General features: G+C 33.1%; 6 protein-coding genes, 1 long non-coding RNA gene and 1 pseudogene across 27 annotated transcripts; 3 read left to right on the top strand and 5 right to left on the bottom strand.

Annotated features, from left to right (window-relative positions):
* Window positions 1-4040: 4040 nt before the first annotated feature.
* LOC142533317 (uncharacterized) lies at window positions 4041-6202 on the bottom strand. Of its 2 annotated transcripts, none has more exons than XM_075640045.1 (5): window positions 5926-6202; window positions 5086-5174; window positions 4830-5007; window positions 4429-4502; window positions 4041-4347 (listed from the first exon to the last, which is right to left on the bottom strand). In XM_075640045.1, exons 1-4 carry the CDS (start codon window positions 6103-6105, stop codon window positions 4437-4439), a joined length of 513 nt encoding a protein of 170 aa, XP_075496160.1. In that variant the 5' UTR covers window positions 6106-6202; the 3' UTR covers window positions 4041-4347; window positions 4429-4436. The 2 variants fall into 2 exon arrangements, with proteins under 2 accessions (XP_075496160.1, XP_075496159.1); XM_075640044.1 differs by having other exon boundaries at window positions 4041-4351; window positions 5926-6201.
* A 588-nt stretch (window positions 6203-6790) lies between these two features.
* Window positions 6791-13510, bottom strand: LOC142532654 (sterol 3-beta-glucosyltransferase UGT80B1-like). 5 transcript variants are annotated; one of them, XM_075638996.1, is made up of 16 exons: window positions 13244-13507; window positions 12985-13080; window positions 12051-12775; window positions 11626-11768; window positions 10492-10734; window positions 10239-10350; window positions 9766-9936; window positions 9574-9637; window positions 9402-9459; window positions 9129-9306; window positions 8756-8886; window positions 8513-8615; window positions 8179-8255; window positions 7935-7982; window positions 7564-7713; window positions 6791-7239 (listed from the first exon to the last, which is right to left on the bottom strand). In XM_075638996.1, the coding sequence occupies exons 3-16, from the start codon at window positions 12508-12510 to the stop codon at window positions 7030-7032; spliced, it is 2148 nt and encodes a 715-aa protein (XP_075495111.1). In that variant the 5' UTR covers window positions 12511-12775; window positions 12985-13080; window positions 13244-13507; the 3' UTR covers window positions 6791-7029. The 5 variants fall into 5 exon arrangements, 4 of the variants coding, with proteins under 4 accessions (XP_075495111.1, XP_075495110.1, XP_075495112.1 ...); XM_075638995.1 differs by having other exon boundaries at window positions 12989-13080; XM_075638997.1 differs by lacking the exon at window positions 12985-13080 and having other exon boundaries at window positions 12051-12296; window positions 12327-12775.
* A 1461-nt stretch (window positions 13511-14971) lies between these two features.
* LOC142533052 (putative mediator of RNA polymerase II transcription subunit 26c) lies at window positions 14972-17313 on the top strand. 2 transcript variants are annotated; one of them, XM_075639648.1, is made up of 7 exons: window positions 14972-15585; window positions 15688-15756; window positions 15852-15934; window positions 16025-16095; window positions 16203-16324; window positions 16420-16510; window positions 16732-17313. In XM_075639648.1, exons 1-7 carry the CDS (start codon window positions 15235-15237, stop codon window positions 16755-16757), a joined length of 813 nt encoding a protein of 270 aa, XP_075495763.1. In that variant the 5' UTR covers window positions 14972-15234; the 3' UTR covers window positions 16758-17313. The 2 variants fall into 2 exon arrangements, with proteins under 2 accessions (XP_075495763.1, XP_075495762.1); XM_075639647.1 differs by having other exon boundaries at window positions 16728-17313.
* Window positions 17314-19610: 2297 nt separating this feature from the next.
* LOC142533806 (uncharacterized) lies at window positions 19611-21935 on the top strand. The gene is made up of 4 exons (XM_075640700.1): window positions 19611-19904; window positions 20026-20141; window positions 20653-21048; window positions 21658-21935. Exons 1-4 carry the CDS (start codon window positions 19769-19771, stop codon window positions 21721-21723), a joined length of 714 nt encoding a protein of 237 aa, XP_075496815.1. The 5' UTR covers window positions 19611-19768; the 3' UTR covers window positions 21724-21935.
* Window positions 21936-22026: 91 nt separating this feature from the next.
* Window positions 22027-23706, bottom strand: LOC142533805 (uncharacterized; annotated as a pseudogene).
* A 1440-nt stretch (window positions 23707-25146) lies between these two features.
* Window positions 25147-27156, bottom strand: LOC142533085 (protein BYPASS1-LIKE-like). The gene has a single exon (XM_075639702.1). It carries the CDS (start codon window positions 26549-26551, stop codon window positions 25382-25384), a length of 1170 nt encoding a protein of 389 aa, XP_075495817.1. The 5' UTR covers window positions 26552-27156; the 3' UTR covers window positions 25147-25381.
* A 1136-nt stretch (window positions 27157-28292) lies between these two features.
* LOC142533602 (uncharacterized) lies at window positions 28293-32893 on the bottom strand. Of its 13 annotated transcripts, none has more exons than XR_012816782.1 (10): window positions 32460-32893; window positions 32312-32377; window positions 31679-31916; window positions 30797-31254; window positions 30638-30692; window positions 29578-30368; window positions 29423-29465; window positions 29146-29210; window positions 28864-28941; window positions 28293-28654 (listed from the first exon to the last, which is right to left on the bottom strand). It is a non-coding gene; the product is annotated as an uncharacterized LOC142533602 (long non-coding RNA). The 13 variants fall into 13 exon arrangements; XR_012816781.1 differs by having other exon boundaries at window positions 29578-30692; window positions 30874-30925; window positions 31186-31254; XR_012816775.1 differs by having other exon boundaries at window positions 29578-29736; window positions 29838-31254.
* Window positions 32894-52582: 19689 nt separating this feature from the next.
* On the top strand, window positions 52583-53604 carry LOC142532855 (uncharacterized). Of its 3 annotated transcripts, none has more exons than XM_075639371.1 (2): window positions 52583-53114; window positions 53379-53604. In XM_075639371.1, exon 1 carries the CDS (start codon window positions 52583-52585, stop codon window positions 53102-53104), a length of 522 nt encoding a protein of 173 aa, XP_075495486.1. In that variant the 3' UTR covers window positions 53105-53114; window positions 53379-53604. The 3 variants fall into 3 exon arrangements, with proteins under 3 accessions (XP_075495486.1, XP_075495485.1, XP_075495487.1); XM_075639370.1 differs by having other exon boundaries at window positions 52583-53131; XM_075639372.1 differs by having other exon boundaries at window positions 52583-53136.
* Window positions 53605-56347: the final 2743 nt, after the last annotated feature.

Raw genomic sequence — 56347 nt, 5'->3', positions numbered from 1 at the left:
TCCCGTCTTCATCAAGCCGCAAGAACAGACTTAATTTGTTGGGGTTCTCCACTAATATCTCAGCAACACGCACCTTCCCATCGGAAGTTAGCTCTGACAGTGTTTGGTTTGCATCGTGTAATTGCGAGCACATTTCTTCAATCGCCCGCTGCCTCCATCGTGTCTGTAGTGAGGAGTGAATTAAGTTAGGCAAATGTTTAATTTTCAATTTCTTACTACGTGTCTTCAAAGGGGTAATTTGGTCATGTAAAGGTAGCAAAGTAGATTACTGTAGTAGGACTAAATTATTCCTTCCAAAAACACATTGATTTATTCTCCTACACCCAGAGCAGATAGAGTCAACCATTTAGTCAAACCATCTTGGAAAAAACATACCAAACAATGTACAACTAAACAATCCAACTTTAATCATACCTACCAAACTAGCCCTTAATTCTCAAAAATAGAATAAAGGTAGCCTCTCTTAAATCAGATAAGGTCCAGATAAATTTGGTAAAAGATTTAGCCGTCAAATAAATGGATCGAGTTGGTCCGTCTCAAATTATTTTTCCATAATAGTTGGTAACTCGAATTTGTGTTCAATGGTATCATTTAAAAAGATTCATCAAAATCGTTTGTTTTTTTTGTAATCACAGACATTTCAAATCCTTTAATTTAATTTGAAATCAGTCCACAAATCCAATTACAACGTCTGTGATTCCAATTAAATTAATACCAATAGAATCATGTAGTTAATGTTTTCAAAAGAAAAAAGAACCACATATGTTAATTACATCACATTCAACAGCATCTTCTAACGTACGTTAGAATATTGATGTTGATGTGTAATTTTTGGTCAAATGAATATTAGTTATGTCTCTCGTCTTATAGTCAACGACCGTCTTTCATAACACATTTATATATTATTATTAACTTGAAATGAAAGCTTTTAAAATAAATAAATAGTTTCATGTTTTAGAGACCGTTATTCTTGGAAACAAGAATTAAATAGCCAAAAATAAAACAAGTTTGATCCAACAATGTACAGTCTCTAATGAACAAAACATAAATTAGCAGCTTCCTATTAAATATTTTTAACTATTTAATTATTATTTTAAAATCGAAAAATATAATATATCGTGTTAGATTTTTGTATAATTTTTTGTTATTCTTTTATTTTATTTTTCCCGTTATTTTTTTTTCTTTTTTTCCACACTCCTCCAACGAATATTAAAATTTCGACATGAGAATTTTATTATATCAGGAGTCATTGACTCATTATCTGGAGAATAAGAGAGTGTATAATATGAAAGTGGTGTGGAAAATGTTGTTATGAATAAGTATTGCGAAACTTATTTTACGAAAACATTAAGGCAAAAATTTGTATGAGACGATCTTACGGATCGTATTTTATGAGACAGATTTCTTTTTTGAGTCATCCATGAATATTACTTTATTGCGAATATCGGTAGGATTGACTTGTCTCACATATAAAAATTCGTGAAACCATACCTACTCAAGTATTAAGTAATGTTTCACTGTATAATCCGTCATTAAAAAATATTAATAGCATCTTTTCCAACGTTACTTTAATCATGAGAAGTAAAAAAAAAAAAGGTTAATGATTGTGATCGTGATTTTTGTGAAATTTCATTAGAATAAAATACAAATTGAAATCCCAATTGCTAATGCCACACAGCATCCTGACGCCCGACGTACATCCACGTAATCAGTGGGTCAACACGGGTTTGGACACTGTAGCTTACGCGCTTGCTTGCTTCATCATCGTTTTCTTTGAAAGAAACCATGAAAAATAAAAACCTTAAATAATATAATATGTTGCCAAGGATCACCCATTATGAAATAATCTGAATTTTTTTTAAAGGATTTTGGGAGAATAAGTTAATTAGAAAGCGTCCTTTACCATGCGTTGCTTTGAAAGGTATTTTTACGAAAAGTAAAAAACGTGGTTTCAAGGATTCTCCTAAAATGTTAGTTATTATTACAAGAAATTTATATTAAAAAAAGAAGAAAATATTTGCATGTTATAAGCACATTTGATTAAATAAACAGGTGCTGGAATATTTCACCGCCTCCGCCGACACAGATCGACGGTTTTAAATAAGCCACGTTTACAGATGGGCCACCATCACAGCTACTTAACAACACAATCCCAGTTGGCCAGTCACTTTCATGAGCTGTAAAACAACATTTAATTTACAAGCCTCCGATTTATATTCTCGTTAAATAAAACCAATATCGCAATTTTTAAGAATACGAGTACAGAATTAGGACAAAGTATGGATCACCTAATCACATCCTAATTTAATAAAAACATATTTGTAAATGTTAAGTTGTTAGAGAAAAATCACACTCGACCATTCAAATTCAGGAATTGAGTTTTAGACACATCGGCCACATGTTCCACCTTTTCAGTTCGTAGAAATTAAGGTGGATTAATGACGATTACTACATTAACACAAATATAGCGAGTCATGTTACCATAAAGGTGTTACTAAACCTGAATCTAAATAGCTAATACTGATTTGGTCGTATGATGATGTCATAAAAATATGTAGGCCTCGAATAGTCAAATTAAAATTGAATTTTGGTCATTGCATTACCTTTATATTAGCATCTCACGACCGATATAAATACATTATCACTTCATGATATCCCTATTTTTATGAGATTTGGCACATATTTTTCTCATTTTATCATGCAAAATCCAACTGAGTGTAGAATGTGAATAGAAACAATCTCCAATTTTTTTATTTTGAAAATATACTTAATTGACATTCAAACTAGGAATCCTTGTGTATGTGATACAAAGATATCGAATGCGCTGCACCCGTGACCAGACCATCTACGAATGAAATCATATACATATTAACATTAATTGTCAATCAATTTCAGTTACCAAACTTTTCGTTTGCTCATATTTATATTTGTATTTGAAAAATCTACTTATTACTCACCTAAATCTCACAACTCTTGGCCCAATCAAAAGTCAGCGCTATTATCTATGGGCTTAACCTATCTATATAAAAAACACCAAAGTTCTTCAACTCGAACTCGTTTCACGATAGATATAACATTTTAATTTCCCACAAATCGAATTCCCCAAAAAAAGGCAAAATGGTGATTCCCAAGATTTCACTCCTAGTAACACTCTTATGGCTAGTCCTAACTGTGTCCGTGACATCAAGAACGCCACATATCAGGCGAACGCTTGATATACTTGAAGAATCTAGGTAATCAAAATAGTTGGCATAGCTTGGAAGTTTATTTGCATGGAGTTGAAGGCACACAGGGGAGTAAAGAGGGGTTCAAGCTCGAAGTTAATCGTGATAGCGGGCTTGTTAACAAGCATATGGATGTGCTGAAGGACGAATATTGTGTACCAGCTTCATGGTGGTGTGAAAAGAATTAAGGTATGGTGCAGCAGGAAGATGGATCTTGGGCATTGATGGATCATCAGGATGCTTTTTTTGATTTAACGAGGTCTAAATGGATAGCATATAATGCCTAAAAAACTAAAAGAGATAAGAAGTAAATTGACAATGTTGTTATGACTAATAACAACCATATATTCTATTATCTGACTCATGTTGGGTTTTCTCTTGCGGTATTTTTTGTAAAAGCCTAAAAGGATTTTATATGAGTAACAATTTTCAATTTTACATGAGTTAAACTCATGTTAATTGATTCCAACATTCATTTAACAATGTCAACAACAAAACTGACAATTGTTGGAAATTTAGTATTCAAATGTTTCCAAGGTAGCAAGATTCAAATAGAGCAGTCAGCTCTTGACATTTCCAAATTTCTATTCAAGACTGTATCAAGATACATAATAGTTAATTATATTAGAGAATGTGCAAGTCATCTCCACCGAAGCTCCACTGAGTCTCCAGTGTGGCCAATTAAAAAATATGAAAAAATCACTCACATTGTGAACATAAATTTAAATGGCATGCGCAACATATTAATGTTCTTACAAATCACCAAGAAGAATACAAAGTCAACAATAAGAGCTTGATAAAAAAAAGCCCATTCGGTTCAACTCAACCCTGACATGGTACTCCAATTGCAGTATAAAACAATATCCATAGCACTCAAGGTTGTTATATCTAAACAAGTAAAGTAACTATTGTATTATTTTTCCATCATAAAACAAGTACATCGGAAGTTCAAAACACATTATGCTCATACTATAGCAGTCAAGATTTTGAGCCGATGTATGCAATGATTAATACTCCAAAGACAAGAGTCAAGCCTTACCACATTCAAAGTAAGTATTATCCACAAATTTAGGTCGCTTGCACCATCTATGTTGCTCTCTCAATTTCTTAGATCACTTCAATCCTGCCTGGAGAGTCATATATAATCAGGAGTAGTAATTCCTTTCTTTTGTGTGTGTGGGGGATGGGAGACAAATGAACTCACATCTTCTGCTAGTGCTTAACTTGTAGTGAAGTTTCAATGCGTTCAATGAGCTTGTCGGCAGTCATCGCACCCTCCTGAAAATTGATTTCTATATATTAAAGGGTATTATTTGACTATAAACAGTCCTCAAAAGTTGACCGTTGACACCACATATTAAATCACGACGAACTTTTATGAATGAAGAATACAGGTGTTAATCCACACACATATCAAATCAGATAATGCAAATTGTCACGTTGGATCCAAGTCAATCTAAAAGCTAAGGAATAAAAGAAATTTTTCTTGCCATTTCCCACAATCTTGCACTAGTCTTCTCTGGCTTAGACGATAATATAATAAGATAGAGCTGAATTTGAGCAAATATTTGCAGAATTCCAAGGGGTAACTAAAGTGATACTTACAAAGCGATCAACAGGTTTTCCATTCGCAAACAGAATGAAAGTTGGCAACGCCTCTATACTGTACTGGTTTGCAAGGCTGGGATATTTCTCCGAGTCAATTTTCACCACTAGAATCTTACCATCCATTTTAGTGCTGACTTGCTCTAGAACAGGAACCATCAACTGGCAAGGACCACACCTAAAAATTTCAAACACAGAATCAGGGCAATACTCAGCACATAGAACTTCTGAAGTTGAAACCAACAAAGAGACATACCAAGTAGCATAAAAGTCTACGAGTACTGGTTTGTCAGATTTTTCCAACAACTCATCAAAAGAAGAAAATGTCTGCTTCTTTGATGCAACCTGATGCAATAACATTCACGCAATTAGCTCCAACATATGACAAAATCTATAAGTCTTGATCGTCAAGAATCAACTATTTAAGAAAGAGCTTTTATTTCTTGGTTACTTCTGCTATTATTATTTATTTTTAATTTTGAAAAATCTGCCATCAAAATGCTTCCATGGTAGAAAATTCTGACCTTATAATACAATATTTATAGTTGTGGAACAGGGAACCACAAGATGCAGTGTTTTTGTTCCTTGTTTCTTTATGACCTTGTAGCCCGAGTTTCACTTCCATACAATTCAATTTCACATGTTACTAATTCTAAAGCATATTTAACCATATTTACAACTCCAACCAGAATTATACCCAAGAGAATCCTCATCAATTCTTGAAAAGAAATATGGAGAAAGTTCCATCTTTTGCGTTTGGAAATCTTTTCTTTCACTAATATTACAGGACATAAAAATGGAATATAACTCCACAAAGTCAAACAACACTATTTCAGTTGTGGAAAAAGAAAATAACTACACTAACTACAAAAGAAAAGAACTAAACTGAAAATCATCCACATAACAAGCCCAATGTCACCGTGTACAATTACCAATCCATCGTCGTACAAAAGGAGAAAAACAGAACTTTTCCCTCAGCCCAAAATAAAAAAACAAATCACAACGAAACTTCAAATAAATTTCTAACGCAAACCACAACAAAAATTGCAGGAAAAAAGCCAAAGTTGCTCTTTTTCATTAACCAAAACACATTTACCAGCGTAAGAGTTCGGCGGCTTGGCTTAGATTTGAGGGATTGACTCTGGAGTTGAAAGGTGCGAAGGTCCGTTGCGAACTGAAGAGAGGACAAGTTCCGAAGCCTAGAAACGGTCGATGTTGAAGACGACGATGTTTTAACGACACTTCTGGGGACTGCCGGCGCCACAGAAATGGCCATTTATTTTACTTTTTTTTTTTGTAGAGGGGATGGGAAAAGATCGATTATTTTGGAGATAATTGGATGCTGTAATATTAGTGGCAAAGAAGACTTGAAAAAAACGGGTGAAATTGAAAACATCATCCACAACACGGGTAACGTGGGGACACTGCCCAAATTTAGCCACATATACATGGGATCCACTAATTTTTTTAAAATCACACGTGTATGAATCTTGTCCATCCAAACAGGACAGTACCCCATATGTAGCATCAAATCTACCCACACGATATATCAATAACACTACGAAAATTTAAATTTTATTCATTTATTTTGCGGAAACTTAAATTATAAGCTATTCTAATTAATTAATGTCATGATTTTTTTCTTTATGTAATAATTTCAACATAAATGGAATAGATGTAATCTGATTTGGAAAATTTCTTGATTTGTCACGAGTCAACTCTTATTTATTGAAATTTCTTGCAACTACAACTCTTGCACGCATGAATGTCAATAGCAAAAATGGGGAAATTTGATTAGAAAAGTACATGCGAGCATGAATGCCAACTGCAAAAATGATAAATTTCTTCATTTATCACGAGTAATCTCTTATTTACGTTTATGCATACAAGAAATCAAGTCGTTCTTATTCTCGTATTTTATTTAGGAGATCAAGAAGAGAGTGATCGTAGTATGCAAGCTATGGCGTTAGCATATTGGCTTTCTTATTTATTGAAATTTATTGCAACTACAACTCTTACACGCATGAATGTCAATTGCAAAAATGGTGAAATTTGATTAGAAAAGTACACGCGAGCTTGAACGCAAAAATTCTTAAGCAAATCCGTCAAACTAATTAACAAATAAGCATAACAAACAAGGAAAATGAAATGAATAGCTAGCAAGAGATGACAATTGGAGTATATGAATAACGCAGGAAATTCATGAAATGCCGCCACACGGTAGGCAACACAGCCTTCCAATCTGAGTGAAAATCCATTGTAGCGGATTTGGAGTTTCATCTTTTTCCGAAGGAGGTGGTGTTGGCAATGGAAGCTCAGGCGGTAAATGGCGATGAAACGCATCGACTGCAGCTCCAACACCATCTTCGTTCTGGATATGTACTGCTAATTCCGTCACTCGGGATTTTACCTGGAGTTGATTTTCGAGCATTAAAAGTGAAATATTGCTTTGACAATATGTTTAAAGCAACCCTCACGTTTTTTTGAGCTCATGGCCAATATGTTTAATCAGACGTGTATTGCAAAGAACAACGGTTGCATTTTAGACTGTTCTACAATGTGACAATGTATTATCGTGCGCTTGCTGCTACATTCTAAAAGTTACTGATGGTAATTATGAGTAGCTATTCAACCGTGTATGGCTGAGAAACTCACGTGCACAATGAGATTCAATCTTTTACGCTGCACTTATGCTATAAAGTTTTCATAAGGTATTGATTAAGTTGATATGTACCTCTGGTTGGAGCATGAATCTTATAGCTTCTGAAAGGGATTTAACATTAAGCTGTGAAATAGGAATTGGTGCAGGTCCCAATCCTTTCTGATAGACTCTTTCTCCCCAGAAAAACTGGTCTCCAAAGAACGGAACTATGGTCGTAGGACACTGCATCCACAAACTCTTTTATGTTATCTAATGATTCAGTAAATTTCAAACATTTCTTTCGATTAGTCGGAGGCACATCAGTATCATGGTACTGGAATATAGAAATGTGGGTAGTTTACTTGAGGGCATATGCAGAATCATTTATTCCAAATATGGCTTTCAAAAGTTCTATAATATTTAACTAAACAAAACTTATTCGGACATTTTAATTTCTGGCTTACCCCTGCTCGTAGTCCAGTGGCTGTGGTTCCAGCTCCGCCATGATGAACCTCCAAAATGCAATTTTATTCTTCATTAGTTCAGCGGGATATAATACACAGAGTTCTTCCTATGAAAAATCTATATTTAAACATTTTTCTAAATTCGACAACGATAATATATTGATTTTTAAAGCGACTATTTCACACTCCCATATCAAAAAAGAAGAAGATATAAACCCAGATGAAGCTTCAAATCTGGGCTAACCACAGCTGAACACTGAGGAAACAGCCGGTCATGAGGGCAGTCCACAAGAAGGAAAACATCGTCCGGGATATTTTCATCTGCAATAGAAAGAAAGCGAAAATAAGAACAACCGTGGGCACCCGTATGTTATGTCATAATGGTTATATTATATAATTGCGCGGATTTTATATTCTCAAGTTATGCTCAAATACAATGTAGGATGATTACACGCCAATAATTCGTAACAAATTTCCAACCCATTTATCATATGTATACTGACGCTGTGAACGTATGACATCACTAGAGTAGCAACAAAATGCAAAATGATGTCATATAACAGAAGATAGAAACTTACGAGTACCAAGGTTGCCCCACCCTCGATCAATTATTCCTCTTTGCCCTGTATTCTTCAATGCCTCCAAGATAATAACCGTTGTTTTCTTCGAATCCTCGAGAGGCTAATCAAACAATCAAAATTAACGTATGATACAGAAAAGGATCCCATCACAGAATATGAAACATCAATTCACAGAATCACTCAATCACAAGATACCGACACAGAATAAACGAGAAGAGAGTTCCCATTTGACCATCATACCATGCTTCCAAAGCCAATATAAATTGGTTCATCGCCTTTTTTTATCCACCGAATAAATTCTTCAGTTGGTTCATATTTTGTTCCAAGATTCAAAAAACAGTAGCCAACAACATCAACCAGGGGACCCCAGTCTGCAATTTAGTTAAAGAAATATAAATTGTGACGGATCATCATTATTAATATATAAATATATCTAGAACACACAGGCTCTACCATGAACCCGAACTATGAAAAGTTGAACAGGAATATTTTTCAAATGAAAATAGCGGAATATCTGGAATTTGAAAATCTCAAAGATATCAATTATGTTAATCGACATAAAATGTGAAGACCAAAGACTGATAAAATAATAACAGCGGAGGAACATGCTTACCATTTGGCTTGGGGACGACATTGGGACTCCACATGTAGCCTGTTGGAAGATGAGAAATTGAACCACGGTACGTGCTGAAGTATGCGAGAGGGGCAAGCTTCAGCTTATTTTTCCTAAAGTCATTAACATAGCTTCTTATGCCCCACCATATCAGTAAATCCACAAGAATATATGATAGCTGGATCAATCAAGAAATACGAGGTCTACGTTTATCATGAAATTCAGTAAATTTATACAAATTAAAGAAGAGCATCTCATGAAGTTTAAGCATACCCAGTATGCTGCACTCTGCGGTACTCTTGCCAATGGGTGAGGGAATGCATATGTTGGCCTGAAAATAAAGTACACATGTAAGAATTTTTTCCTTTTATTTTTTATAAGTAAGATTAAATTACTTAAAAAAGATAGGCAGGAATATAGATCAGACAAAATAATTTAAACTTACGTCCAAGGCATTGTGAAGAAGATGTGCAGGGGAACACCAAGAGCCTCAGCCACATGTGCATGTCCTGATAACCAAAAAACCTAATATATTTAAGATGAATTAAGAAGAAAACTTGTGGCTTTTGGAAGTATATTTATCAAATAAGTTTTTAACCGATGGAAAGTTCCCAAACGCTTTTGGTTTAAAACTAACCATATGCAGGTGGGTTTGCTATAATTGCCTGAGCCCTGAATGGCTCGCCCGTCACTGGATCTGGTTCTGTGCATGCTGGAAGGAGAGATTCAATGATGGCCTTTATTTGTTTTCGTTGCATAGTAATTTCTCTTGGGCCAGATGGAATAAGACCTTTATTTCTTGCCATATCTGTGCATGCATTCAAAAATTTAGTCGAGATAAGTTCAGATTGAAGCAATTACTATCAGGTAATTCATTAATGAAAAAATAAAGAAATTGGAAAATGCATTACGAGCGTTAGAAGGTTATAAGTACAAAGTTCAGAAATATGAAACATAGTTTTAATAGTAAACTATAGTTATGGACTTAGAACAAAAACCACAAGTATCAAGAGCTACTAGTGCGAAAATAAATAATCAGAAACAAGTATATCTTAGATTAAATTCAAAGAATATTCACATGAATACACAAGCATGTCGAGGACCTCTTACATCCAGCCAAAACACGAGGATCACCACCCAGCGGGTAAAAACCAACCCCAGCTAACTTAACAAATCCACTGAAGTTGGAATGAGTTGCCAACCTAACACGATGGCCAAATTCCTGTTGTTACATATGAATTTGGTTAAATAATTTGGAACAAAATCTTAAGAAAGTTCTTCATGAAAAAGTACACTATATATTATTGTGCAAACATCAATTAAACATCACAGATTTGAGCAATTACAAAATTTGAAGGCTTACCTGAAGTCTCCTAGCAATAGCTAGAAAAGGCTGAACATCTCCTCTTGTCCCAACAATAAGCAGGGCAATGTTTAACTTTGGAATAGGTTTGTCATAACCAGTTATGATATAATCAGTAGGAGGAGGAATTGCCTCATCTGGATGGAGCTCTAGCAACTCAGAAGCTTCATGAGCACCCTTAGTGAGGTCAACCTCCACAGTCCCATCACTTTGTATCTTCACTAAGTTCACTATTAGTTTTTTCTGGGTGCGAAAAGGGAAAAAACATTATTTTATCAGAAGTTGACAACAATTTAGTATACCCTTTAAATCTACACAAGAAAAAGGATCGATTGAAGAATAAGGTGTGCATCACAATATTTAGCAGAAATCATCCCACATGCTACAAATAAGTCAAGTTTGCTACATAACTCGGAAAAGAGTTGGTATGGATCATTTTCACTGACCCGAGGAATGGGTAAAGAGACATCAAACTACAATGAATGAAAACATATATTAGAGGAAAACACGATAATCATTTTTTAAAACAACCAGCCAGATAACACTTGCAGATAATAGTCACAAACACAGAGCTATTGAATTGCATAGCACAGGATATCCTTTTTGAGAGTGTCCTTTCAGTTATGAGTCATTCTTCAAAACTACTGAGATCTAATATATGGATAGCACAAAAGGAAAAGACAGGCTAGCAGGCAAAAGTGCAACCACAAAGAAATCAGGCCTAAGAGATTTCGTGTGCAAAATATTAAATTTCATAGGACATGCTGCATCTCACAATAAAGTAAAAGAACATGTAAAATGAAAAGAGCAATGCAACTGGAATCCCAACTTAAACGGAAGCGTGAGGTGATTCATGTGTCCATGAATATTATATATGCCTAGGGCGAAATATTGAGTACCAAATGTAAGTGCCCTTGCAGTGACCTTGTAGTTTCTACGTGGGACTCACGCAAGACAGAAGGAGCATGAACAAGTTTAACAGTATATATCATTGTAAATAGTAGAGGGAAAAGATTGGAGGTGTAATTGTGTAAATGAGACCATCAAACGTGAAAACACAGATACACGAAAAATAACAGATAATAAAGCCACAAATTCAACAAAGAAATAGAATTCCATTGATTTTCATGTCACCTTCTCATGTTCAGATAGTCTATCCAGTTTTAGATCAGGCCTTGGAGTACCCCTTCTCTCAATCATAGATTTCGAAATTGCAACCTCTTGGCTGTCAAGAAAAAGAGTTCTCTGCACTGGTGCTGTGATGCAGTAATCCAAACCTTAAGACAATGAGGAAAATGCACAATCAGACACAATCTCAAACAGAAAGCCTCCCTCTACCTTAACATCGACTTCACGGTGGACACAAATAAATAAATAACCATGTAAATACTGGAAATATATAAGAAATAAAACTGACGAAAAAGCAAAATAGGCCATCAAAGACTGCGTTAATGCCAGTTATGAGCTCATAATCAATTTTCAAATGATGCTACGACTCGACAACTAAATCAGGTATGAAAAACTAACTGGATAAGTTACCAACAATTATGAATGCTAACCTCTTCGTGCCTGAGGCAGTGAACTGATACTAAAATCTTTTGACGGTGAAACCTCCAAAACAGATGATGACTCCAACAAACTTGTCCTCCGCTGGTTCTGTTTGGGTGTTGTGTATAAATCAGGTTGTTCATTTAAAGAGTTATCATCTGATGCAAACACTGCAATTTTCCTCTGATATGCTAATTCTGGATCAATGCTAGACAATTCATTGGGATAGATTCTCGTTACTTCCATTGAACTACCCTCTGACACTGTCACTGTCTCTGTACCTGTACCTGTCCCTGTCCCTGTCCCTGTCCCTGTCAATACCCCAAGATTGAGCTCTTTGTCTGGGAACTTATTTATATGTACCGGAGTATCATAACCATAAACTCTGCCCACACCCATCGAAATCTTCAGGTTGTTTTCAGCCTTATTTTCTAACGATGTTGGCATTTTCTCAATGCCATTACCATTCATTCATCTGATTCACTCAAAATTAAATTCAACTGCTACAGAAACTGCTCTAAGCCCTCTAGTACCACTCTCGATATCCAACAACTAACAGCAAAGCAAAAAATCTTTCTTCAACAAATTGCTCAGCTTCACGCTCTGTATAAAATTCCTTAGGATAAAATATCATAAAAAGATGAAAGAAACAACAAAACTCTTGCACTCCCGTGATTCCATAACACTTCGAATAGCAGTATTTATAATTTTATCCTGGAACTTCCAAAGTCTTCAGCTGAAAATTAAAAATAGCAAGAGAAAAGTTCACGATTTAGCACACCGAAAAAAGCGATTGAAGATTTTAAAAGACTCGAAACTTTAAAACATTATCACACATTAAGAAAACTAACTCAAACCAACAAGTCCACAACCAAACAGTCAATACCGCGCTGAATGCGCTGTGAACAGTTGTACTCAGAAAACCGACAAGGTTTTACACCATACCTACCATCAATAACAAGGCCAGACATATGCAGCAGATGTAGCGAACGGATCACAACATGGATGCCCAATTATGTGGTAGAAGTTTACAAATAAACTCTGCGGTAGAATTCAAGAAAATGGGCAACAAGTAATAATAAAAACATAAAAGTGCGAAATATTTTACAAACTAAGAAAGATCCACTTTTTACTACTATCCAAGTTCCTCTATTTTTAACAGAAAGATGAAAACTTTTTGATTGAGGTTGAGTGGCGAGTAAACCTTTACGAAATGGGACAGAAGAAGATTCCAGCCGCCTTGGGTTTCTGGGAAATCAAGTGATCATTTATTTTACGTTGTGGTAAAGGAATCCAGGGCAAGTTCATATGTATCTCCCTGCCTTGAAGAAATCAAAAACTGTAGAAATTAATTGACTGGGAACACAATAATTTTTATTTTTTTTATGTTTTTGAACAATAAAGAGTCCAGCGAAGGTTTAGTAAAGATCCTGCCTTTTGATGGTGGATGGATGATACGGGCAGTTGATCGGGGTCAAATGGTAGATACCGGCCGAGACATAATTGAAAATTTCATATTTTATAAACAAATTCAATTTAAGTCGTTTTAAAAATAATATTTTTTATTTAAAAAATACTATTAAATATAAAAACTGAAATATCTTGGGAAATGAAATATTCTTTAAATAAAGTTTTTATTCTCTATGAACTTTGGTCATTCATTTTAAATTATGGGGAAATTATCAATAAAACTTCTAGTAAATTGGAAAAATAAAATTACAATGACAAGATCGGAAAAAATCAACGATCTTATTATTCGATATAAATCAAACTCCAACAATTACAAAAAATAACTTTTTGACCATAAACATCCAATATTGCCGCACAAATCTTATGAGAGTGGGTCTCATGTGAGGCCGTCTCACGGATCATAATATGTGAGACGGATCAACCCTACCCATATTCACACTAAAAAGTAATACTCTTAGCATAAAAAGTAATACTTTTTCATGAGTGACCCAAATAAGAGATCCGTCTCACAAATACGACCCGTTAAAACCGTCTCACACAAGTTTTTGTCATCTTTATGAAATATAAATTAAAAGTGGACCTATAATTGGGTCGTGTTTTATTTTACCCTTAAACTCAAAGCATTATTTATTAGATAAAAGAAAATGAGATCCCTCTCACATTCGAGTATAGTCCATGGGCTTCGAAGTATCCTAAATGAGCCAGAACTTTTATTTAGAAAGCATATGTCTACTTTTGGGCCTTCCTCATGCTGGATAGATTATCATCCCACCTCATTTTTTATATCCTCGACTGATACTAATGTCCTTTTTAATGGGAAATGTCATTCTCATATTGATGATTTATATTTCATGGTAAAAATTTTTGTGAGACGATCTCATAGGTCGTATTTTATGAGACGGATCTCTTATTTGGATCATTCATAAAAAAATATTATTTTTTATGTTAAGAGTATTACTTTTTTATTGTGAATATCGTTAGAATTGATCCGTCTCACAGATAAAAATTCGTGAGACCGTCTCACATTTATTCCTATTTTCTTATTTTGTTTTACTAATTTAAATCTATATCATCATCATCATAATAATAATAATATTTTATTACAATTATAATTATAAAAATTAAAATATCACTAAATAATAATTATTATAATATTTTATTGAAAAACAATGATTTAATAAATATAATACTATTTATAAAAATAAAATTAAAATAAGTAGTTATATTTGTTTCGTGATAACAATAATTTTTTTTACTAATCATTTGAATGGAATAAAATTATCATTCCATTTTTATTCATTTAGATAAACTTATATGAAATGCCTTAAATGCCCACTTGCAAGAGGTGAGTAATTGTTTTTCTCTGAATTTATTTTAAATCTGACTTTATATTTTATTTTGACATTCTTTCTATATAAAAAAAACTATAAAACTAATAAATCGAAAATCTTTACCACTTGCATTTAGATACACCCAAAACATACCCATACTTCTCCTGCCGTAACGCCACCAAAATTGGTCCTGTTTTCTCAGCTTCGAAGTACAGTGATCACTGTACATTGTTCGAGAGAATCAACAAGAATTTAGGATATATTGATATCTATTAGAGTTCTTGTTTATCGTGAGCTTTTCTCCGTTCTTAGCCGATATGCGCTGTTTCAAGAAAGTTATTGCAAGAATCTTAAACTGAAAAGACAAACTTTTTGAAGAGATCTTTTTTAGAGAATGGATTTAGATGAGTTTCGTTCTTTGGTAGTGGATTCAGGTCTGGATGTTTGGACGTGGATTGATATGGCAATCTCTTTAGCATCTGCTGAGCATGAAAAGGAGTTGATGAATCGAAGAGACGGAATCATTCAGAAACTTTATGCACCACTGTTTTCTAAGTGCCAGAATTGTGATAACCAATTTTTCAGGGGCCCGAAGTGCAATGTTACAGAACCCGTAAACAATGAAACTCAAGAAGAAAAAATGGCGTCAAAGAATGAAGTAGAAGAAGAAGAGGAAGAGGAAGAGGATGCTATTCAACTGAGAGAGATTCTTGAAATCAAGAATCTTTTAGATTCTTCCACCCAGGTTTAATACCTGATACGTTCCCATTTATTTTTATTTAAAAAAAAATTTAACTCAAATGTGCTTTAAATTTATTATGTTCTACATTTGTGACTAACTTTTTAGTCCGAGGGAAGTTTGGCTGCCCTGCTTCAGAGGCTGGTGGTAATGAATATCACATTCAAAGCGCTTAAGGTGAATTAGTTACTATGTTAATGATGTTTAACCTTTTAATCGTTTGATTGATATTTGTTATTGGATTATTAAAATTATATTTACATGTTTTTAAGGAAACTGACATTGGAAGACAAGTCACTCGACTGAGAAAACATTCATCTGATGAAGTTCGTAGGTTGGTGAAAGTCCTTGTCAGGTTTGTGCGAAGAAACGTAGTTTTTCAATTCTTGAAATCAGTTCAAGAAATTGCTCCATATTCTAATTTAAATCGTGGTTCTTATTCCAGGAAATGGAAGGACACTGTTGATGAATGGGTGAGATTGAATGTAACAGAGGAAGAAATTACTCAATTCAGCGGTAAAAATCAAGAAACTCGCAATTCACATTTTCTTGAATATTACATATAAAATGAAAAGGAATCAAATCATATATCATACTACTGCAACGGCGAGTTTTTGTAACAGATGATAAGAAGTCACCACCCCATCAAACTCAACTCAAGAACAGCATCCAAAATGCAGAAATGGTTCCTCACGGAGAAGCACAAAACGGTTCAGTTTCTTATTGTTCGACTCCACCTTATAAGGTCAGAATCATCATTTTTTCCGTAAATCATTTTCAAAAAAAAAGTTGATTTTATACATTAAAAGTGGATTATTTGGTTCGGTTGCTGTGAAATAGGAAAAAGTGAAGGATAACCAAATTGAATCAGATAAATCGTATGCATCATCTGCCAAGCGCCTTCATGGAAATCAAGAAGAAACTCGAACTGGTACTGTTGTTTTTGTACTTCGTGAAAACCAACTGTTCGTTTATCACTAGTTTTAACTTTAATCTCCCTATTCAAGGTTATATGGTATCACTACCAGAAAATAATACTATTTAATCAATACACATTGTGTAATACATTAAAGCTTGAGTTGAACGACTCAACAGTGAGTCTAACTCTACGTTTGATTGCTGATAAATTATGTTTTATATATATGAAGTCAGAAGACAAAGAACAGAGCAAACGATGAACTTTGACAACATGCCAAAAGTCAAGAAAGTCTCTATTGCCAACAATGGAGGCACCAGCACTCTACCTGTAAAATACTACTGATTCACAGCACAAATTTGTCATTATTTACCCTGGCAGTGATAAATCTTCTAATTACCCTACATTTAGAGTCATTAATCGGGTTCAATCTCTTTGAATTCTGTATTTTGTTTTTTCATTTACTGTTTGATATTTTGAGCATGTTATGAAGCGCACAGTACTTGAAAATGTGGCAGAAGAATGCATTAAGCTTCGCATGTGACTTCAATAAAGCTAGAATAATAACGATAGTAATGAGATTAAAGATTATAATATTTAAAGAGGGTCGAGGGAGGAGTCCATGTGATATTGTTTGGTGGAGTTGGGAGTGGGCAGATGCACTGCTTTCAATAGTGGACAAATAGTCGCAGGCAGCAGAGTCGTGTAGTCTTATCGTGGTGGAACACATAATGTTACTCTTAACTATGTTCACTTGGTCTATTCAAATTGATACTCACCTAGTATGTACCCAAATTTAAACTGAGAAAATATATCGCATTTACGACCTTTTTTTTCTTCGAAACAATAATTTCTTTCCTATTTTACGTGTGTAGATGAATGATAAGTATATGTCGAATAATTTATATATGTTTATATTTCATTTTTCTTTACGAACATCGTGTCAAATTCTTGCTGGTATATCTAACTGGGAAGTAACCAACTTTCTTTCTACATCAGACTTGGTCTTTGTGAGTGCGAAGCTAATTTTTGACCCTAACGGAGAGACGGATACATTATGGAAATGTTGACAAGTAAAAGTGTTGTGGTCAAAGGATGGCAGTGATGCCTACAACACTAATAGGGACAACAACATAGGCAGCAAATGCTTTAAGAATCTAGTTTGAAACAAGACAAATTACGTTGACTCGTATTTTAGTGGAATCCCTTTTGTTTAGGAGTTTGGGCTGAATTTTGACCATATGCATTGCCCTTTCACATTTTTTGTGATCAATTAGGTAATATAGTTGAATGAATACAAAAATAGGGAAATAATCGTGTCAAACAAATGGTTTTTGGAAGCTACCAATTAGACGAAGATGGCAGTTGAAATGAAAAAAAATGCTAATTTTTATTTGCAATTTTCTTAAATTTGTTTGGTCCAGTTCGCCATCGAGTCGGGATGATTAAAAAAATGTTTCTCGGTTCAAAATACATCATTTTGCTTTAATTAAATTTATAATAGATAAATTTAAATACAAAAATGAAAGAACAAATAACTAACAGATTATATAAAAAGTTGCCATTAGAGTAGGATATTGTATACAGGAATTTAAAATTTTTGTAAATTTGTAAGACCAATTCAAATTAATTTGGATAAAAATTTAGACGACAAGGTCCAAAAGATTATTTGAGAATTTGTAGTGGGCTGGACAATCGGCCCACTTTGTATATTCAGGGATTTGGACATTGTAGACTAAGCATTTTAAGTTTCGTCCTTTTGGTAAAGCTAAAACCCAACTCAATTTATCTACGGAGATTGCTTTTAAATTTTAATTTTTATCTAAAATGCCATACTAACAATCTAATGCACAATTTTTCTTTTCTTTTTTTTTAAAAGAGAAATATTACCCAAATTTCGATCCTAATTAACTTCTCTAAATCAATTTAGTATTATTGAAAAGTAGTTTTGTGATTATTTATAAATTATCAGTAATATCTAAAAAATCATGAGACGATGCTAATAAACGTCTTACCATGATTCGATGAGTGCATTGATAAATTAATTATGACATTCTTATGATCAACCAGTTAATTTGATGAATATCAATTAATAATGTAGTACATGTCTGGATTATGCAATGTACGTGCCTCATGCATGCGTGATTGATCGTTGATATGATACCATCATATATGCATATGGATTATGAATGGCTGCTTAAATGTGGCAAGAGCCGCAGATAGTGACAGAGTCAGAAATATGGCTCTGTCCGGGCTGAAATTTTAAACTCTAGAATATTTTAATATTTTAAATTGATCTACCCGGACTAATATCATATTATTCCAAAATTATACAAAATCTACGTATATATATATTTTTTAAAAAAATTGGACCATTCGAGCTAAGGAGGCTCCGCCCCTGCCCGCAGGCTTAGATGGATGAACTATTTGCGGCCCAATATCAGGGGAGGCAATATCACTAACTGTGAAGATGGCATTATCATCAGAAAGCACATGCTCCTTGGAAACCGGTGGTCCCTAATTGCTGGTCGTCTTCCAGATCGAAGGGATAATGAGATCAAGAATTATTGGAACTCCCATATTAGTAAAAGATTGAAGTTCATTAACTATTAAAGCTCACAAGTCAAAACCCATTTTAGGTTTCCAAGTTCACTTTTTTGGCTCGTCTTCTAGTATATGTTTTGATCCATAATTCTTCTTTCTTTTTGGCGTTTACTATTTAACTTCGTGTGATCGCCCACGTACAAAGCTGGGTTTTTAGGCCTTCAAGACACGATCAGGAACTGTACATTTTATGCGTGTTCTCTTGCTTCATGTCTTGTTTGTACGAAATGCACTTTGAATCTTGGGTTTTTAAACACGCGAGAAGCAAACATTATATAAAAATTGGAATATTCAGAGGATTTTTAATTTTTTTTGTCAAAATGTGGTAAAAGAAAGCATTGATTCTGTTGCCAAACACATACTCGAGATTTATAATCGCAACACTAATGATTTAAGAATGATAATCTCCATCACCATTGGCATGAAAAGGTACTTGAATTTTGTTCTTTTATTTGTATCGGAAAATTAGTCATAAATACACACTCTCCAATGTCCTTGTCAAGCATTTATAAACTCTACTGCAAAAAGCTATACAAGCCGGACAGCGCTCTAAATCCCGCACAAACACATTTCTTTCAAGTTTCTTTGTTAAATTCCTCAACTTAAAATTTCAGTGTTCACCGTAGTAATTAGGTGTTTTTTTCAAGGGAAAGAAACCCATAGAATTTCATGGGATTTTCCTCCATTTTGATCTTCGTCTTCGCTTTTGTCACTCTACTATATCAAATCTCAGAGTCTGCCACAGTAGTGGTAACTGGTAGTCTGGACTGGAAAAATCCAGAGGTTCAAGTTGGAGACTCTGTCAGTAAGTTTTTCTTGATTTTTCTCACGCAAGCTGGATTTTTTTTACTGTTGCTACTGGATATTTTCCTGAGCAAGATGCAGTAAAAGTGTGAAATGACTTTTAATTGTTTTTGTTTTGCCAGTTTTTCAGAACAAATATGAGTACAAGCTCTACATTTTCCAGAACCAGAAAGCGTTTGGTGCCTGTAACTTTACCCAAGCTACATTCTTGAAGCAGCCCAATTCTACATCTTACACAGTAAGATTACACCTTCTTCTGCGTGTATCCACGTTCATTTTCTTGTTTTAAACTTTAGAATTCAACTTCGAGTTGCTGAAGTATAATAATGGGCTAGAATTATGATTTGGAATTTTTATACTTTTAACCTTTGGGAAACTTGATTATTGGTGTTTGTATTAACAGAGAAGTGACAAATTATGTTGTTTACATGCCAAAAGATAATGTAACAATCAGGCTTGGATTCAAAACTTACTAGAACTAAATTATTTTCACGTAGTAACGCCTGTATGTCTTGAAATAATTACATGTCAGATTTTTTTTATTCGAGCGGCTAATGTTCCCTTTAAAAGATCAAACATTGTCTGAATATTCTGGCATTTTCATTCCTTTGATAATATAAGAAAAAAGTTGCATTCGGATAATAACTAGACATTGTAGTGTAAATAATTTTGCATAGTCTAAATTTCGTTTAAAAATTAAATCTGCAAATTGAAATGTAACCATTTGTGAACAACTCTGCAAATTGAAGTGGCACACCTCTCGCCCCGGCTTATTCTACTTCTCCTACTACAATGGCTCAAACAAATTATGCCAACAAGGTCAAAAGTTGGCTGTGAAGGTCTCATTGCCACCACCTCAAAATCATGCTTCCTCCCCTGAGCTGCCACCAGAAATGGCAGCTCCCCCGCCTAGTTCTGGTGGTGTTGTGGCATCGTCTCCAGCATTTCCTTGGCCATTTCAGCCCCGAGAGGCCACATCTCCGGGCCCTGCACCCGGTTCATCTATGACTGCCATTAGCCCAATGGGGCCAGAGGAAGGCATCCCATTTATCAACAGCAATCCTGCGGTGCCTCTGCCTACGGGTGAAGTTGACTCTGCTACTATTCGTCCTTGGTCTACATCTGGTGATTCACGACCTAAACAGGTACTCTTAAATTGTTAGCCTTTTGTATGTTTGAAATCATGGTGAGTTTTGTGTTTGATTCTAAAAATTATGTCTGCGAGTCTCCCAACCTTACTAATGTGGGATTACTGGATAAAACTTAGGAAAAGTTGATTATGCAGCAATGTAATTTAGCATAGACTGATGTTAAGATTGATTATTGACTACTGACCAGAAATACCACTTTGTAGCTTTCATTGCCTTTGCCTTTTAGAGTATCAAAAGAGGGTGGTTTAGTACAATTAATTATCTAAAAGAAACACTAAATCTTGGAAATTTTACCTCATTCAATATTGTGCAGTAAGCAAACTATACATAAACTCCTCTTTAAAAATAATAAGACAAGGTAGTCTGGGAAAAAATTAAAACAATGAATATCTTTGCTCTTTTTTATCAAGACATTGCTATTTTGCTATTAATCAGGAAAATCTGGCTATCCAGCATGGACATTGATGGAAATTTTTGTAATACGCATACTGAGTTTTTTGTGCTTCGATTTTCTGTGTTGAGTTAGACCAATGACTTGTGCAATTTGGTAGGTGATGACACTGTTTTTTATTGGATTGAATAATTTGTTTTGTGGCAATGCAGGTTGTGGGATTTTGCCGCTTTCATCGAGCTTTGAATTACATAGTTCTGATACTGCTGATAGGCTAGAGAAAATGAAACAGAGAAGTTCATCAATCCAGAATGACTTCCAAGGGCGATGATAAAACCATGTGTTAGATAACTTTAGTATGGAATGTAGTTGGCATCTTTATTGGAATTGACTCTTTCAAATGAAGTTTACTTGTTCATTCTCTGTTACATTTGTCGCCTCTCAATATGATACTGCAACACCTGAAACCGCATATTATGCATTCGTCTTTACAGAAAACAGATATGAGCACGAATTTACAGTCCCTAAGCGAACTTAACATGTCATCAATGGCAAGCAAACACGATCCATGATAATTTATTTCTGCAAATCAATCTTTCCTCTTGCTAGTTTGGTTCTTAGTTCTGATAATATGGATAACAAATACTACAAATGACAGAAGTATTGCCGATCCTGCTGCAATAATGGGTGTACACGTTTTGCACCTTTTACTCCTCTGTTTTGGCTTTACCTCCTCTCCTCTTCCAGCCTCAGTTTCTTGAACCTCTTCTTCTTGGGTGTGTCTTTCACTTTCTTCATCTTGAATTTGATCATTTTCATTTTTAGTTTCATTTTTCACCTGCATTGTACCCAAAGATTCGGCATGATGAAGTTCAGGCTCAATTCTTTCTCGTGCATCATCCTCTGTGGACTCATTTACCAATTCTTTTTTTTGCATTTCAGTTTCCACATATGGAACTTTACTTTGTCTTGATGGTGAACTCTTTGTTTTCTCGGTAAATTCTTTCTGGTCAAAGCCGTTTTCATGTGCTTCATCTTCCAGACGATCTCCTCCTCCTCCTCCTGATCCCAGAACCAATTCAGATTCTTTTTTAGGCATCTCTTCTCGAGTCACTTCATTTTCTCCACTATCTTCTTGCTGCCCAGATTTTGTAATTTCATTTTTTTCTTGATCTGAAGTCTCGTTTTTGGTAACTTTTTCATCCCAAATCTGCAAATTCCCAGACCCATCTCTGGCCAGCTTAGCTACTTCTTTAACTTCCTCAACAGCTATCCCCTGAATTCCCTTCACTTTCTTTGGGATGGAGATGGTTAAAGTTGATTCATCGTCATTATATTTGGCTTTAATCTTGTCCAAATTCACAGTAGCGGGAATTTTGAAGTTTTCTTGAATACCTTTGTCTCAGTAACCTTCGTATAGACTTTCCAACCCACCATCACTCTCTCTTTTACCTGCCTTTCACCGCTTACTGAGATGAGAGTCCCGTCCTCATTTATGTCAATCTTTATGTCCCCTCTTTTGTAACCTGAAAATTTTTTAAAATTCAGTTCATAATAGCGGTGCAGGTATACGAGTTTGTTCAAATAGTATTTGATATCATTCATCTCGAGTTGATATTCGTATGTTTGAAAACGTTTTGTTAGAGCCCGAACCATAACTGTTTTTTGTGTGGATTGTTGTTAATTTAGTTTTTCAAAAAAAAAAAAACATTTTAGTTTTAAAAAGTGAACTTTTCCCAAAAATATGTCATTTTTAGTTAAAATTTATGATATTGCAAGTTTGCAACTTCTTGAATCTCGCTTAATATGGGCTCCTGAAACTTATAGAAATCAAGAAACAATAGTAGTGAACAAAATGATAGAAGAACCGCTGAGATGAACAGTGAGTATGAACATGGCTTCTGTTTCTCGGGACAAGAACAGGGGACCAGCACGGTCTTTAGAGATTTGAAAGTCGCAGGTGAATTCATCAGCAACTCCAGTAAGTTTGAGCCCTAATTCCAGCCCCATTTTTGGAATCGCAATAGTTGGGGAAAAGGGAATGTCTTTTGGCAGGAGAAGATAGCAAGTGTATATACGTATAGAAGCAAGCAAAGAACCCATGCTTTGCTTTGATGAATGTGCCGATGGAACAGAGGAAAAGCCAATTGCTTTGATTATTTGCTTCCATAAGTTTTGCCATGGATGTAAGTTAGGACAATATCATGCATTTGAGATGCTAGATCCTTATTTCAAGTATCTATATTTTTAAATTTGAAAGAGTTCAAATATTATCCACAATGACCATATATTAAATTTATAATAATGTTAAAGAAACCATCAAAATATCATATAACGATATCTACAACAATTGAATCTTGAGATTTTGTTATTATATCGTGAGATTTTGCATTAAATTTATCATGAGATGTCGATAAATAGAATTTTGTATTGAATTTTTTGTTGTTGTAAGAATTGTTGTACAAATTTGGTTGTACATGTAGCATTACTCTTAAATTTATTGTGCATCTTTACATATTAATTTTCTATCTTGCGTTGGACCCTTCTCAATTTTGTCCAAATACCTGTCATGAAGAAACTTGTACAAGAACTTTGATAAGAATTTGAAAAATATACTCGAAAAAAATTTATTATTATTTTTATTCAAAGAGAACTATCTTCTTGCCGGTCCAATTCGAATGCTTGTTGGGTGGGATTCCATTTTCCCGACGAGAATTTAAAAGCTGGAAATGGAGTTGATGGCCGCCCCTTAAGCTATACCAGAGTAAAATGCAGTGTTGATTCCAGCCCACAAAAAAACAACTTTTAGCATTTAGAGCGCTGTATTGTCATTAGACCTAGGCCAATCTTGGCCTCTCAAAGTTTGTTCAGTAATTATGTCTCCCATATGCCAGCCATGTTTCTTCTAGAACCCAAAAGGTTGTTGCATTTAGCTCTCAAATCTTAAGATCTTTGATTCTTTGTCCTTTCCATTGTCATTTCGAGCTGGCATACTGATGCAAGTGGTGGTTTATCTCATCCAGAAAAGTACGATGATAGAATTAAGACAAAGGAGAGAACCATCACGCTTAGTATTCAAATTCAAAAACTGAGATTAAAATATGTCAAACTCTGTAGGCATAAGTTGTAACGTTATTGGACTCACCCAACAGGCTGTCAAAGACATTAAACGTGCAGGCAAATAAGTAAGAGCTCTTTTTTTTATATGGCTAAATATAAATTATCATTTCAAGAACTCCAACTAAATTAATGATATAAAAAATAATTGGGTTTCAGAAAATGCCCACAGCGGGCTATTAGTTAAATGGTATAGCATGCCTATGATATTTGTGTCGTCGTGACTCTCGGCCACATGGATAGTTAAATATGCTCATCAACCCCTTACCTTGATGTGTGGATCATCCAATGCACATGCTTTAGCATGCGTACTCCTATTCAAATCATGATTTGAAACCAAACCTCTCACAAGAAGAAACAGATGTGACAATTCTGGTGAGATCCAATGTTGATCCAATTACATAAGTCTCCCATTAAATAATCAGATTTTCTGGTCCAAATTTATAGTACCGTTTAGTGTTTCAGAGCATATTATCGACATGTAGCGGGGAAAAGTGAAGTCTGGCTTCATTATGCATAATGATCGAACGAGATGCAAATAAATTGTAACATAAACATTACACATAAGATGGCCACACACCAGATAGAGCAAATTCAAAGAATAATTTCATTACACAAAAGCAATGATCAAGAACAAAGCATCATAGACACCATAAAGTTCAATCATTTTACCTAATTTTTTTACATAATGGTATTTTGTTGATATCATAACATTTCCAACACTTCTTGTTCTACGCAAGTCAGTTCCATCGCTCGAGATTCATAAAACACTTTTAAGACCAATTTACAACAGGAACTGTCATGACATTCAAAGATACATCAAGTAGGAGTATTTGCTCGACCGATTGAGTCGAGGCCCTCGGTCCTGCTTCGTACGATCCTATGGAACACTTCTCTAACTTGGCGTTCCAATGGATCCAGTCCATCCTTTACAGCTTCATAAACTAATCCTAATTCTTGAACCCTTTGCTTTAGTTCTCCTTCCTTTTCCTCTGTCAGTGGGAACTGAATTGAATCAATCAATTCATTCATGTGCCGGGTGCATATCTCGATATCATGAATCTCCTTCATCAACCCACAAGCATTTCTTCTGTCCCGTTTCTTTGAATCCTCCAAGATTCTATCATGAAGGGCAATAATTGGAGCAGCCCAGTTGAACTGCCTTGGCACAACAAAATGTGTCTGAAGGCCACGGTCCTGACAGGGGATTGCTGCCACTAGCGCCCACATCACAAATAGAAGCACATAGTTGATAGTGAAAACAGCCACATTTAGTCCATTGGTGGATGCAATCTCATTTGTTCGTGGAGCCACCAAATTGTTGCTAATTGCTTGGAGCTGCCTAGCAGCAGACCAAGACCTTGAAACGCTCCACGAGAGTGACCTGAAATGAACAAAAGGCCTCTCCCTCTGTACATTATTGCGACCAAAAGATCTGTTTCTATGTGCGACAGCCGTGTTTGATTCTTTTTCATCAAGCATCCCAATCGCCAAATCAATTAGCGCCTTCTTCGCACGGCGAAACTGACCTTCACCAATGCTCCTTTGGTTACCTAGCGCACACAAAACAATCTCCAGCTGTTTCTGCCACTGCTTGATCTGCTCAATCCCGTCACGGAGAGCATTACAAACATCCAAAGCCTTTATGCTCCTCTCAAAGAACTCTGAAATGTATTTGTCCATTGGAGGCCTATTCAAACAGACCTTGTTGTTGAAGACGATCACTCTGAATTCCTCTTGACAGCAGAGGAATGCGTCTAAAAGTTTTCGAATCCATGGGATCGAGAGCAGCTCATCGGAATCGGCTGCCGCTAAATCTTGGAATCTTTCGGCTACTTGTCTCTGGAAGGCTAGAAATTCGGTTTCTTGAGCAGTGGCTTCGTGTGGAGACTCCATGGAGTGGACCTGATAACGGCGTATGCTTAAAATGGAAAACCCAAAGGATGAAGATAACGACGAGGATGACTCTGGAAAGTCTGTCGCCGGCATCTCTCAGATTACATATAACCGAAAGACCGAATGTTCCGATAAAAATGTTGAAAAAGCAAGCAGTAGGAATTTAGACTCAATATGCCCAATTACAGTAAAAAAGAGAAAAACTTTTGATATTTGGTCAAAACCTGAATACAGTTTGCTCAAGTCATAAATTATGGGGGAAAAAGAAACACAACCTCAGCTGACGATAGGAAACACGAATATAGGGAGGGTCTTGAACTCTCACAGGCCCACGACCGAACAGGGGGGAAAAATTTTGGGAATAAAATTAAGCCAAACCCAGAAGAACCCAAATTGAAAACATCACCAAAAATACCTAAAAATTGATAGAAATGTAAAACGATGACGTTAAAATTTCAAGAAATTTTCACCACAAAAACCACCCAGTTTGAACAAACGCACGCCAAAAAAATCAACCTCCCAGTACAGTCAATGATCAAAACAAGAAAAGTGGATTATAGGATCAAAATAATCCAATAAGAATGAAGGAGAAGGAAAGAGAAATTTCGAAAGAGGATATTTTGAAACCCTATTGAAAAGGAGTGGCTTATATGGGGTGAAGATTGAACCGTGCATTGAATGCTTGTTGGCAAAGGAAGAGAATATTCATTTATCTAGATGAATGGGTCTCATCTCATAATTTTATAAAAAATTTCATGTGACATGATCTCACGAATCGTATTTTGTGAGACGAATATCTTATTAGAGTCATTTATGAAAAAATATTATTTTATATGCTAAAAATATTATTTTTTATTGTGAATATCGGTAGGATCGATCCATCTAAAAAAACAACTCATTTTAATTCAACGTCAATCCAAATTCAATGCACACTCTAAATTTAAACAAATCATAATAAATACAAACACTAATTGAAAAAACTTTAGCAATATACCAAAAATTGATAAAAAAAAAAATTATAACACCATCAAAATATAATATAAATAAAACATAAAAATTTAAAAAATATTCAAAATACATATGTAATGAATCTATATTTATATTTTACCCAAAATTACAATATATACAAACTACGTGTCATCAAATGTTATTTATTTTGAAGGTTATTTAGACTATGCCTCAAATTGGAAGCATTTGACTTTTCTTTATTATGAATAAAAAAAAATGTTTTGGCAATGACTTGTGTCCATGACTGCCCTTGCACGTCAAATACCGCTGTTGACATTCAATCTTAGTTATTATTATTTTGCATAATAGTTTGAATAATAGCGAATAATCAATGAAAGTATATTTAATTAATTTAACTCATAATAAAATGACTATATCTAATCATAGGCTGCTGTACCTCAGTTGCATGCTCGCCAAACTAAAGGAAAGCACATTAGCTGTCATTTAAAAGTGAGCCCATCTCAAATTTGGCAACCACGGCAAAATGGCACTCGATCTTTACATTTGCTTTATTTAATCAATTTTTTGACTTTGAAATGTTCAAGTTCGACTCGTCCATCATCATGACCAATTTCAACCACCTCACGATTCACCATACCGGAAAGCAACACATTTGTTAGTAACAAACCCAGATATTCTCACTATAATGTGATAAAACAAAAAAGAAAATGTGTCGCTTTCCGGTAAGGGTTGAAATTGGTCATAATGATGGTCTACTCGAACTTGAACATTTCAAAGTCAAAATTGAATAAATCAAGCATAGGTGAAGGTTGGGTGTCATGAAAATAAAAGCAAATTTAACGTAGTTTATAAGCGATAAAAGATCTTTAATACAAGCGAACTAACATTAGAATATATTTTGTTATCTAACACCAATCAACTATTATTTTTTTAAAATGACCTTCTGCACCTTACGCAGTGTATTTCAAATATAGGTTCATTTTCCTACATATCACTAGGGTCACCGTTGGTAGCTAGAACGGTCAAGTCTCGAATGTTAGAAGATCCTTTGGGACTGTTTGGGATACTCTTGCTCTTGCAACATTGATTCTTTTGTAAAACTTGAGATGAAGCATAAGGGCAGCTATTAGAGATGCTTTCTCCAGTGTCGAGGACATCATTATAGGACACTTCAGCAACAAATATGCTACCTGAATCGCACCATGCTAAAACGTCCCTATTGGGACTCTGCAGTAGTAATGGACAATAATCAGAATTCAAGAAACTAAAAACAGCCCCTTTTAAATTGTTCTACTCTGTTTGCATAGTCATTTTCCACTGAACCACATGCAGTAACTATAACGAATTTCTGCCGACACATTTGGGATATCAGACATGATAGCTTATGCACGTTTATTTAAAAGAGAATCAGGTCAGGGTGATGAAGGAAAAAAAACCTTGCCAAATCCAAGCCAGTTCGAATCTCCCCTAAATGAAAATGATTTCTTGGTCTCTCTCCATAGTCCACAGAACACCTACAAAGTAAGTTGAAATCAACCTGTTATCAAAGATCATTACAGGGTAATCTTTAGAAAATTCTGTCGCCTTCACAAAACACATCTATCACACAATTTTCATTTAAGTTCGACCGATAGTACATAGTGAAGGAGCGACCACCAAATATGATGTCAAAATTTGAGGTCCATCCATCATGGGAGATCTATCACAAAAGTACTAACCCATAATTAACTCCATGCACATATATATGATCAGGATCAACTGATGGAAAAGCAAGTCCAGTAATCTGCAGAATACGAGGGGACAAGCAAATGCTAGTCAATCAAATTTTAGACAAAACAATTTCATATAGAATGTTTAAAATAATTGTATAAAATAACAAGTCTTTTATGTCCAAGTTCACTATTACAAGATACGAAGCAAAGTGCAATGGTTACAGAGACTCCATATATGCAACGACTACTGAGATGCGCATTTCAAAAACGAGGGACAGCTAACCTCGTATTTTGAGCAGTTCAGCCACCTGGCCACAGCTGACCATCTGCACTCAGTTTAGGACAAAATGGGCTCACCATTAATCCAAGCATTGGCATATAATAATACTTCATTTCATGGGACAATTCTTAGTTCAGGTATTTGACAATCCCACAAACCTGCGAGGATCATAGACAGAGACAGTACGATCCGCTCCACCAGATAGCAATATAACCAGATGAAGATATACTGACTGCACATGACATATCCCCAACGGATCCCACTATTCTATGCACACAGCCTCCGTTCTCTTGTGTTCACAAGTCCCATATACTAATCTGTAGCAGGGAATGAGATGAAACAATGCATTAACACCAAATATGGAACAGTCATTCGAGATCTACTCAACAAGTTTGACACGGTAAAAAATCCATGAAACCTGGGAACCTTCCGTGACGCTGAGCATAGAATTTGTACCCTCACCATATTTGTTCATAAAAACGAGTAAGATAGATACCATAATCTGAAGCATGAAATATTCATTATAGTTTTAACAGAAATGTAAAAGAAAACAACTGAGAGTTGCTACTTTTCAGGATATGAGTATTACATCCTATTTGATGATGGAACTTTGTGCATCTTCGATACAGCATGACAAGAATAACATTTCATCATGCAAAATTGATTTAACACCAGTTAGTTCTTGGAAATACACCTGACAGGGGACTGGCATTAGATGGATTTTTTTCCTTTTTATAAAGTACATTATTCTTGTCTTTTAGACTCTTTTAATTGCTACCAGGCAAAAATACCAAAAATTCGGGAAACAGAAGACAGGAGTAGAAGATTAGAAAAAAAAGAATTCTAAAAGAGTACAAAGCCAATGAAGTACTTAGATACGTAAAGTGCGAAGATGAATATCTTGGTCGTAAACATCAATGCTCTTATTTAAGCCGACTGCTACAGCCGCCTGAAGCAAAAGCAGAATAGCCGGTCAAAGAGTTATCCAAAGAGGATAGCGATTTATACATATACGAGATATTTAAACTAGAAAAACTCTTTAGAGCAATTAGGTTTCTGATTGTCATTGCTGCTGAATGATTGCACATTAAGTCAAACAAGTAACCCAGAATAAAGTATTTAAAATCAAAGAAAATATAATGAGCAAAGGTAGAAATACAGAAAAACGTATAACAAACAAAAATCTGAAGGGGAACAGAATTAAAGCAAAGACCAGACCAGCTTCCTTCCACGACACCAATTTCCCGAGGAGATATTGAATATGTAAGCCCATCTACATATGGAAAAAAAGAGTTCAGATCATTTAATCCCACCAGTGAAATAACGAGATGCAGTTTTGCGCCTCCAATAGTAAATGTGCATGAAAGATGCTAGAACCTATTCTCAATGCTCTCAACTTAATGGATTTTCGGTCAGTCTAAGTTAAGCATCAGATAAACTGGTTGGGTAGAAACCTATCATTTTAGCTTCATCTGCAGTAAGTGAGGATGCCAGCTTTAAATTCTTCTGTAAGTATTATAAAACATGCTTGAAAAAGACTAAAAAGTGAAACAGAAATTGGAAAAACTGACCAACATGACTTCATAATTGCACACAAGTAATCAACATCACCTCAATAACAGGCATGCAAAAGTACATGCAACAAGATTCAGCATCACAGGTTTATTGAAATCGTAGAAATACGCACACAACAAGTCAACAAGGTGAAAACTGAAAACTATAGAGTTAAAGAACACTAGTATGAAGGAGAAAATTAACTGTATTACCAGAATAAATTTTAGAAACAATAAGGTGACCATAGGAGTCCACACTTCCCAGTAATGAGCAACCCACATCTGCATGATTGGCAACATTACACTAGTAAAAACATACAAAACACAAATGCGGTATAAGCTTAAATTCGATAAGTATTTAATATTTTCAACCTAAAACTCTTTCAAACAAGCAAGGCAACACAAAAACAAACACATGCTATTTATTCAACTTTATTGATGGGAGAAAGCTACCGTTATAACTCCGATTTTTTTTCCTTGAATATTTTCTCAGATGTCATACTAAATTAAAAATGTATATCTGATAAAGCTGGGACAACAAATGTACGCTAAGCATATTTCTTAAGGTCCATTAATAGTTAAATGTTTTCCACAATAGTTAAAGAAACAAAAAAGAGAAAAGAGAGTAAGATTGTGGAGAACAATGATAAAATGCACAAACTTGAAAAGGTAGATTATGAAGTTACTACAGGTAATAGTCAATCACCTTCTGTTTCAGCACGCACTATACTTTGAATTTCAGACTGGTGAGAGCAGCGGGTTGACCACTGCTGCATCTAAAACCTTCATCAACACCCCATTTGATCAGCTGAAGAAAATTTATGGTCTCTAAGGATAAAGCTACTGAGGGTAATGCATCGAGTAAGTAAAAAGAGTACCTGAGTTTGTTCAGGGATTAAAAGGCTTTCCTTTCCTCGACCCACATCTGAATCCTCCAATGAAACCTGACAAGAAATGAGAAATATTAGCAGCTGTATATCCCATTTCAGCTCAATATATGCAACTGTTCATACTTTATAGACTCTGGTTCAATAAACCAAACTTGGCCCCCTTCTAACAATAAATTATAAGTCGGTATATAGAGGATATAAAGAAACAAATTAATGCAGTACAGATACTCTTTTCAGAAACTTGAATCCCCGGTTACTTACAGGAGGTGGGAATCAACTTAAGTATGCTTAGCACTTAAATTCAAGAAAAACTGGAAAATTTATGTAATCTATTCATTAATGCTTATCTAACAAGACAAAGACAATCCTAGACCAACTCCAACTTTAATTTTTTGTCATAAACTCAAAGCTCATATCTATCTCAAATTTAAGCGCATAAAGGTGCATACTCGGATTTTATATATTCGTGAGCCTGGGGCAATGTAAACCCAGCAAGAAGTAGCGTCCTCGTTTACCTGAATCCAAACAATTACCACCCACATTTATATTAAAATTAAGAACATACACCGCCAAGGAATAATAAAGCAAGATCTTTACTTTTCGATTTATTGGTGTGGTGCGCGTGTGAATTCGTAACAGAGGGAAGAGGGAGACACGCTATCTTGCTGTAACACTATTTTCGAAAGGCTGGTATTTTGTGAAACGGTAAACACTGTAGCTTTGTTAGCGTATCATAGGCTAAATTGGTCTTGGATTGGAGATGACCTTAGCCTCCCAACGTTCTTTGCTGTGCGGCTGTGGCAAAGATGAGTGAGAACAGCTTGGCTACGTCCAAGGGGAGAAATGGTTTTTTTTTGGGTTATTGGAAGGCTCGTTACTTCAATTAGTCCCCTGAAGGAAGACTTGTTTGGTTTGAGGTGAGGGCTAGAACTCCCCTTGTTGCACGCGAGCAGCTGTGGTAGAAGCGGAAGAGCCTTACCGCATTCCATCAGTTGTTTCATGAATTATCGACTCGTTTACTCTTTGTTAGCTCTAATTTTTGAATATATCTCAAGCAAAGTGGCATTTCGATGGATCCAAAACATAAAAGATTTGATTAATTTTTTTTATTAAGAAAGGAGGTCGAGTTTCTCGTTTCCACTACATCTTGAAGAGACTTCCTCTTATATATCTTGCACGTTCAACTAACCGTTATCAAAAGTTTTAGGGATGATATATAATTGTAATAAGAAAAGACACATATCTCTTTATTAGTTTAAAGTTGGTCTTATGAAAGAACTTATTGTCGATCTCTTTCGTATGTAGATCTATTTGTTATAACAATGGCTTCGAGTGAGGAGAATAAAATATATTTAAAACAAAAACCAAAAACAGATTTTCAAACAATACTGAATTTTTTTAAAGATTGTGATAAAGCAACCTCGGTACCTCGACAATTAAGGGGCGGGGATTTGAACTTTTATACTTTTTTTCATATATATATTATCATTTTTTAACTTGTAAAAAATCATTATATTTCAAATTGTTAATTAATTAATAAAATATATGAAAAAATTATTTTTGATTTTTTTATTTTTTGATATTTTGATGAATTTTTTTATTTAACTAAAAAACCCCAGAGAAAAGAGAATGCTTACGTAACACATAATAAACAAAATCATACTATACACCAAAAAAGAATATCAATTTATTCATCAGATGCAATTTATTTTGAAGAAAAACTCCCAATATTTTTTTCCCCAACGAAAGATCCCTTTTTTATTTCTTGCACTGGTGGATACTTTTTTTTTGGGGGGGATTACAAAATGACTATGGAAGTCCTCCATTTTTTTTTAAAAAAATTAATCAATAAACAAGAGTTTCACTTCACTACTCTCATATGTCTTGTTCTTGAATCAGGAACCAACCATGCTATGCTAAACTATTAAAACAGTATTTGGGAGTCAAAATATTTAACATCGATCGTACTCTATCGAAACAGATATTCAAGAATACGAAGAGCATTCTTCATATAATAATAAATTATCAATTATGCGCATTAATCAACTTCTTAATCTGTATATTAAGGGATAATTCGTAATTCATGATTCTTTTCTTGATAATATGCATGCACATACGTCTTATTCTTAAATGGCTGCTGAATTCAATAATTGATAATCATCATATGAATAATAATTATAACATTTCCATTTTACGTACACTGATTCCAATAATAATATTGGAGGGTCTATTTGACAATATTCTCGAAAAGTAGATGGTCTATTTTAATTTTTCCTTTAATTTTAGAATGTGAATGCATGGCTTTTATCCATAATACTAAATCTGGGTTAATCATACAAAATTTAGAATTTTCGGATCAAGTAAAGAACTACTTGAGCGACTTAAAAGGTATTTTCATTTAGATGGTAAAGAGTAATTCTTAAAATATAATTTTAGGAAGTTCATTGAATCTATAAATTAACTGTATATAAAGATTGAAGTTCGACTTTGTGACACAAATTAATTTTTAAGAAACTAATCTATTCATTTAGATAGCTAATAATTTTTATATAATTTACTCATAATTACAATATATAATCTACTCTAAAAATTCACATATTATCTATACAAATCACATATTTAATATAATTGCATTTTTTTTCAAATAATAATTTAAAACTATAAAAAAATTTATAAACCAATTCGATTTATTATTGATCATTATCATAATTAATTATATGTATTGGACTCTTGGTTACACACTCGCAAGGTACCACCACCAGCTTCATACGGGGTACGTAGTAACTAGATGGGATTTATTGTTTAACGATATGTGTTTAATTTCCTTGTTTAAAGACTTTATGGGGAGTATACTGCTGCATGCCCCACAGTCCGGCCGCCATCGGGTCCACGTTCTCACCTAACCAGGCAACATGGCACCTCTTTTTCCTCAGATCGGATATTTCCATGTTACCCCCTTTCTATTTCATTCCTCTGAACCACCTTCCCTAAGACCCGTTCAAACCTAGCTCAATTTTAACCTCTAACTCTTTATTATTTACTTATCAATTAATTACCAAGAGCGTTCATTAAGGCTTCATCATGTCTTAATTAATATCATCAAAATATTTTAATCGTATTAAAAATGAGAATAATTGTATGGATCTTAATTCATAACATTTATATATATATATCAATCGATATCAACTTCAATAATTTTTGCCAAAGGTTGTTCATACTAATTTGATGAATATTTTTAGGATGAGTTATAAATCAATATGCATTTTATAAAACCAATTTGTTCTGAGGAATATAATTGAATGGGGCATGCACATTGAATTTCATGTTACTCAGTTGAAGATAAAACATTGTGGTACAAAAATTGCATTTAATTCCTCCATTCTTTCCACCTCTCCTTGTTGTTCTTTGTCGTGCCTCTCTCACATATACTTCAGACACAAGCTTCCCAAATGTTTCACTTTTTTTATTTTTGTATCCTTCCATGGTACCACAGCCACATTTATTAGCAAAACAAAGTAAACCCTTTCACCAACTAACCCTATATAAACTATTTCAATTTGCACACACACCACTCACCATCCATCTCAAAAATATTAAACTTCAATCTTTCTCACACTTCTCCCCCATTAAACCCAATCTTGTGTTTTCATATGCTCTCCGCACCTATTTGAGATGGGGAAAAAATCTCAAAAAATCCCCATTTTACTCCTTTATGTGTTCATGTTTCTTGCTAATCACCACCACCATGCAAATGGGGTTAGACATAAACAATTCTCCAAGATTAAGCCACAAACTCATCATAACCATATGATCTCTCCAAACACTTTATTGGGGTTCTTGCCTAAAGGAGTCCCTATACCGCCTTCTGCTCCCTCCAAGAGGCACAATGAAATCGGATTGCAGGGCCGAGACCGTTCACCTTGAAGTCACACACACACAAAAAACGATACACATATTTAGTACTTACAGTTAAAAGATTCTGTAGTTATATTATTAGTTGTTATACATGCTTGAATATTATTCTTCCTCTTCAAGAAGGAAGTAGATTGAAGAGGAAATATTTGTGTCTGCTGCTGTAAATATGAATGAATGAGTGTTTCTTTGATTAGGTATGTGACTTTGGAAATTGGAGGTTTGATTGTAGGGAAAAAATATACAAAGGATTTATAAGCGATCATTAATCATGTGCACAAGTTCTCTGCTATTATATTGCTTCTTTAAATGAGAAGGGATTGACCATTTAATTTATACAGAAATTCTCTGTTGTTAGTTAATTAGCTGTATCGCATTTCATTGCTTTGTGCTTCATTTACTTTCGAAATTCTCGAATTTTTTTGGGATAAATTAAAATTCTCGTAAGAGCAGATTAAATATAACGGGTTTGTTGAGGTATGTATACGCTAATTTAATGCATGCATTGACAAATTTGGTACTTTATTTATTTTTATTATTATTATATTTTGATACAATTCGTCGTGTTGTAGGACTTGTGTTCTCCTTATTAACCAACGTACCAAGTACAAAAACGCAACCACGCTGTCTACATATTAAAATACCAAAATTCTACTTTAATTACTTGAGAAATCGAGAAATGTCAAGCTCAATTTGTGCCTATAAATATTTATTTTTTCAAGTATTTAGCTTCATGTTAAAAGTAGACTTTCTGTTTTCTACTTTACTTGAGAAATCGATTGAAATATTTTCATTCATGGTATCATTTAACAATTTTAATAAATAATATAAAATTAGCATGTTCTTTCTGTATTCCATATAGCAACTTTGAAATTTAATCAGGTTTGATTTACTGCCGGCCAAAATCAATTACGTAATTTCAAACACACTACCGAATGCCAAACAAACGTTTACAATAATGTATACCTTTTTCAGTCAACTATATGCTATAAAATTAAAAGGCGAAGGGACAAGAGATTTTAGTAATTTATTAAAAATTCTCTCTCTATATATATATGTGTGTGTGTGTGTGTGTGTGTGTGTGTGTGTGTGAAAACACATAACATGACAATGGTTTAGTCCCAGATTTGAGATGAGATATCGAGTTCAAAATTTAATCATATCAAACAAATCCATCAACTCACAATTTTCATAACATGCATGTTCACAGCTATAAGAAAAATGAACAGCGGCAGGAGAAAATGAGAATAGAGCAAAAATAAATAAATTTGATGTAAAATTTTGTCAAAATGGTTTATGTAATCATCAATTTTGTTTAATATTTTACCCGAATCATATAAGCACCAGTACTCGTCCTTTAGTTTGTTGCTATTCTATTCCTTTTTGCTGATGAAACCAGTCTCGCGTGGATCATTTTATCGAAGTTTTCCTTATCCCTTAGACCAACTCTATTATATGAAACAACGAAACCCTTTATTTAATATGATATATATTGTTAAATTTGTCTTACAACAAAATAAGTAATTTAAAAGATATATATATTATATCGAATACATTATAACATGTATCATGAATGACGCCGTAATAGTGTTATATATTTTTTATATGCTGATATCAATACATTTTTCTACTTAAAAAAATTCATTTCTTGTAATATTACGATTGCAATCACTGTTCAATATGTAACAAGCAATGTTTTTATGAAAGTAAAATAATATGCAGGGTAGGAAATGCCCATTTGGTAGAAAACATTTTGTTTCACTACAAATATAATACATACCTAAAGGCGGGCCTATTCACTTGGAAAGTGACGATTTTTTACAAAAAAGTTCTCTTCGAAATGAAGAATTCAACCACAAAAGGAATCATAAAATATTCAAAAGTTTTGAGATGGAAACAACGTACAAAAGAACAACCAATCTAGCACAAAATTGAGAAAAACTATATGAAATATATTATACACTACGGTATTCCTCAGATTTTTTTTTTGTTTTATAATAATAAAATAATAAGACAAGGGGAAAAGGTTGTACCTCAACCCGCAATTTATTCACTTGTTGATTCATAAGTTCGTCGATCTTCAAACTTTCAGCACTTGTTTCCGAAGAAGAAAGTCCTGATATTGTAGGACCCGGTGTTGCAGATCATAGAGGACTACGCTTTCTTGACAAGGTTGATACGCCTTTGAATTCAAACTCGATGATAATTGTACTGACTGTATCGGCTTTTTTCCCTTGTTTTGCTACTTTTTTATCCAACCGTTCGATCAAATCAAGGCTACATGGCACAGCCGATTTCTCCAATCTAAATAAAATCAGCCTTATGCAACTTTTCCTTGTTTTTGGTAGAAAGAGGTGGAACAGTGTTATTTCTGCGGCATTTTACCCCAGCTTCAGCCACCTTGCTTAGTTTAGCAAAACAAGAATCACATACACGATATGATTTGATGGGATTAGGAATTTAGGTGGCAATGAAACCCTTATGGTTTTTTTTGTGAACTACAAGCATGACAGTGTACTATACGTCTATACCACAATTTTATAGCAATCGTGCCTTTTTCGGGTGAAACCAAACGTCTGTCTACATGCAGAGCATTGGGACTGCTCGACTCCCGAAACCCCTTTGTGTTGGAATACAGCAGCACTGTCATTTGTACCACAGGCAATGGATTTAACATGATGATCCTTTAGAGCATTGAGAAATGTTGGTATCTTTCTGTCTTCTATATCTCCATGGCCCAACCTCGCATTTGCTCATTTACCCCATGTGTACACCTCATTTTTTGATGTCAACACAGCCACGTGATATACCCCCGCAAGCGATTTGTACAACAGATTCACCAATAATGTTATCTTCCACCATCAAAATAATCAGGTCATTATCTTCACGTCAAAATATAGGCCTTCATCACTCCATCCATCAATTTTGGAATGCCCGGCTTGGCTAGATGATATCAATGCCTTAAGACCTGCTATCCAGATCTCTACCTCAACTATGTCCTTGCAAATCTAGTAACATAACAAGAATGCAATTGGTAGGCCGAATAGTCAACAATTGTAAAATGTAAATAGAAAACGAGGAAGAGAACTTGCTTGTCACCTACCAGATCAAGGGATCTGTTCCCGTTGTAGTATAAGAGGGAGAACTACAAATATTCTTTTTCGGGCCACAGGTACCTTCGAAAAACGGCCTGGTGAAATTTGAAAAGTTCACTAAAATCATTAGAATGAAATGCCAGATATAAGATGTACAACCCAAGGCACGAACTGAAGTGAAGAAGAAATATTGAAATAACAACAATCAAGATAAATCAAATTTAATTTACGACTGGGTTCGAACACTATGGACCCCAAATGTTTCTTGACCACCATTATTTGTACCAGGTTGCCGGTGAGTCCTCTGTCGATATAGTTTTCATTTGGGCCGTAAAATCAAGCGCCAAGTATAAGCATAAAATTGGCTTAATTGAATCCCAACCCCACTAAATTGAGAAAGAAGTCCATAACTAAACCATATAAAAAATGGGCCCATATTGTAAAGCGAACGTTTGTCCGCGTCGTCACCATCATGGGTAGCTCGCACATCTTCACCATTGTAGCCCAGAAACTCGTTCTCCATTGATCAATATAGATTTGTAATTTTCCCAGTACCTATCGAAAGCAACGATCCATAGAGATATGATGTCACCTGTCATATCGAGTAAGAAAGTTTTTTGTGAGACGATATTATATATCTTTATTCATAAGATAGATCAACCTTACCCATATTTACAATAAAAATAATATTTTTGACATAAAAAATAATATTTTTCATGTGTGACTCAAATATAAGACATGTCTAAAAAAATTGACTCATAAGACCGTTTGACAAGAGTTTATTTTTTCTTTAAATATCTTTTGGGCTTGATCTTGGCTTCCTATACGGCTATACCGGAGTTTCTCTTTAGGTAGGAAAGTCATTGGATTGTATCGCGTATTGTCTGAATATTGATCGTTAAGAGGGAAAAAAGATTTAAAACAATATATGTACAATTTATTTTAAAAAAATAGTGAATGTGATAAAAACACATCGCGGGAGGGAAAATTAATTTTATGAACCAAAATCCGAGGCTTAATCTGATATTTTATTATAGAAAGGAAATTCATATACAATTTAAATTTTGTAGAAGCAATACACAAATATATGACGACACTATGATTGATTTAACTAATAATTGAGTGAAACTAATATATTCGGAGTCAAATTCATTAAATAATTAAAATATAATGAACGAACGGTGAGTGAGAGTTCATGGATGTTCCAAGCACTTTAATGTATGCAAAGAGATGTACGTCAATTTTAGCACCTAATTTACAGATGGCACAAATGTCTAGTCTTTTTATTAAAGCATTTCGGGAAAAGTAAACAACTAAAGGAAAATAAAAACAATTAATTTACTTATGATATCATTGTCCAAAATTAATATCCAAACCATTTTGTCAAAATATTGTCGTCTCTCTCTTAAAATCTAACTTTGCGAAAAGTTATATTTAACAATAATCATACAACTTAAATATTTAAATTGTGCCGAAACTTGAACATTACATTTCGACCGTTTTCTTGACATAAACAATTATCACACACAGAACACAAGAATCGACTTCCCATTTTCAAAATAATTTTATTTTTCGATTTGGCTACTCCTACTTGTCCACAGTCGATCTCAGAAGTAGAAAGAAAGGAGATCCAAAATTTGAAATGCAAAAACTTGTGTGAAATGGTCTTACAGGTCATATTTTGTTAGACGGATCCCTTATTTGTATCATCCATGAAAAAGTATTACTTTTTATGCTAAGAATATTATTTTTTATTATGAATATCGGTAGAGTTGACCCGTTTTATAGATAAAGATTCGTGAGATCGTCTCGTAAGATACCTACTCAATTTGAAAAAGGGAGGTCTAGATTATATTTAAAATGATCACTCCATTAAAAAACGAAATAGTAGGGAAAATCTTCAACTTTTCATACCAAATGAATCTTAAGGAGTATTTATGAATATCTATTTCAATTTTAATTTCTGTAATTTTTAACAAAAAATTAGAAGCAAAATTGCGATACTTTTTTTGTTTTTCCTTTTTTTTATAATTTATTAGTTAATTTGAAAGTAATTTTTTCCAAACATTCAACTTTAGCTTGTATTAGCTTTGAAATTTTATTTTCAAACATTATCTGCTTTTGCTTCTCACATATTTATTTATAATCTCTAAAATAATCACTTCAAAATAAGCAGAAGTTATTCCAAAAAAATCCCTTAATTTAGATCTAAATAAATGGTCCTGTCATGTCCCAACCACAACAGATGCACCTAAAAATGATTATAAAATATTTTGTGGATTTTTCATCGCGCAAATCAGTACAATATATATATATTTCAACGATTCATGCCTAACAACAAAATTATTAAGCATTATCTTCTTCTGACTAAATTAAATTGATTTGTCATGAAAGATTTATGAATCAAATTTAATTTAATATTTTGCACACGATTGTCAATTCTCTATTCTAATTAGGTGACCAAGAAATTAAATATATTTACCATTTTTTTCAATATACTGTAATTAAATATATAATTTATTATTCAATAATTATAAATTTTTTATATAAAAGGTATGATAACTATTTATTTTAATATAACGTTAATCAATCAAATAATCTTGAAAAATAAAATCTGCATCTAGTTGAATTTAATAAAAATAATTGGATTTAAATAGGAGATTATGTTTGTTATGATTTGTTATAACTCGTCGAAAACTTGTGATCTTGTGACCTAACTTATTATAGATATTTATTACCATACACATTTCAGAATAACTAATAATAAAATATATATTAATATATATATATATATCTATATTTTTACATCATGCTATTTATATATATTATATGATGAGAAGCAGTATATTGCATTTATTTAAAAAAAAATTTCGATGCAAGAAATAAGAAATATAATACAATTTTTTTTTAAAAAATGAATAATATATTATTTCAATGATGTTGAATTTCGTTCTGTGATATCTGTAGCCCACTAACATGTTTCCCAATCTCCAAGAACTAATTGATTAGCAAAAATAACCTAGTTTCAAATGCATTTAACTTATTATATATGTAATATGTATGAATATTTTAAATTTATGGGAGTAATTTCATTACGTCATAGGATCTTTTCTAGGGTGTTTAAACGCAATAATTTAGCCTGTAAATTCAAGATATTAAGCAAAAATAAGAAAAATTATACATATTATTAATTTTTACCAGTTCTGCATTTGCAGTTTATTTTATTTCAGGAAGAATTAGTGCTTTGTTTTATGGATTTTGCCAAACCCCACATTTGATGTTTTCCACGAACCCAATATGAACTTGCCATTTGTTTCGAATTTGTCAAAATTTGACCCATACGGCCATACCTGATACCGTACTTTATAATTATATTAATGTGCTGCCATATTATTTTAAGTATTTTTATTAACTGATACAGCAAGCATCAAGTTAATCAAATAGGTAATGCAAAAATTTGTGTGTTCATATTTTGTGAGATATATATTTTATTTTGGTCATCCATTAAAAAATATTATTTTTTATGCTAAGAATATTACTTTTTATTGTGAATATCGGTAGGGTTGACCCGTCTCACAGATAAAGATTCGTGAGACCGTCTCACAAGAGACATACTCGTGAAATAGTGTGTTGCTTTGTGGATAGAGTAATCAATTAATAGTATATGTACTCATTATCTAATAAAGAACTCAATAAAATGATTTACTTAATTATAAGTATACAAAATATTAAAATAAATTGGTATGATCCATATGAAGAAACTCATACCAATTAATTCTTCTGTCACAGGTAGAAGATTGTTCAAGCAAATTAACTAAACTTCAATATTGTTACAATCGTACAAGGACTTATTCAAATAAAATACACACTTCTTTTTAGTAACATTTATATGACGAATACATTCAGTAGACTTCACTTGAGGACCATTACTTGTCTTCAGCTTCGCTTTGAGCGAACTCCCTTCGAAATTGTGGATTGTTCTTTCTGGATATCATAGTCTTTTTCGTCCGAGACTGAAAATATGTGTGCACCACTAGCAATTGAAACTCTCAAAACATAATAATAAAGTAGAATTGTCAATAACTTTTCTAAAAAGATGTCGCGAGACAGAATAAAAATTTTCGTTTTTTTTAACGAAATATCGTTCACAACTTTCAATATTCTTTATCCAATATCTTAGTCATATTATTTAAAACATCACAAAAATATTTGTCACTCTTATATTATTCACTTATATCCTTATTTCCAAACATCTTCAAACCAAATTTTTTTTTTTGTAATTTTCTTAAAAAACAATTTAAATAATAAAGCCAACCAAAAATAACATTCACGCTTGTTTTGAATCCGTAAACCATTTGCACTGTTATTGCTGATAGATTCCTGCAGTCTCGCATTTTTACTTTGTAAAATTTTCTTAACTAACTTCGTACATATTCGTACGTAAAATTAAACTTGATCAAGTCTTAATTAATTTCATTTCAAAAAAAAAAAAAAGTCTTAATTAATTTCGTACTTAAAAAGATTAACCATCAATCAGTCCTTTAATTTTATAGTCTCAGTAAACGGAGGAAGCTTCAAAACTACAAAGTCAACATATTTTTATTAAAATAAGTTATTCACTGTGGACTCCTCGAAGTGCGAGGTTTGATTCGGTCTTCCAATGATTTACGTAATCAAATAATTATTATAAATCACCGGCTGGGGGAGCACACATTATCCAATCATCGACTGCTATGTCCGAACAATACATTCATAAATTGCTCATTCTTTGCCGCTGCCTAACTTTTCTGTGACATAAGAAAATATTCGCCAAAGTTTAAAATTTTGATGAATCTGGAGATTATTTTCGTTCTTTTTGCCTAAAATTTTCCGCCATTCTTGAAACTAAGGGGAGCCTTTTCCTTACTTTTGTGGGGATGCTCATATATATTATAATTCTTATAAGAAAGTTTAATTTAGGGGGTGTATTGGTTATTGAGTTTTAATGACTTTTATGGAATTTAAAAGTCTAGAGGTATTCAAACTAGACTTTTATATACTCCATAAAAGTTTAGTGGTATTCAATATAAACTTTTGTAGAATTTTAAAAAGTCATGTGGTATTCAAACTTGACTTTTAAAAACTCTACAAAAGTCTATAGGTATTCAAAATGTCAATAGACTTTTAATGACTCTATGAAATTCTATTAAGTACAAGAATTATAGCCTAAGTTACAACAATAAAATGTCAACAAAAGTCTTTGATTCAACCTAAAGATTTGGATGTACATTTAATTGAAAAATCTCCCAAATTCACGTACTCAATACAAACTTTCATTCTTTTCTCATCTATTTATTTTTCCCTTTATTTGTACTTTTTAAAAACATAATTAAAATTTAATTTTTTTATTAATTATTATATAACATTTTATTTTTAATTATTTTCTTTAATTTTAGTTAATCTATATCTTAAATTATTGTATAAGCAAATTCATACCGATACTATACCAAAATTTTCGGTATACCAAACCAAAAAAACCATACATTTTAAAAAAATTTATAATTTATTGATTTAAAATATTATATATTTTAAAATTTTTGTATATTTTTCCGGTATTTCGGTATATACCAAAATTTTCAAATTGGATATCGTTACCGTACCGAAAAATTCGGTATTGTTACCGTACCGTACCGAAAAATTCGGTATATTTAAAATTCGGTAAATTCAATATTTTTTTGTTACGGTAATCTCGGTATACCGAAAATTCGGTATTTTTTCCACCCCTAACAGGACTTGTATTGGCATGTGTTATATTACATAATTTTCTTTGAAAGAAGTGTCAATTTGATGAATTTCAAATTGAACTAGATAATGAAGCTCAATTGTCTTCATCAGCACAAGTTTATGAAGGTGACGACTTTGATCAGTTATTTAATACTCAAAAACAACAACGACCAAATGTTAATGTATGGAGGGATACCATATCCAATGGAATGTAGAACGATGTTGATCAAATTTTCAGTAATGATTAGATTTTTTTATAAAAGACTACTCATTATTTGAGTGTTCTTTTAATAAAATTTTATTATGAACTTATAAAAATATTGTTCATTAATATGTTGAATTGACATAAAGAATTGAAATTTTGATTTCAATAAATTGGATAGTTCATTTGTCGTTTTTCACAAATTAAATTGATTTAACTTTTAAGTAAGTAAAATTCATTTACATTCATAAATAAAAAATAATAATTTAAAATTGAAGAGGTTATCTATGTCCAATAATTATTTTTATAAAATTAATAAAAAATAAATCTCAATTATAAACTACAAAATTCACATAATTCTATGAAAAAATCTACAAAAATCTTGAAAAAAAGTCTATAAGAGTCTATGAAATTTGTTTTATAATTCTATGAGATTCCATAAAAGTAAATAAAAATCCATCAGAAAAGTCAATCATTTAAAAAAAAACATTAAAAGTCTTTGAAAATATAGAAAGAATATACCCGATTACTGTGCTTCTAAAAGAAGATGCTTAATCTGATGAGAATGGCAGCTTAATTTGATAGTACGTAATGTAATTAATATATGCGACTAGATGTATAATTGTATTTGTTCGATGTAACGCAATGATAAATTTAGTTATGGAGTAGAAAATATTATATTAAAATATTTTGTAATAACATGCCATTCATCTACCTAAAAACATAGAAGTTGAAATATTGATTGTGATGAGATTACGATTATTATTATTTTTAATGAGTAACATACATTCCATGTAAGATTTAAAAAAATTGATTATCTGAATATGATGAGTTTCCTCACTTTATTTGGGAATATTGTGGGTGTAGTACTGAAATGAGTGATCCTCTGTAGAGTTCCCACGCGTCAAGATGTTGATATTGAACTACTTGATCTGGTTGACCGTAAAAAAGTGATGCTAGATCTTAATAAGTAATATTGTCTCTAATGAGACATGACTATCGGTAGGAAAAGGATGATACCGATTTCTAAAGGATATTAGAATGCACCTGCTGATAGACACACACATCTCCGTACCCATATGCCTAACAAACTGACCAATCGGTATCCAAGTAGGTTCACTCTGTACTGTCACAAGTATAAGAAAATAAATGTCACCTAATTAGGTGCACTCTGTGCTACCACCAGTAGAAGGAAATAAAGTTGTGGCTTGACTGATAGTGTCACGCTCCGAAACTCAGGGCCAACATTGCCGTTGTTCAACAACCACACAATCGAAAAACAACTAGCCTTTTAGTACAGTATAGACCGAAAACCGGTTTATTTCATAAATTCTAAACAAATCCCATTGTTTTTACAACCAAAAGAAATAGTAATACGGAAGCTTTTTACAATTAAATGACATAAAATCCGAAATATCTATCCACTACTGATCTTGCACATCACCAGCCCCAAAACTTTTATGATTCTTCTTCATCGACCTGTTCTTCGGTTTTATTTGGGATGAGAGAACAAGAGGGTGAGTATTTTGAGAAATACTCAGCAAGTGGGGGTCGTTCGAGTACAACATAGCAATATGCATAAATTTAGAAAATCACATGACTTGCATACCATAATTTATATCACATGCATAACATTGGTCAGACACTGAGATTCCTCTACTTTCTATGATTTACTGAGATTAGTCCATAATTTTTACTCATTTAAAGGGGCGAGACCATATAAAGGTTATAATCCGACCGTGTAAGGGTCATAAACATTTCATTTTGGGATTCTCATCCATATACAATCGAATCCACACGGTGCCCAAAATCATATGACAACCAACACAAGAATGAAGTAGAAGAATAATTTGTACTCGATCACATTTTTCAAAAACGAAAAAAATATGCATAACAAAATTTAATCTTTAAAACAAGCCCACTTACTGTATTCTTGACTGCTAAAAAAACGTGGAGGATTGCTGCACTGGGCGATTGGACTTCTTTCCGGGAGAGATGCTGAGCATTAAAATTAGCGTGTAGCAACTGCTTGTAACGCGTTTTAAAGTCTTGAGGCCTCGGACCACAGTGGACAATATCATAAGTGGGCTGAGTCGTGACAATTTTGATATGGACGATAGAAAACATTTGAAAAATCAGATATAAATAATTAATTCCATCACATGAATATTTCATAAGTATAAAAAATATACTTAAATATTATTTTTAAGTTAATTTGAATATGTATCTAACTATTGAAAAATAGTCATATTCATTATATATTCCTAACTGTAAATCCATTTTCGTCTAAAAAATTAAATATATGGTGATAATTAAGAATAAAGTCATAGATATAGTAAACATTCATTTTTATCTGAATACGACTTTTCATTTCTATAATGCACTTGATAATCCATCTAATCTTATTAGATTTATTTATTTATTTTGAAAAGGATGAAACCAATAGAAACTTATGTATTATTTAAAACAAACACTCAACAACAAAGTAAAGAAAAATACAAGAAACTTTTCTGCAAAAATGAAGAAAACATAGAAAGATAATATTGCGTAGTTACAAACAAGAGTAGGTATGTACCGAGATGGTCTTAAGGATCTTTATTCGTTAAAACAAGTCAATCATGCTCATATTTATAATAAAAAATAATACTTTGAAATAAAATTAAACCAAATCAAATATCTGTATCATGAAATTGACTCGTGAGACTGTCTCATACGAGTTTTTGTGTACAAATATAAGGATGCTGAAATCATAATTTATTTATTCATTCTACACATATAAATGTAGATATATGAAGTTCCGTGTTGACTGAATCTTACTCGACACATTTAAAGTTACGACGTAAAATGATGGATGGAATTTGTAAAGAAAGAGCCTAAATTGGTAATTAAACAATACAGAGAAGGAAAAAACGTAATAATAACACTAACGATAAATAAATAAATAAAGAAAACAAATAAATTATTCAAATAAGGTGTGAATTCGTCCAAAGAAACAGAAGCATGGTGAGCGATTCAACGTGTATTAAAAGGTAATTTTTTTGTATACGTTTTTAAAAAAATCGAGTGCCGAGTCCTTAAAAAAAAAAAAAATCAATTTTGTTATTTATATTTTTAGGACTCAATCTGCCCTAAGATTTTTGTAAATTGTTTAGCTAAATATTGGGGAAAAAGCGACAATTTAAATAAGATTATGTGGGGATTCAATAATTATTTCTGCTTATTAGAGCAATCGAAACGTGACGTTTGAGCTATAACTTTTAGTAAACGACAATCGTTCGATTCTACCTATTAAAATAGAAAAATATCCGTTCTTTTGAAATCTTTTTACCAATTTTTTTTCATCAACTCATCTTACATTTATAACAATGAGCATGGGGTAGTAAGCTCAGCTGACAAATACTTTTAATTTTATCGATTACATAAATTTGATCATTTTCCATTTAGAAGTCCACCGTTTTTACTGATAAAATCAGCTTTATTAATTCTCAAGTATAAATACAGAATATCGATTTATTACCGCACAAAATATACTTATTTTTGTTGACATGATATATTACTTAGATTATAAAAAAGTCTGTTTAACATAAAATTATCCAAAGTTTCCGCGTTGATCAAAGGGAATATATTATTAATTATCTATGAATCATGGTATTATATTAATTATTTACTTTCTTAGCTTGCATCGACTAGAACAAATGCCAGCAACTAAATTTCCCCTATTCAAAAGTCAAATTATTAAAAACATCATATAATATTGACAAAATATTATTATATTTGATATTTGAATGGGAAACTCAAATTTTAAAAAATATTTTGTTAAAAAATAAATATTATTTTTACATAAATACAAATTTAATCAATTCTAAATACATTAAATTCTCGATTTGATTGAATTTTCTGATTTTTACATTAGTTGAAAACCTATTTTATTTTAATATACACAAATACCATTCACAATGATATTTTATGTATGTATAGTTATAGTAGAGCATCAACTATAAATAGAGCTGAGACTTGCGAAGTACAACAAGCTAAGCAACAAACCAGAGATGGTAACAAAAGCGAGGGGCTCTAAAATGGCCACCATGATGGCCACTCTGCTTGTGGCAGTGCTAGCTCTTGGCCTGCCATCTCCAACCAATGCTGACTATAAATATTCATCTCCACCACCTCCGTCGGTTTACAAATATTCATCACCTCCACCACCACATCCAGCCTATAAATACCAATCTCCACCACCATCACCACGAGTATACAAATATAAATCTCCACCACCACCTGTTTATAAGTACAAATCACCGTCTCCACCACCACCAATATACAAATACAAATCCCCCCCTCCACCACCTCCGGTTTATAAGTACAAATCACCTCCTCCACCACCTCCCGTATACAAATACAAGTCTCCACCACCGCCGGTCTACAAATATAAATCTCCTCCTCCTCCACCACCACTAGTGTATAAGTACAAGTCTCCTCCTCCACCACCAGTGTATAAATATAAATCTCCTCCTCCACCCCCAGTTTACAAATACAAGTCCCCTCCACCTACAGTCTACAAGTACAAATCTCCACCACCGCCGCCAATATACAAATTCAAATCCCCTCCACCTCCAGTCTACAAGTACAAATCTCCACCACCACCATCTCCAGTATACAAATACAAGTCCCCTCCACCTCCAGTCTACAAGTATAAATCTCCACCACCGCCGCCGCCGCCAGTTTATAAATACAAATCTCCTCCTCCACCTCCAGTTTACAAGTACAAATCTCCACCTCCGCCAGTATACAAATACAAGTCCCCTCCTCCACCTCCAGTCTACAAGTACAACTCTCCACCACCACCACCGCCAGTGTACAAATACAAGTCACCTCCACCACCAGTTTACAAGTACAAGTCTCCACCACCACCACCTCCAGTATACAAATATAAGTCACCTCCTCCACCACCCCCGGTATACAAATATAAATCTCCTCCACCTCCACTCTACAGTTACAAGTCTCCACCACCACCTCCTCCAGTGTACAAATATAAATCCCCCCCACCACCACCTCCAGTCTACAAATACAAGTCTCCACCACCTCCTCCCGTCTATAAATACAAATCCCCTCCTCCTCCACCTCCAATCTACAAATACAAATCACCACCTCCTCCACATCCAGTATACAAATACGGTTCTCCTCCCCCTCCTTCATACCACTACTGAGATAATATCCGTAAGTACCATCAGACCAAGCAACAAATTTTGTTTATCATCCCGTAATAAGCTAAATATAGAGATAATACTATTTGATTAACAAAAAAGTAGCACATGAAATATTGATAATGATGATATATCAAAATTAAACAAAGTTGATTATGATTTCTTTTAAGTTTAACATGCATGCACGTAAGATTATCTTAAGTTAGTTAATTATAATATTTAACGTGACGAGTTATGTTTCTTTAACTTCAACTCAATCTTTTTGTGCAGGTATTAGAATATATAAAATAAGATTGATGGGCTGAAAGCTACTTTTCGGAGGGAATTGAAATAAAGACTTCCCAAGGGAACATAAATCAAAAACTCCAGATTAATGTATTAAATTATTTTCGAAATTTCTCTTATTTATTTTAATGTGTTTTCAATTCTTGTTGTCTGCGATTCCCAATATTGTATTCTTTGTGTATTCGAAGTTTTTACTTCAATATCCAAATCAACAAAGTGTGAAATTTATATATCTATATTTTTAGTTATTTTTGTTCCTCTAAAATTCTCTTTTGTGATATTTATTTTACTAGCTTGCGTCTATCTAGAAAAGCACACAACAATAATTAAGACACAACATGTAATTGCTTTATCAGCTAATAACCCTTAAATAATCATCTATGTATATATATTTAGTGGAATGGACATGTTATAAAAACTATCAAATATGATGATAGCAAAATTAACCTTTAAGCATTCCTTCATCCATATATTATACATCTTTCATCATCTCATTGTTCGAATTAAATGGTATACCTAAGATAACTATTAACAAGTAGCAGACAACGTTGATCTTATAAAATAAATAAATTAAAAGAAAAAAAATCTAGTCATATTCTTAACATAAACCAAACTCACCGTCGACCCAGAAGTAGAACAGATTTTAACCTGCTGTTGAGCTAGGTCGGAATTTTTTTTAGTTACGCACCATAATGATTTTGTGTAGAAAATAGATTCAAAGATTGATAAAGCTCAAATGGAGCTTAAACAAGTGAATGGCATCGCTTTTTCTGGAGAGCAAAACTTCCGTGATCATTAGCACTACAAATCGAGATTTTTTTAAGAATTTTGATGGCATTAAGACTCTAAGATCAGATTTGCAAATTTATTGCAAATGTTTATCTCTGATATAATTTTTTTTGACAAAATTCTTTTCAAAATTGCTAAAAATATAAAAAAATGTTTACATTGCAGATAAGGAATTAATTTCGAACACTTTAAACAATTGCTAGACATATAAAAAGTATTTTATCCTTTTCTTCTGATTTCTGGATAAAAAGTGAGGGTTGATTTTGTTTGCGATCTGAATATTCGGATACATCCATCGGATTAGTTGAGTAACAAAATATATTTAAAGCAAAACTACTCTTGTACACAACTTCTATTCATCGGAGACGGAAAATATGGTTAAGTTTATGCTACAGTCTCGTGTTACTCTTTGTGTAATTTTATACAAGATGTTCATGTGATCATATGGTGGTTATATATTCAGATGATCATACGAACATCTTGTATAAATGACAACTGAAGTAACATTTTCGGTATAGCGTAGACCTATCAAGAAAATATTGATCTACCTAATATAAAAAGTAAATACTTTATCAGCTAATTAAAACCTCCAAATAATGATCTACGCTTATATATTTTGCAAATTGGGGATGTAAAAACTACCAAATATAGTGATATCAAATTGAAAATAACAATTTAAGCTCACTCAGTTGGCATGTTTTGGGTTTTAGTCATGTAATTTGTCAATGTTTTGATTTTCATCCAGCAACTTGAATTTTTTCTTGGTTTTGTTCTTTTTCTTTTATCGGAAACCAAAAAACCATTGTAAATTATTAACAAGTAGCAGATAACAGTCTTAACACTGATCTCTTTTGCTGGAGCAAAACTGCCGTGGTTGTTAGTACTAAAAGTCGAGTTTTTTAAGAATATTGTACAGCCGATGTCCAATGGCATTAACACTCTAAGATCAGATTTCCAGATTGATTTCAAATTTTTGTATCTGACAAATTTTTTTAGACAAAATTCTTTTCAAATTTTCTAAAATTATAAAATAAAAGTATAAAAAATTTCCGTGTTGATTATAGCAAGGCAAATATAATTTTGATTGATGAACTTATTGCAATATTTATAAATATAAATAATAAATTATTTACTTGGTATATATGCTGGCATGCAGCAATTCTAGAAGAAATGGCAGCAACTATAGTATTCACATTAAGTGGCCAAATTTTATATTGACAAACCAATCCACATGGACCCCAACCACTAGTACTCGTTCTCAGTATTAATTTTGATATAAAATAATTATAAATTTTGTTTTCAATGAACTGTCTAGAGTGTATATATTTTACCCCTAATTTAAGAGTCAAACTTTATTTTAATTAGTCTAGCAACAAGAAAATTTCACCATGATTAATTAACTACGCATTGATAATGGAAGGAATTGAGCGACTATAAATAGGGGTGAGAGTAGCTAACAAAAGCACAACGATGGCAACAAAAGCAAAAGGCTCTGCAATGGCTTCTCTGCTTGCCACTTTGCTTCTGGCAGTGGTGGCTCTTGGCTTGCCTTCTTCAACAATTGCTGACGACAAATACTCTTCTCCTCCACCACCTCCAGTCTACAAATACAAATCTCCACCACCACCTCCACATGTTTACGAGTACAAATCTCCACCACCACCGGTATATAAATATAAATCACCTCCACCGCCACCACCTCCAGTTTATAAGTACAAGTCTCCTCCACCACCACCACCGGTGTATAAATACAAATCCCCTCCACCACCGCCACCTCCAGTGTACAAGTATAAATCTCCACCACCACCACCCCCAGTCTACAAATATAAATCTCCCCCTCCTCCACCTCCGGTATATAAATATAAGTCACCTCCACCACCGGTTTACGAATACAAATCTCCCCCACCACCGCCTCCAATTTATAAGTACAAGTCTCCACCACCACCGGTTTACAAATACAAGTCTCCTCCTCCTCCTCCATACGATGATTAAGAAAAGATCCGTGAGTACTACTATCATGTGAGGCCACATATTTGACTATTGTCTTGCAGCTGATATCCTCTGTCTATATCTGATAAACGAAAAAGTAATGCATATATAACTTTTTTTTTAAAAAAAAATAGATATATTATCTAAATTTGATTTTGATCAACTTTAACATGCATGCATGCATACAGGTAAGACTACATTAATTTAGCAAATTACAATTTTATATAAAAGTAATTGATATATATTTCTTTAACATCAAGTCAATCTTTTCATGCAGGGGACGAGACTCCGAAATAAAGATGGACTGGAAAATATTTTGGAAAGAGACGGGAAGTAAAGCAGTCCAGCAGGAATAAATTCAATAATTTACGTGTTGTTTCTTTTTGTATTTTAAATTATTGTTTTAAATTATACTCTTTGTGTTTCATGATATATGTTTACGTTAATTACTTTGTAATCGAGTGTGCGATTCAATAAATTATGAAATTTGTCTTTTGCAGTTATTTTTGCTCTTACTAAGTTTCCTTCCGAGCATTTCATTCATTTTTTCATATAATGCCTCCCAGAAATCACATAATATATTATTACGTTAAAAGCAATTATTTCATCGATAATTTATTTATTTTCGATTCCATTAACTTGTCAAAGAAATTAATATCGATCTCGGCACATAATGTTTGCATGGTCAATAATTAAATTTTTGTCCTGCTGTAAAAGTAGGGAAGCAAATATTGAATCCAAACGAGTTTAAAAAAATAAAAAATAAAAAAATCATAATTTTATCATTATTTAGTTCAAAATTAGGTATTATAGTAGAATATCTTATATATTATATTGTGAAGAATCTGTTGGATCATTTGTATATAACAATAGCAGATATATATCATAACTGATTTATTAATTTAATTAAATGATTTATTTAATAATTCTAATAGTTAGGAGAATAATATTTGAGCCTAAAAATTTTATGCAGTATTTATTCAATTTATAAACAAATAAAAACAGAAAATCAAATGCCGATACTTGTGAGAATAGTTAGTACGATCATATAATTAATATGCGGCTTTCTCACTTGATATCAATATGGGATTCATCTACGTATACCATACATAAAATTCCGAACATTATATATATTAAATATATATTAAATTTTCTTCCCAATATATGTTTTCCCATTATATCATTATTGATAAAAATAAGACAAAAAATAAATAAAAAATTAATTTTGATTTGATTAAAATTATGCATGAACAATAAATTAACATCTCGACACATAATATTAATTTTTCATTTTTTTAAAACAAATGAAAAATGTCCATCTTCATTATGAAGAAAATTTCCAAGTCAGTTATAAATCGATAACAATTTTAATAAATTAATTAATATAGAGAAGAAAAATATGTAATATTAAAAAAAATTGAAAAATGTCCATCTTCATTATCAAGAAAATTTCCAATTCATCTTCCATTTGAATCTTCCAGTCAACAAAATTAGTTATAAATTGATGACAAGTTTAATTAATTAATTTAACGAAAAAATTGTGTAATATAATTGATATATGTAGCATTAATATAAGCTATAGAGTCAACTTAGGTACAAGTTCTTGAAATAACCATACTAATTAGTCGTATATACACTGCATTTTTAAAGACTTTGTTTTTTGATATTTCCACGCTGCCTGCCGACCCGAGTTGATGTTTCAATATATATATATATATATATACACACACACACACACACCAAACTTCAAGTGGGTGTGAGAAGGAACTCATTTTCTTCGTACTATATGTTACGCTGTTGTCTAATTGGATTTTTTTTTAGACCGGAGCTTAGCTCCAGTAGTCCTCATCTGGGATTTCCTGTGTTATCGGTTCGAGTTCGAGTTCGATCTATCCCTAGATTTGGAATATTTAAAAAAATCACCACAGTTTTTTTTATAAAAAAGAGTTCTACAAATTAAACAATAATTTTATATCAAAACATGATGTTTGAGTATCATATGTTCAAAATTATCTTAGCTTCGAAGCGGTAAATATTCGATATTATATTTAAAATCTAAAAAATATTTGATAATTTTTTAAAAAAAATCTACTTAAATTTTGTAGATTATTTGAAAAATATTACATGCAGCCGTTCACCTACTCTCGTTTTACGTAATTTCTAAATGATATATCACTATCCTCATCAATATCATATCTTATAAGAATCGCAAATGGGCAAAATTATTTATTTATGGCTCGAAGTTTTGGACCATAAGTATTTATTTAATTAACCACGCGAAAAAATCAAATGAAATATTTTTACACAAACATTTAGCATATAAAAAGTATACATGGTCATTATATGCGACAAGATGAAAATATCATGAATTATAAATATCACTTTCCAGTTGTATTATTATATAATTTGTATTTATGACAATTACATTACGTATAATTAAAAAAAATTAAGTCGCATGACTTTGGTAATAGAACAGTCGGGCAACGTGGAAGACTTTTTCTGCAATTTAACAAACGATTCACATTCAATTAATATATAAGTTCATATTCAGGCGCTGCCGGGTAATCCCGAGTTACATGTGTAGGTTAAAATTTCGATTAATGAATTATTTATACCTCATTATATATAATATGGGCTCTATGCAAATATTCAAGCTAACCTAATAACATGCAAATTATGTTAGTTAGATAAACGGTACTAATAAAACCCCATACAATAGCCTCGTCAAAAAAGCTGTTGGCATGAGAAATCGAGTTAAGGAAGAGTTATAGTAGATGTAACGTCTCAAATTCGACGACTTCCTAACTGTACCAAGATAAAATTTTCCAGCGTAATTATGTTCTCACTCACACGTATACTAGGAAACTTCCTAGAGGGTCACTCTTATCAGAATTGGCCCAAGTCAAACACGCTTAATTTTGGAGTTCTTATGTGACGAGCTCACGATAAGAAAGTTCAGTAGCTCCTCACATAAGAACTCTAAGGCTAACCGTGCTTGACTTGGAGCAATTTTGGAATGAGTAATCCTCATGGAAAATTTCCTAGGGTGCGTGTGTATGATGACAAAAGTATGCTAGAAATACTCGTCTTGATACAATGAGGACAACCATCGAATCTGACGCGTTACAGTAGAGATTGCTAGCATACAATGCCAATTATTGGGAAAACAAAATAATAAAATAATAGTTAATTTAAATCAGCACCTCCATTTATTCTGAATTGTTGTTTAAGATATAGTATTATTAA

Source organism: Primulina tabacum, chromosome 18, assembly GCF_025594145.1.
Source record: "Primulina tabacum isolate GXHZ01 chromosome 18, ASM2559414v2, whole genome shotgun sequence".
In the NCBI taxonomy this organism is placed as follows: Eukaryota; Viridiplantae; Streptophyta; class Magnoliopsida; order Lamiales; family Gesneriaceae; genus Primulina; species Primulina tabacum.
Note: the sequence above shows the minus strand (reverse complement) of the source record. Positions and strands in the feature narration are given on the sequence as shown.

What these genes read in the sequence shown, in the direction of transcription:
- LOC142533317 (XM_075640045.1), bottom strand. Translation starts at nt 6,105, where the DNA reads ATGGCCATTTCTGTGGCGCCGGCAGTCCCCAGAAGTGTCGTTAAAACA. An exon ending in GCCGCCGAACTCTTACGCTG is followed by an intron (nt 5,175 to 5,925) that starts GTAAATGTGTTT and finishes TTATTGCATCAG; the next exon opens with GTTGCATCAAAGAAGCAGAC. An exon ending in GTAGACTTTTATGCTACTTG is followed by an intron (nt 5,008 to 5,085) that starts GTATGTCTCTTT and finishes TGAAATTTTTAG; the next exon opens with GTGTGGTCCTTGCCAGTTGA.
- LOC142532855 (XM_075639371.1), top strand. Translation starts at nt 52,583, where the DNA reads ATGGCAACAAAAGCAAAAGGCTCTGCAATGGCTTCTCTGCTTGCCACT.
- LOC142533085 (XM_075639702.1), bottom strand. Translation starts at nt 26,551, where the DNA reads ATGCCGGCGACAGACTTTCCAGAGTCATCCTCGTCGTTATCTTCATCC.
- LOC142533806 (XM_075640700.1), top strand. Translation starts at nt 19,769, where the DNA reads ATGGGATTTTCCTCCATTTTGATCTTCGTCTTCGCTTTTGTCACTCTA. An exon ending in CCAATTCTACATCTTACACA is followed by an intron (nt 20,142 to 20,652) that starts GTAAGATTACAC and finishes TGCAAATTGAAG; the next exon opens with TGGCACACCTCTCGCCCCGG. An exon ending in GTGATTCACGACCTAAACAG is followed by an intron (nt 21,049 to 21,657) that starts GTACTCTTAAAT and finishes GTGGCAATGCAG; the next exon opens with GTTGTGGGATTTTGCCGCTT.
- LOC142532654 (XM_075638996.1), bottom strand. Translation starts at nt 12,510, where the DNA reads ATGAATGGTAATGGCATTGAGAAAATGCCAACATCGTTAGAAAATAAG. An exon ending in TTCTTCACAATGCCTTGGAC is followed by an intron (nt 9,460 to 9,573) that starts GTAAGTTTAAAT and finishes CTTTATTTTCAG; the next exon opens with GCCAACATATGCATTCCCTC. An exon ending in CGCAGAGTGCAGCATACTGG is followed by an intron (nt 9,307 to 9,401) that starts GTATGCTTAAAC and finishes TGATTGATCCAG; the next exon opens with CTATCATATATTCTTGTGGA.
- LOC142533052 (XM_075639647.1), top strand. Translation starts at nt 15,235, where the DNA reads ATGGATTTAGATGAGTTTCGTTCTTTGGTAGTGGATTCAGGTCTGGAT. An exon ending in AGAAATTACTCAATTCAGCG is followed by an intron (nt 16,096 to 16,202) that starts GTAAAAATCAAG and finishes TTTTTGTAACAG; the next exon opens with ATGATAAGAAGTCACCACCC. An exon ending in TCAAGAAGAAACTCGAACTG is followed by an intron (nt 16,511 to 16,727) that starts GTACTGTTGTTT and finishes ATATATATGAAG; the next exon opens with TCAGAAGACAAAGAACAGAG.